The 72,089-nt window shown below is 41.5% G+C and overlaps 1 long non-coding RNA gene across 2 annotated transcripts; it reads right to left on the bottom strand.

Moving 5' to 3' along the window:
* Positions 1-29,687: 29,687 nt before the first annotated feature.
* On the bottom strand, positions 29,688-36,968 carry LOC141786600 (uncharacterized). 2 transcript variants are annotated; one of them, XR_012597859.1, is made up of 6 exons: positions 36,881-36,968; positions 35,655-35,691; positions 35,291-35,328; positions 34,090-34,242; positions 33,911-34,003; positions 29,688-30,533 (listed from the first exon to the last, which is right to left on the bottom strand). It is a non-coding gene; the product is annotated as an uncharacterized LOC141786600 (long non-coding RNA). The 2 variants fall into 2 exon arrangements; XR_012597860.1 differs by lacking the exon at positions 36,881-36,968 and adding an exon at positions 36,025-36,147.
* Positions 36,969-72,089: the final 35,121 nt, after the last annotated feature.

Below are 72,089 nucleotides of genomic sequence, written 5' to 3' on the forward strand. Positions count from 1 at the left end.
ACTTTTGGATTTTTTTTGTCAATTTTTCCCCATTTATTTCTATCTCCTGGCACTGTAGGTAGAACCAATACATGCGTCTGCTCTAAAAGATCCTGGTGCAACCACATCACCGTTTTGTTAGTTCTGCTATTGTGATCATGCGATGTTGCTGTGAGAGTAAACCGGTGAATTATTTTTGAAAAATAGATAAATGTTAGTAAATATTTTTTAGTTCAATCCAACATAAATCTTACTGATGTGTTCAAAATTTTAAGACTTTTGAAAATTGGATTTAAGACATTTTAATGCCAATTAAGGCTTTACTTTTAAAATAATGAGTTTAATGCCTTTTAAGACTTTTCAAGGATCCGCGGGAACCCTATATAAATCATTCATAATCCAACTTACATGTTCCTGACAGGACTGAATGTGAACTGGAATAAGTGGAAGGGGAATCAACATTCCACAGGTGATACGAGTATTTTTTGGCATCCTCTGAAACTCAGCTGCATCGAATGGCAGTAGACTGGTTGTTAGTTTGTCTTGCAGTGGGACAATGTAAAGGATGTTCTTTCCATTGTTTGATGAGCTCTTCAGAATTTTAGCAGTATACCCCTCAGACCCCTGAGGCAATGGAGTGTTTTTTTCTTTGACCACTACCTCCTATAGATTAGATTAGACAAGACAAGACAAGACAAGACAAGTATAAGTTGCAAGACACTTCACCCATGTTGCCTGTGTACAAATGTGACTGAATGTCTGGCAGTGATTGGAGAGACCATAGGCCCAGTATGGCAGCCTCAGAGCAGCTGTAGCAACAAATGTATAGCTTACCAACACCACTGTGATAATGTGAGAGTGAATGAATAATGTATTCAGTAAAAGAGAAAGGTTTTACAAAAATACAATGCATTATCAATATTATTGTTATTATGAGTACTAGTCACATAATATAAACTAAAACTCTACATAAGTGACAGGAGAAACTCACTAAGAGCTTTTTCAAGCAGCCAGCCAACACGCAAATCTCACATTTTGGGATATTCTTCTAGCAGCACCCTGCATATCTGGAATAAGATATTGTGGCTGAACATATAAAGTAAAGTAACTTGGCTGATAGGAAATTCAGCCTGGCTGTTATATGCCCCTATGCACTATATAAAAAGTGGATAACGCATGATTAAAAAATTTACAGTAGGAATATGTTTGTACATCAGAATACAATCAGCCCATCTTTGTCTCTCCTCATGAAATATCTGCACAACCATCTTTTCAGTGCCGTATGATCTTGTTATTTGTCAGTCTTTGAGGCTCACCTCTGTGTGATCTGCATCATCTGCAATATTTATAGTCCTTCTTCCAAGACCTGCCTGGAGAAGCACTGTTTCGTCATGGGGTGTTCTGTCTGTGTTGGCAGGCTGCAGGTAGAACTGCAGCTCCATTCACCACCCTCGTCTGCACATCTGCTGGTCTTTTTTTGCGTTTTTGTCCCCTTGAATACATTGCTGGGAAACATCTTGAGTAAAAGTTTGACAATAATCAATAAGTGAAATTTGAAAAATAAAATGATTGATTTCTTCAATAAATGTAATTTTAAGATGCATTGCACCATATTGTTGTATTTGTAAAATTCTGTGTTAAGGCTTTGTTATGCCCTGTCCAGCTCTTAATAACCATATTATCTCCATAGGAAGTAATTAATAAGCATCCTCCACTGACATACAGATGTTCAATAGCACTTAGCCTTGAACACTAGTAGGCAAAAACTTGAGGCATGGATACATTCAACCTGTGGACTTTTTCCCCCAATTTATTTCACAGACACAGTTATAAGGAGTTAATTATGTAAACTTATTCATCACAGCAATTTTGATCTAATAGGGGAGACTGGGGACAGTTGCAACACTTTTTACATTACTCTCAGTTACTCAGAGAATATTTGGACTAGTCTCACCAAATCTTTACATATTAAACCTACATCTGTCTGCCAAATGGCCATACCATTTAAAGATGGCTACTTATAACATATTAATCAGAATATTTATTTGAATAGAGGAATTCAGACGTTGCAACTGACCCCAAACCTGGGGACAGTTGCAACACAGATCAGGGACGGTTGCAACATATAAAAAAACATTAACTTTTCACTAATTATCCTCAGGGTTTTGTCTAAATAGGACAAATGTGGGCTCAAATTCAATTTTCTTTTTTGTACAGCTTTAAGGTATTTAATTTGTTTTGTTTTGTTTAAAACATGGGCCTACCTTGAGTCAATGTGCAGATATTACTGAAGCTATAAAAACTCAATATTGCATTTTTGGGACAAAAAGAATGGAATAACTTGCAATATTATGTTTTGATGCCGTGCTTGCAAGATTCTTTTTTTTCTTGTGGAACCTGAACAATGTGGTGTGGCATATGTCAAAGGCCTTGGTCACTGCCCTCACTGATTTGCCCTCAACTGTAATAATATCTAAGGCTTGTTCCAAAATACTGAGGGGAACCCCTCTGTTAGTGACTCTCTTCCTCACTCTTTGCATACTGAAAATAAACAGAATACAATTTCTCTATTTAGATGATTCATTCACTCTATGACAAGTTTATATGACACATACAACATACAACAATAACTAAGTGCTAATTTTTGCTTTACAAGTTATTTGGGAAATTATTATGTTTATCATTAGTGTTACTTTCTTCATATGATCGCCTGTTCTGTTCATCATGAGCAATAAAATATATTAATTTTGCCTATTTTGAACTAAAAATGTTAAAAAAATATGGTTGTGTGGTCTTTTCTAATATGACTAACCTAATAGCATGGGGACAGTTGCAACAGTTGCAACTGTCCCCATGGTACCAGTCATGACAAAACACCATGTGCTAGCTAGCCACATTGACATTGACACATGCTCACCATGTCATTTAATAGTCAACAAACAGTGATTCAAACTAGATAGGTTTGGATTCATTCATACATAAGGTCAGGACAGTATGACTAAACAGCTCATGAAAAAAGCTATTTTCATACCTCCAAAACAACTTTACTTGAGAAAAGCAGGACCAGATGCTCAATATGGCCTCTCTCTTCTTGGTGGGTAGAGGGTCTAACTGAGCATGTGCAGTGTGAGTGTCATCACTCTAGCATGTTTCTGATTAGAGAAATAAGGCTTGTTGCAACCGTCCCTTGTTGCAACTGTCCCCAATCTCCCCTAATAAAAGTGTGTATCTGAGAATTTCTTCACAGCTTAAGATAAAACAACAATAACATGATTTAAATATAGTGGACACTTGCCGTTACATCTCCTGATGGACACTGGTTGGTCTTCCAGTCCTGGGAGTGACAAGCCCAGAGGTGAAGGGCTGAGCTTGTGCACTGTTAATTGTGCTCAGAAGTGCACGTACTGCAGCCTCAATTTCAGTGGTACTCTAGAAAGATAAGGGTTTTGTATATTATTTGATACTTAATATTACAATGTACAGTACATTTAACTTGCATAACTCATAATGTGGTTGTTTGGGTTTTGAGTTTTCTCGTGGTTGTGGGTTTCTTATGAGCTTTAATTATGGTATGGCATTTTTATTTTTATTGATAGGTCAGTTGGTCTTAAAAATCTGTTGATTATGCCCAGATAAGTCCTGAGATACTTCGATATGACTGGCTAACAAAACCTTTAGCTATTATCGTCTCAGAACATTGGCCATGATAATGTACTCACCTGAGAGGACCCACCCTGCTGTCATTTTCTACATGGTAAAATAGAAAAAAAAATGTGAGGCATGGTTCATGCTAGCAAAGAGGCTCAATATGTCCAGGGGTGTTTTTAACGGGAACGGGAGGCTAATTTATATGAACTTGTTTGTTAGCTTGCTAAGTTTATAGCAAACACAAGAAGCTAATCCTTTCAAGGCGGTCATGTTTAGCTATTTACATTGCTCACTGAGCGACCAGTGTGCATACTTATCCTGTAAGTTAAAAGTACTATGGTTTGCAATACCTTAAATCACTTGATGCTGGCGGCGAAGGGTCTTGTTGGTAGATTCACTCCATGTCCACGCGCAAGCGCTCTGACCTGCCAGGGTGGCCCCGCTCTGATTGGCCAAGGTGGGCCGTGCTCTGATTGGTCATAGTAGCAGCCATTCTCCAACAGACCCCGCCTCTGTATCCTGCAAGTGCTCAAATTACTTTTGCATCAAAGATCTCAGACAAACCGGAGCAAAAGTGAGAGTGCAGAAATTGCTGTGTGAGCACTCGCAACAGTGGATTTGTGCACTTGCAAAAAAATAAATCTGAAGACCTGTAATTGTTGAAATGTATTTGCAGAAAAAAAATATCTTCAGGTATGCAAAAAAATAATTCTTCAACTACACAACTCTTAAAGCACTTTTATTTGTGAATGCAATTTTTTTTGTTACACTTACGCAAATTTCTGGGTATCTTTTACTGAGACTTCAGATTTGTTTTGCACCAAAGATCTCAGAAAAACAGGAGCAAAAGTGAGAGTGCAGAAATTGCGATTTGAGCACTCGCAACAGTGGATTTGTGCACTTGCAAAAAATAAATCTGAAGACCTGTAACTGTTGAAACGTATTTGCAAAACAAAAATATCTTCAGGTATGCAAAAAAATACAACTACAATACAATTCAACTACACAACTCCTAAAGCACTTTTATTTGTGAATGCAGATTTATAGTTACACATACTCAAATTTATGGTCATCTTTCTCTGTGACTTTGAAGTCGTTTTGCACCAAATATACCTTCATATGGACGACAGAGAAAGCCAAAATGTGTCATAAACAGTAACACTAACCACAGCATGAACAGTGATTTTTTTGTCACATAATACCAAGGATGGCAGAGTTCCACATGAACCTGCAGCGTCTTGTACGTCGTGTTTGTGCCAAAAACGCTTTGCAAAAAATGAAAAATCATTCCAAAATCACACTTAAACACATCTTTTTCGATTGTTTTCTCCTGGATTTGAATGCAACACAAGAAAAAGCCTTGGGAGGGCAGAGATAGCAGAAATTTGAAATGATGACAGTAACCACAACAATACTATGCCGGATGCCAAAACATAACTAAAAACGCACAGCAGTGATTAAGATGGAATTTGTATGACAAAGACACATAGCAGTGATTAAGTCACAAAGTAGTGAGGATGGCAATTCAGATGAACCTGCATTACAGATTCGTGTTTAGTAAACGAAAAAAAACCTTGTAGAGCGAAAAAGAAACTAATCATGAAGAATTATTCAAAACCGTGCTTTTAAGCTTTGATAAACACATTTGGAATGTTTCCTAAGCAAATTTGATGTAACTCATGTATTTTGTGTCAAATATGATAGGGTTTGCAGAAAACAGCTAGGGAGGATAAAGAAAGCAGAAAATGTGTTGTTGATCACCGTTAACAATTTTTCCGTGTTGGATGAAAACGCTCAGAACACCTATTTTGGTCAGCAGTCATGATGAACAATTCAGACACAAGCTCCTGTGGCTACGGCTCTTTGATATTCATTTTCTGATTGGCTCACCGTGAGAAATCACGTCCACATGATATGCACATGATCGCAAAGGACGAATCACAGACCACTTTTACTCATTAATATTAAAACGCCTTCCCTGATCAGCCAATCATAGACGAGTACTCACGTGAATATTAAAGAGCCATGTGCAGCAGCTCAGGTGAATTTAGAAAAGGCTTGATTATGTGATATTATTTAATCAAAGAACAATAGTAAGTAACAGAAGGTATGAGGAAAAACTGACCCATTTATTATTAACCAATGGATAACAGAAACTGCTTATGTCGGAGTGCTTATATCAGAGATTTTAATTGGATTCCGATATGATACCGATACTTTTTTTTTTTTTTTGCTGATATCGGACCGATATCCGATATCAATATCAAACTGGGACACCTCTACTTTCAGTAATACTAGAAGGTTAATAAACATTCAGGGCTCTAAATTCGTACACCAGGCGCAGGTGCAGGTGCACCTGCCCTGCGCCGGCCTTCGCTGTGCGCACAGGGCGTGACCGGCGCACTTTGCAAGTTTCCTGCAGTGCCAAGAATGGCGCAGTCCAGGCACAGATGAGCGCAGAGCTGCGCGTCCACGCCTCCCTCCGCGCAAATGGCAGTGAGGGAGGAGAAAAGCCGTGAGTGGGTTTAACACAGCCGAGCGCTGTATTCACCAATTAAATGAGCGCCTCTCCTCACCTTTAAATGCCCTGCGAGGCGCAGCGTCTGATTGGTCTGACTGATCTACAGCTGATTACAGCTGCGTGGGGTGCGCTCCGCCTTGTGCCGAGGATAGACCAGGTTGGAGCTGGCGAGCTTTCAGCGCACTTTTTTGGCACAGAATTGTCACTGCGCCAACATGAATCTGCTGACACCTCCCCCTGGTGCGCCGTCAACTCCCCCTGGCGCGCCGTCACACCCATCTTTGCGCAGTGGTCTACCAAATTGTCAAATTGGCAGCGCACGGCGGTGCGCTGCACGAAATTAGCACTGCGCAGGCTCGCGCCCCCTGCACTGCGCCACGAAATTAGAGCCCTCAGACTCCATCCCGGCTGAAATCATCCTATCTCTAGACGCCGAAAAGGCTTTTGATCGGGTGGAGTGGAGCTACTTGTTCCATATTCTATCTATTCCCCATCTCAGTTTGCTCTAGCGGTCAAGCCCTAAGCCGTATGGCTTCGTTATGAAGATAAATTTGAAGGGATTTTCTCGATTTGGCTTATCTCTTTATGCAGATGACCTTCTGCTTTACATCACCAATCCAACTTCATCACTTCCTGTTATCTTGGATATTCTAGAACAATTTAGGAAATTATCTGGCTATAAAATTAACCTACATAAAAGCCAGTGCTTTCCAATTAACTCCACTGCAGAGAACGTCCCTCTAGCAACTCTTCCCTTTTAGGAAAGCGACCCAAGGATTAAAATATCTTGGTGTTCTTGTAACAAAACCATTCTCTGAATTTTTTGCAAAAAACTTTCAACCTTTACTTGAGCACTGGAGATCAGTTCTATTTCGTATAGGCTTCACCCTTTAAGGCTATCGCTAGTTGGTTTACCCTAGTGCGTCAGCGCAGCACTGAAAAAACTTGATGGGCCTCCCGCGCTACCTGCCTATAAATAGCCACAGGTTCATACAATCTGCTTCCTCTTTTTCTTCAGCAGTCATGAGCATCACTAGGAGAACTTTGGTAGCAGTAGGCTTGTCACGATACTGGATTTCTAACTTCGATACAATATTTTGAAAAATATAAATTTTCGATACGATTTTCGATACCACGCAACCAGGGCTTGACATTAACATTTTTGCCCACCAGCCACTGTGGCTAGTGGTTTTTCAGAGTTACTAGCCACTCATCATTTTCACTAGCCACAATTTTGTTGTTGGATAATTAAGTCTAATATGATGAAAGCAGACAAAAACATGCTAAAGTTTACTTGAACTAGATCTAAAACCTTTTTAAATGTGAATGACCTCTGTTTACACTTAAATCAAGACTACATAAATGTTTAACCCCATTATCAGGAATTTAGTTCTAAAATGGTTGTGCTCCTTTCATATGAAAATTTGCAGACAATTAAGACAAAGTAATTAAAGGAGGAGTTTATTATTGCATTGACTGAAATTTGTTATACTTGAAGGTTAATTGAAAAGATAAAAAATAAACTGAAAAACTAGCAAGAAAAAATGTTTGCTTAGATATTTATTTACAACAGTAATTTTTCAGTAATAAACTAAGTACCATACTTTCTGGGCTATGTCACTTAGTAGTATAATTATACATTTTTTAAAGTCGTATCAAACAAAAGAAAAAAAAAACGTCATGAAGACGAAAACAGCAGATAGGCTATAAGTCACACTGGGGCATAAGTTTCATTTATTTAGAATGATTTGGTTTGTTTACAGTATTCCCAGAGTGAACTTTTTACATGTAACTGTGATAAATGTGTGTACATGTGTGTAACTCTTCGGTTAACGAGCAGCGCAGCCGCGAGTCATCAAAGCAGCACACCGCTCCTTCACACACGAAACGCTCCCAGTTTGCTCCGGCTGATGCCAAATTAAATTTTCATGAGCCCACGGACAGAGATTCTCTGCCCCGTGTGGACAGGTTGGCTACACCTTTTTCCCTCTCTTCACAGACAGTGGAAAACGAGCCTGATCAGCCCTTTCGGTCCGAGCCCCCCTATGGGCTGCAGCGCAGCTTTCTCTGACGCAAGCAGCGGCGGCAGGGGCTCTAAGCTGGCTCACCTCTCTCTCGGAGGAGTAGCCACAGCAACATGTGCGCCCACTCTCAGAGCGTTGCTCAAAGTGCCGGCGCGTATGTTCGCTGGACAGGTGGATGGACAGGCTGATTGCTAGGGGCAGTTTGCTTCGACTCCTCCACCGTTCAGCGGGATTCTGGAGACACACCTGTCCTCACAGGACCAGTGTGTGTTCCTCCAGAAGGAGGTGCAGGAGCTTCTGCTAAAAATGTAATCTCCAGAGTCCCACGGGGAGAGGAGAATCAGGGGTTTTACTCCCGCTATTTCCTGGTTCCCAAGAAAACGGGAGGGATGAGACCCATTCTGTACCTGTCACTGTTCAACAAAGTGATAATGCAGCGTCTGTTTCACATGCTGATGACAAAAGAATCCCCCCCCCCCCCCCCCCCCCCCCCCCCCCCCCCCCAGTGTCACCCGATTTGGCTCACTGGAACGACCCAGTCCCGTTAGGGAAGGCATCATGTCACGTTTCTGTGTTCACGGATGCTTCTCTCTTGGGGTGGGGGAGCACGTGTCTCTCTCAGGTAGAGGGGGGGCAGTGGCCAGCTCACATGTCTCTCCACATAAATGCGTTGGAGCTTCTAACAGTGTGGAAAGTGGTCCAGCATTTCGCTCCTGTTTTACAGAAGCAGCATGTTCTGATCCACACAGACAACCAAGTAACAGCGGCTTATATAAACCGTCAGGGCGGTGTGCGCTCGGCGCAGCTGCTAGACATAGCCAGAAAGTTGTTATGTTGGGCGCACAGACATCTCCTCTCGATCAGAGCGGTGAACATTCCTGGTGTGCTAAACAGGGGGGCGGACATCATGTCGAGGGGAGGTCCTCAGGCGAGAGACTGGAGCCTGCACTCCGAGCTGGTGTTTCAGATTTGGTCTATGTTCGGAAAGGCAGAGGTGGACGTGTTCGCAGCGCGAGAAAACACTCAGTGTGCCCTGTGGTTCTCTCTGAGCGCACGAGACAACCCCCCTCTGGGGGTGGATGCCGCCCCTGGCCCCAAAAGCTTCTTTATGCTTTTCCGCCCGTCCCTCGGATTGCTCGGTTTCTGAGGAGGATTCAGGAGGAGCAGCTGTCAGCTGTCCTCATTGCTCCGGAACGCACGGGAGCGTCATGGTTTCCATGGTTACAGCGCCTGCTAGTGGGTCTGCAATGGATGATCCAGTGGCGGGGGGATGCTCTCTCCCAAGCAGGGGAATGATCAGGAGTTTCCCAGTGATAGGTCAGCGTCTGTGGGCCTGGCTGCTGAAAGGGAGCGCTTAGAGAGGCTCGGACTCTCGCCCGGGGTTGTGCGCACAATCCAGAGCGCAAAAGCTGCATCCACGAGAGCAGCTTTTCAGCGCTGGTGCATGGAGTCAGGCTGGGACCCAGTGACTTGTCCCCTGCCTCGCGTGCTGTCTTTCCTCCAGCTCCTAATGGACAGAGGATTGGTTTTAGAACGGTTAAAACTTATGCAGCTGCGATTTCACCTTGTCATGAAGGGTTTGGTGACAGAACTGTGTTTAGTCACCCGCTGATGAAACGCTTGCTCAAAGGCGTGAGGAGAGACAGACTGATTTCTCGTTCTTTTGCTCCTCGGTGGGATTTATTGCTGGTTTTACGGGCGTCGAGCAAGGCTCCGTTTGAACCCCTGTCTCAAATCTCACAAAAGTTCTTATCACTAAAGACAGCTCTACTTTTAGCTCTTACGTCAGCTAAGAGAGTGAGTGATATGTCAGCTCTCTCGGTCGCTCCATCTTGCCTGCGCATTCAGGGAGATTGCAGCTCGGCTGTTCTACGCCCTAATCCTTCCTACATGCCTAAGAATATTAATAGCTCTTTTAAATGAAGAGTTATCAAGTTGGAGGGATTTTTCCCTCCTCCACATGTCTCTGGGGAGGAGACTACATCACACCTTTGGCCTGTGCGCGCTCTGTCATGTTATGTGGAGCGCACGGCCACACTGCATCACCCTCAGCGCTTATTTGTGCATCATAGAGAGCACTCACAGGGGCGCCCTCTCTCTGCTCAGCGCCTGTCACATTGGCTGTGTGAGGCTATTTCACAGGCTTATGTGTCAGCTGGTTGTGTTCCTCCGGAGCACATCAGAGCACATTCTACGAGAGGAATTTCTTCCTCTGTGGCTTTGCACGGTGGGATGTCAGTGGAAGATATTTGCGCTGCAGCATCTTGGTCTTCCCCATGTTCTTTTGTTCGGTTTTATTTGAGGGATGTCTCTCTCTTCTCTATGTCCCACTCTGTGTAAGGAATCCTATCAGAGTGATAGTTAGGACATGAATGAATTCATTTTGTTTTTTGGATGAGACAGATGTGTTATTGAGTCTGTTCTGTTCATTGTTTGACTGTTACAATGCGTAACGGTCGTCTTCTCTGCTTTTCAGCAACAGAGTCGCAGAGTCAGCCCTTATGGATCGTGAGTATTCATTATCTGGAAGCTGATTAGGAAACACATCATCAGGCAGTTGGTTTTGCGCACGTATGCGCATTCAGGGCACAGGAGTTCACATGATGCAGAATTATGTGAATGGGTGTGTGTGCGGGCCTGAGTTAATTCTTGGAAGCTTTGATGCTGGGCTCTTTCGGATGAGGACCCAGTGAGGCATTGACTACATCCTGCTTTGCCTTTAACCCACAAGCGAAAGCCTTAAAGAGCGAAGCCTATACGAAATATAACGTTAGTTACGTATTGTAACTCCAGATTCTATGGGTATAGGTGCAGCCCTTTAAGCCATGTGCCTCACTGGTTCCCTTATCAGCTGAAGAAAAAGGCTGTTATCGGGAGCAGATTGTATGAACCCATGGCTATTTATAGGCAGGTAGCGCGGGTGGCCCATCACGTGTGGGCGTGGACTAAGTTTTTTCAGTGCTGCGCTGACGCGCGAGGGTAAACCCACTAGCGATAGCCTTAGGCCCCGTTTACACGGAGACTCCCGCAACGATTCTTCCTTTGCGTTTTCAAAAGCCACCCGCGTTTACATGAGGACGGCGTGAAAACGATCCGCGTTCATACGACTCCAGGAGGAGAAGTCTCCTCTTCTGTTCTTTCTTTTTCTGCCGTTTTGTTGTGTGAGACGGTCGGCAATCCAACCGTAACGCGCATTACCGCCAACTACTGGCTCAACTGGAAATGTGGCTGAGCGCGGAGCCTTCACCTAAAACTGCGAGTGCGCATGCGGTGACGTCAGCGTTTCACCCTGAGACGCTCCGCTCTGTGTTTACACGAAGCTGGATGGAGGAGCGGATTCAGATCTTTCCACTCTGGGGAGCGTTTTCAAAAGTTTGCGGTTTCACTGAAAACGCAACGTGGTCTCGTCTAAACGGAAGGCCAAAACGCAACGAAATGTTTGCGGAATCGACCGTTTTCGGGGTCGTGTAAACGGGGCCTTAAAGTGCTGCGCCTATACTCATAGAATCTGGAGTTACAATACGTAACTAACGATCCGACTAGGTGGTCCACTATCCCTTTATCATTACCAGGTCGTATCAACCTGATCAAAATGATGGTACTTCCCTGCTTTCTTTATATCTTTCAACATGTTCCAGTGCTCATCTGAAAATCTTTTTTTCTTCACTTGGCCAGCTGATTAATTCCTTTTTTTAAGGTGCAATAAATAAGCTAGAATAAAGATCAACTCTCCAAATTCCTAAATCTCTCTGGGGTCTGGCCTCACCTGATTTTTGCCATACTACTGGGCTAGCAATATCAGCAAATCCTTTATTGGAATGTTAAGGTCGCTCCTAATAATCACCCTCTATGGGCCTGCATGGAACCAGCCTCCTCACCCGTTGCGTTATGGTCAGTGATTTGTTCACAGTTACGTTCACCAATCAAGCGAATAGCACAGAACACCATTATTTCTGAGACCTTGAAAATTTGGAGTCAATTAAGGAAACAATTTGGCCTACATTCCTCATCGAAACTTGCTCCAGTTTATCGAAGCCTTTTTTTTCTTCCATCCTGCTCCAACTTAGCTTTTGAATCCTGGTCAAATAAAGGTCTGCAAATTCTTGATGACTTTTATATCCTGGGTGTTTTCCCTTCATTTGCAGAACTATCAAAAAAAAATCTCTACTTTAATCTCACTTATTTTTTAGATCCGTCATTTGTGAAAAATCAATTCCCTCACTTTCCCAAGATCTTTCTTCTTTCTTTCCCACTCTCCCTAAAGATCCTTAAAACCCCTTAAAACACTTAAAACCCACAGAGAGAGAAAAATAACACTGGTGTTTAGTGTTTAAAAAGCTCCTTGACCCAATTAAAACCGAGGTTCAATATAAAAAGGTCCTGTGAGGGTACTTAACTCAGAGAGGGGTGCATCCAACGTTGCTTCCCCTCAAAGCCAATGCCAGTGCCTCACAGCAACGGTCCCCTTGGCAACTCCACGGTGACTACCCAACATCAGCCTCCACCCAACCGTAAAGGCCCACAACCTGCTGCTGCTTCTTCTTCCTGAGCAATCGGGTCTTTTCAGGGTTGCTTCTCGTGCTTTGCTGCGGCCCTGCTGTCGTCCCTCTCTGCTATCTGTTGCTCTTTTTAGGTGTCTGTACTGAAGTCTTGCCCAACGGTCCCCAATGAGCTGGTTTTAGGGGGGATACTTCAGGGCCAGCCAGAAAAGTCATTACCTACCCACACACTTCATAAAACACAGCATGCAATAAAAATGTGAAAGACCAACCCTGTCACACATACACAGATTCTGAAGATTGTCGTTTAGGCTCCTGTATGGCAGCTGTTACTACTGTCAGTCATGTCTGTGACTTTTGAGGAGCTGACTGCACCCGGCGTACTGCCGGTAAACATCAGAGCAGGTTATTTTGACTTTTTTTTCTCGTCCTTTCGACTTTGATCTCAAATTATTTTTTGACTGTATTCTTGACATTTCAACTTTATTCCCGTCATTTCGACTTTAATCTTAAATTTGTTTTTCAACTTTATTCTGGTCATTTCCACTTTGATCTTGAAATTTCAATTTTATTCTCGTCATTTCAATTTTATGCTGCATTCCATTTGTATTCGGAAGTCAGAATTTCTGAGTTCCAGGTGGGAACGCCCAACAGGAACAGCTGCAGTTGCTCTGCAGCAGGCGATGTAGCTGATGCCGAAACAAATTGTCTTATGGCTGCCAGAATAGCTCTTCCTATGCTCTCAGCCATACCAGTCTCCCTCCACATTTTGTGCGATATATGTCTTTTTAATTAATTCAGCTAAAACACCACAATTAAATAAATCGGATTCTCTCTATCAGCTGTGATAGCAGCCGTTTATTTCTGACACTGCATGATAACATGTTGAACACCACAATGGTACCTCTGTGAGCTTTTATTTTGGTACTTCTTGTTACCGGGAGTTTCAATTTGTTTAAGATTTTTTGATGAAGGAATATGCAAATTTCTGTTCTTAAAACAGACCTAATGTGCAAAGAATTACATCATAGGTCTGTTGCCCCACCCTACAACTATATTAACTTTTTTGCTTATATGACCAAAATATGCAGCTCATCGATGCAGATTTTTCTCGACAACATATCAGTTGTAAATACTGACATAAGCATCCAATATTGATATCATCCAATATAACTGTGTATCCCTAATGCCATTTAACCAAACCTGAGCTTCTTTAGGCATAAAAATATGGTCAATCTAGAACTTTTTGTCAGTTATGTGTGCTACTGCAAGATGACTATCCTAAGATGTGTTGTGACTGCTTGTCTAATGAATGAATCCAGGCCCACGCAGTGATTCAGGAGTTGGAAGCCACCAGCTAACTGTATAATAATACAGTTAGCTGGCCACTCTCAGATTCACCTACACCCACTTGTGCCAAGTTTCAAACATCCATTCTGCACTTCCAGTTACCACTGGCAGGCATTTCAAAATAAAAGTGCATGTTTTACCAAACATCACAAGATAAAGGGGCTAACATGGATGGCTACCCTGCAAGTCTGCAGGTAATGCAACACCAATTGGATTAAAATGTTGGAAACAACCGCTACTTTAATTATACAATATATGTCATATTTCCAGGTGGTCAGTGCGAAAGAAGACCAATCACGATTCCACCTGATTCTAGTGGTGTCAAGGGGTGCGTCTCAATGCGCTAATTTTGTGCCCCTACCCACTCTATCTCCTCCGCAGCACCGGCAATACTTTTAGTCGCCATTTTGAAGACTGTCCCTAAGCAGTAACTGTACTTAGGGGAGAGAGGAGAGAGCATGTAGGAGACTGATCGGAGGAGCTATGATCGAGGAAACACGAGAGCTGGCTTTGCAGAGGTCTTTTCACTGACTGACACGCTCCCCATATGGAATATCACTCTCTGATTGGACGCTGCAGCGGCTCAGACTTCTCTACATGAAACTTCACAGACACAACAGAGTCTGATGAGAGAGAAAAGGCGAGCTGAGGACAGGTACAGAGGATTGTGCAGAAACTGATCATAAATCGATTATTAAGTGTTTGCTGTGAGTTTAAAGCGCAAAACACTGAACACAACCATCATCAAATCAATATAATGGAGGATTTTTACTGAAATCTAATAAATAGTATCTTTCTGAAACTCAACAAACTAGGTTAAATTAATAAGTTTCAGAGTTCACGATGTAGATAAAGGCTAAAGTATTCATAAATCTAACAATTACGCATTTTACCGGTAAAGTGATCCTCGAGCTTCTTAACTGCACACAGAATAAACTGAGTGCAGGTTTTTTTCATGGCAATGTGTTTCTTAAACTGGTTCAAGGAACAAAGCTCTGTTTACTGTTTATGTTATGTGCCGACACACAAACAGCTGTTAGAGCTGACTGACAGATGATCCAGAGGTGATCAGCTGATGCCGTCATCAGTGAAACACGTCACTTCATGTGACGCTCTGGAGGAGAGGATGTCCCATTGCTCTAAAAAGGAATCTCCTCCATCCTCTCTCCTCTCTTTATTTCTTCGCATCTTTATCGCTTTGAGATGCACCCAGGGCCTCCAGCTCTGCTTCGTAGCAGCCTCTCCCTTCCCCCCTCCTTCCCTCTTTTCCTTTTCCCAGGTGGGCATGAGTAAGGTGTGCGGAGTGCAGGCAGGTGCGCGGAGTGCAGGCAGGTGCAGGCGATTGGTAATCACCAGACTGGTTCACCAGCAGTCACCTTCCTCTGCCATAAAACCAGACTGCAGCCGCTACTGTGAGCTGGATCTTTGCATACCACTGTCAGTAGTAAGCTTAAACTCAGTCTTTTCTTTCATAATGCTCTGGATTTTAACACCCTGTTTCCTCAGATCCTGGACCCACTCTGCCTGACTCACCTGTATTTTCTTGATTATCCAACTCTGAAGCCTCCCCCGGCTCGCTTGCACACCTCCTCAGCCTGCCTTCCTTAAAGCTCTCCCCTCTCTTTGGCTGTCTAAGGTTTCCCCTCTCTCTCTGGGTCAGCTAACTCTCTAGTGCGAGCTCTGTAGTGTGGTTGGGTCTGTTTGGTTTTAGTCCGTTTAGTTGTGTCCTTTGTCATGAAGGTTGTGTGTTTCCTAGCTCAGCCTCATTTAGTCTGAGATAGTGTTTTCTGTTTATCTTCCTTGAGTTAATTTCAGCATAGCCTTTGTTTTGTAGCCTCCTGTGTAGCTCCTTATTTTGCCTGACTTCTTTAGTTAGTATTCTTCTCCAGCCAGTGTTTGTTTACCATGTGTTCTTTTTTTTCCTCTACTATATATGGTGTCTTTTACCTTTCCGCTGTTTTGAATTATTCTTATTAACGAGTGTTTTAATTGGTTGTGTTTTTATCCAATGTGTTTTTATTGATCCTGATTTTAAGCCTGTACAGCACTTTGGCCAACTGGGGTTGTTTTAAAATGTGCTATATAAATAAAGTTTGACTTGACTTGACTTGACTTTGGTTATATAAATAAACTCTTTACTGCAAATTTTCTGGTCTGCTGTGTCTCCCTGTTGTCCTGCATTTGAGTCTCTGATCCATTATTTGACAAGTGGATGTACTGGGACCTAATCTAAAGTGTCACGGTGTCAGGGAAGAACACTCTCTTTATTGTGCATCCAACGTGAGTTTGACCTCCACTACCACCAGATGCAATTGAATTTCGAAGCATGCCAATAGCGGAATGCCCATTGTGCAAAGTAAGTCTTCCTTTGCAGATTTTGGCTCTTCATGTTCAGGAGTGCATGGAGTCTCAATCTGCAGCAGAAGATAATGTGGTAAATGTAGCTCTGGTATACTTGATTTTGCTTTGTGAATGTGACACTAATTTTATATTCTAACTGTTCTTCAGTTTTGTTGTAACACAGATATTTGTGGGTCATATTATAGACATGTCAAAGTGAGGTCCAGATGGTTCCTGCAGATGACAGCCTCTCCTCTGTGGCATGACACAGAGACATTTAATTGAATAGTTGCAGTACTTATAGTTAATTACTATATGACCTTTTGAGATGCCTGCAATGTAAAGGATGAGGGGCAGTATTTAACCCTTAGGATCCCAAGCAAGGAACAAAAATTGAATTTTTCTGATTTAAAAAAAATCTGGAAATAAGTTGGGAGTATACACAACACACTTTTAGGTTCCCTCAAGCATCAAGAACACAGGAAAAAGTGGTGTGGCCCTACCCTTACAGAATCTACAAATTCTGAGACCTAAGATAAGTTGATTGGAATTTTTAGGCCATTTTTGCTTCTGTCACATTTTTACTCACTGTGGACTTATTTTTCACTGCAATAATAATTTATACACTTCTATGAGGTCAGACGAACCAGGGCTGAAGCCAGATGTAACTCAACAACCTCTCATTAATATAGCATAACCAGAATACAAGAAAGTGTTCAATAAAGAAAAGCGGACATTGAAGTTTTCTGAATATTTACTTTAAATCAATGAAAACTGTGAATACCTATGTACAGAACACTTAATTCAAGTCTTGGATCAAAGAAAAAACAAGTTGTTAAGTATCTAAAAGCTCTGAACACACAAACTGTTGCTGATTGGTGCAGAGCAGCCCCAAGCTGAAACATGACACAAAGCAGATGGAAGGCAGTTCTCAAGAATTATTTAGATGTAAATACAGGACATATATCGAGGGCTTGTACAGAGTGTAGAATTACTTGTTTTTGTGCAGAATTGAGCTAGGGCAAATGGTTCATTTTCTGCAGATTTACAAAAAGGGCGTGTGAATAAACACTGCAAACGATGTCGATGGCAGTTTCACAAAACCATCGTTCTTTTCGGCATTTCCTCGGCATGTTGCTGACATCGCATGTAATACATCAAGGTACCCTCGGAAACTTGAGAATCTGAGGATAACGCCACTTTTTACAGCTTATGAATAGGACAAACTGTTTGTACATGCCAGTCGGCCTGAGATCTTCAGGGTTACTCATTTATTAATCTCCATCAGAAGTTCTGATGCCATATCTGTTTCATCAAATTCACCCCAGAGTTCTTACAACTTCATGCAAGCACGTGTGGGGAAAGGTAAAATAGATAACATTATATAGTGAGATGCTATTACGACCTACTACCAATAGAGGTTGCTAGTGAGTTGTTTATACAGGGGTATAACCAGAAGAAGAGTGTGAGTTGCTATGATAGAAAACCTGTTGTAAGTTCCCCCCAAATTCAAAGTCAAGTCGAATAATAAGTAAATGCGTGCTTCTCTTCATAAATATCTGAAGATATTACATATAATATGGGGTTATTTTACATGAAGATGCAACTTACATTACCCGTTTTTGCTATTCTTTTCAACCAAGATTCTTATTGTACTTTTGTAGATGAATAGACGATCTTGAGACGGGTAAGGCAAATGCCTTGAGCCAGGATAATAGAGAAGAAGTCATCAAAAAGTAAATCTAGTGTTTAAATACATGAAGTTATCCTTGTGCATTTGTTTTCAACACAAGTGGTTTACTTCTACTGATTATGCTTACTGTTTGACAGTGTTGATGATATCTTGGAAACCATTTGTCGAAGAGTTGATGTTGAAAAGCAGTTCCGTATCCAGATCTCAACAAACATCCTTGAGAGAGGCCTTCTGTAGTGGTAACGCCAGCAGAAAAATTCTCCCACTGCTACACTGGCAGTCACCTTCTTTGGAGACACAGGGGTGGACACAGGTGCCCTCCGACAAAAAAGTCTCACTTTTTCAGTCTTACACAGACTCTTACAGAGCAAGCAGAAAATTAGATCGAGACTTAGATGTTGATTCAACTATTTAGTCATATTGTTTTGGCTTTTCTAACAAAACTGTGTCCCTGATTTATGGTTCTTAGGAGAATCCCATGATTCTCCTAAGAACCACGCGTCTTAAAGGGGTTCAATTTTATGACCTTTAAGCTACTGAATGAGAGTTTAAAAAATAAAAATAAAGAAAAGGACATCCTATGTTAAACTTTCATCTATTAAAAAAGATATGCACTTACTTAAGGATTTCTATTCTTGAGAAGTATGTTACGCTGCAAACTTTGTTTCTGTTCTCTTCTGTCTTTTCCTGTCTAAAGTCTTATCTACTGCTGTTACAAATTAGAAGAAATATAAAAAACGTGCAAATTATTTTGTTTGAGCACCACAGTAAATGCTTTGTTTTGTTTTGTTTTTATGTTGAAATGGTGACTGGAATTGAAGGTCGATTCTTTGAGGGACCTCGACATCACAAAAGCCCACAATATTCTCTGACTGATTTTGATTGTGGTCTCTACAGGTGTGTTTATATTTTTATGCTGATCATTTTGTAAGGTATTCTAACTTAAGTGATACAACTGTGCAATCATTTTGTGAATAGGACCGTAGGAGAGATTTTAGCTGCAAGTTTGGCTCAAGGTGCCCCGACCCCAGCCTTTTTCAGCCCTGGGACCTACAGTTACCTCGGTAGTGGCCATATAAATCCAATAATTCTCAACAGTGATGCAGTAGCAGATGACCAGTTTCGAGGGTTAATTGACCAGGTATAACCTTGATGTGCTGGAAATGATGAGCTATAAGAGGATATAGAGCATATTGTGTCAAGAAATACTGTTAATATATATATATATATATATATATATATATATATATATATATATATATATATATATATATATATATATATATTTTTTTTTTTTTTTTTTTTTTTTTTTTTTTTTTGCCGTGGTCATTTTATTTTCAGGTTGAGCTTTGAACTGCCTGATCTAGCGGATGAAATCCTAAACTGTGGATATACTGTTTATACTATCTATCTCCAACAGGGATTCCATTGTTAGGTATGCAATTTTTTCTGTATGCACAAAATGTACATACAGAATGGAGGGTGCCATTCTGTATGTACAGAATGTTGTGGTGTTACGGGTCCCGGGCACGGTGACCACAATAACAAAAAGAAATCAATCTGCAGAATAAAGGTAGAGTCTCAGAGTCAGAACGACAGGAGCACTCGTATCTTTCTCCAGATTGCGTCTCTTTAATTCTGACTAACTTGTGTACAAAAGACATAGTGCATTTTCTTTGTCCTAAGGAAAAATATCCTCCTAAAAACAACCAAATCTGGTTTATGTGTAACAGTTCTATTCACAACAGCTATAAACTGCATATTTCTGTGCTTTCAAACACTTTTAAGTGACTTAAGTTGTACTAAACATCTTTAATAACAAAGTGACAAAACACATTTAAGATTACTCATCCACACTCTTATGTAAGTGCTACAGCTTTTTCATATATAGACATTGCACTTAAACTGTACATTTCTAACTGAACATGACTTTCTCTGAATTACAAAACAAATACACAACTAGGAAATGTTAAAACACTAAGAGTCACATCAGGAACCGTTTCACATGAGTGGGAGCATTATGTGAGTACAAAACCCTTCACAGATGTTAATGAGACAATACAATACAAAACCTTAACCATCTACTGACCTGCAGAATAAAGGTAGAGGCTCAGAGTCAGGACAACAGGAGCACTCGGATCTTCTCCAGATTGCGTCTGAGGGGAGTGAGATTTTTTTCCCTAGGATGAAATCGGGAAATCCACGCCCCCAGCCCATGTGATTGGTTCCTGCAGCATCTCTTCTTCTTCTGTGTAATCCTGCTGATTTGTCATCGAGTGCGTTTCATGCGCCACCATCAGTCTCCGAGGGAAATGAGGCTTAATAACATTTAAAATGTCACACTACTTTAGAATTACCACATATTAAATTTCAATTCAAGAACTGAACACTTTCAACACAGCGTGGTGAGAGCGGCGATGTAATTGCAGTGAAAATATAAAAACCATTCGAGCATTCGAGGTAGAAGTGTGTGGAAGTGTGGAAGTGAGAGACGTGGAGGGTTTTATAGCCCACTACCCCTCCCCACGGATCAGTTTGGAAATGGCCCTTAACGTGGCGGACACTCCGCGAGAACGCGCAAACGAAGGGGTAAGCTGGTAGGGAGAGTGTGTAGGGGGCGGTTTGAAAAAGGCCCTGGGTGCATCCGAATAGTCCTTTTTTGATAAGGAACCTTCCTAACTGAAGAAATGACCCGGAAGCATTTACGCGTCGGCCATGATAAGTGCCGTTCGAATTCTCCAAAAGTTAAGGAAAGGAGGGTCGTTGCTTCCTTTAATATCTCCTTTAGCTTAGGAAACACCGGACCATCCTTTTCAAAAGGAAAGGAGAAGAAAACGCCCCATAATGCCTTGCGGCAAGTGACGTGTATAAATACGGCTCCTGCCGAAAGTTTATGGAAACTTATGATGGAGAAGGGACAGAAATTATGTGCGAGACTGTTGCTTTTCTAACATTTACCATCATGTGTCTGCCTGAATGTGTTTATTGTGTTCACGATGTATGAACCTCAAAAAGATTTATAACCCGAAACGTTTGGTTGCAATTCCGAACTGAAGCAATGGATCACTAGTGATAGAAGTAATAATGTTTATTAAAATAAATAAAAGAAGGACAAATGAGGAATATTACAATACTCCAAATATAATAAATTCAAACAATGTTCATAATGATATATGTGAATGAAACAGGGGGTGTAGTGTTTCTGACAGTCTGCTGTATTATCCAAGACAGTCCTCTTGTGTTATTAGGCAGATTGTCAACATTTATAGATGCTCTCACGAACCTCACAGCTGTGAGCAGGAAACACACACTGTATGACCAAAGACAAAACACCATCACATCTCCGCTGATCATGGATTATTGATGTTAGCCGGTGAAGACAAGAAACAATGTGAGATAAGGCACAGGACAAATGCGCTTCTTGTAGTTCATTTTTCAAACATTGTAGTTCGTCGTGACTTCGTCACAAGTAATTGTCGTCACATAAATATGACATCAAAGTGAAAGTGTAGTCGAATTCCTCTTTGGCCGCAGTTCTCCTTTCCTCTCATCTTTTCCCCTCCTTCCCTTGACCCTGTGACGTTTTTTATCGGGGTTAAGGTAAAGTGGATAGGAAAGGCCTTAGGAAGGACTATTCGGATCCACCCCCTGAGGGGAAGGCGGGGTGTTCGTCCACAGTAGGCAACCGGGGTGCGCGACTACAGTGACAAGGTTCCGCTTTCTGTTTCTATCCCTTATTGATACATATGTTCACAGTGATGCATCTCAAAATTCTAAGTAAAACTCTTCTTATTGACGAAGCATATTTATAAAGAGTGAGGCAACAAACAAAGGTTGATCCATGCATCAACAAAAACAATAACCATACTAAATGTGGTTACACATATTTAGGTGTACCACAGTGGCCCAACTGAAAGACCATTTACAGGCTCAGCAAACTTTTGCAGGAGTTTGGAGTTTATTAATTTTTTAATTTTTTTTTTTAATTTATTTGATTTACAGGGACAATGCATATTAATAGACATTTACAGTAAATATGCCAGAGTTAGCCAAAAGGCTAATTTTCATCTGTAGTCCCTGGCCAGATGTTAAAATGGTCAACCTAAAAAGCACAAGATGAAATAAAACAGAGCAGAATGAGAGAATGCAGAGTTCGTTATTAAAAAAAAAAAAAAAAAAAAGAAAAGAAAAGAAAATAAATCAATAAAATCACACCCTAAAGTTAAACAGTACTAGGATCTGAGAGAGAAGAAGAGAGAGACAGAAAGAGAGAAAGAGAAATAAAATAATAATTATAATACATAAGGGTAAATAACCACATATATGAAAAAGAGAGGCAGCTGCATAAGGTAGGTTTCCAAATCATGCAAAGCATATAAAGAATCAACAGAGAACACAAAATACAAGGCCATGCAAGTAAGACATAAGGTATACCAAGGTACTGTTAACACAGGACAGATCTATATAAAAGCATATGATTATTAAAATAAAGCATGCATGACTGGGTTGAGCAGCAGAGGAAAGAGAAACAAAACCAAAAATGCAACATAGCACAGAAAAAAACATATACAGTTGGCTCTTGCATGCACAAGACAATTTTGCAGAAGGCAGACATGAGGTAGCAGGGACAGGGGTAATGGTTTTAGTGCTGGCAGTTTTGACTTTTTATAAGCCACTGTTTTAAGTAAGACCTGAATGACTGATATGTGTTGAGCTCTCTGACAGTAGATGGTATGTTATTCCATTCTTGAGAGGCTTGGACAGAGAAAACTGACTGACTAAAAGTGCTTTTTCGAAGAGGGATAATGCAGTCTCCTCTTGTGACTCCTCTTGTGTGATGGGAATTTGTTCTAAGACTGACAAAATCAGAAAGCGGTGGGGGAGCCATATCGCGTGTGATTTTATAGACGAGACATGCATTTATGTGTTTTACCAAGTTTTCCCAGCTTAGAAGCTTATGCTTTTTCAGAATCTCACAATGATGAAATTGTTTTTGTTGTTTGTCAAAGACTTTAAGTGTTTGCTTATACAAAGACTGAAGTGGTTTCAAGGTTGTTTGACCAGCCTGGGACCAGCTAGTTAGACAGTAGGTCATGTGACAAAATATCATTGAATGCATGTACATCTTGGCTGCTTCGGTGGACATGGAGTTCCTGATAACTCTGAAATTTGCAAGGTTAAACTTCACCTGTTTACAGACTTTTTTTACATGTTCCCTGAATTTTAGATTAGAATCAAGAATAACACCCAGGTATTTAAATTCTTTTACAATCTGTAGCTTTTCACCTGATACAATAATATCAGGGTCTTCAGAGTCACCTGTTTTAGAGAAGAACATTCCAACTGTTTTAGATAAATTTAGTTGGAGACAGCACTGATTGAGCCATGCTGTGATTTTAGCCATTGCATTGGTCAGTTTTAGAGCTACTTCTGCTTTGGTCAAGCCATGTACATACAAAACAGTGTCATCAGCATACATTTGGATATAAACCTCAGGACACACAGATGGCAAGTCATTGACATACAAACAGAATAGGAGTGGGCCCAATATGGATCCCTGCGGAACACCAGTTGACAAGTAAAGGGCTTCAGATTGATGGTTATATATTCGCACAGTTTGATATCGATTATGAAGATATGACTCTACCCATTTAAGGGCATCAGAAGAAAAATTAAATGTGGATAACTTAGATAAAAGAACCCCATGATTGACAGTGTCAAAGGCTTTCCTGAGGTCCAGAAAAACAGCACCTACAAAGCCCCGACCATCTAGTAGTGACTTGATTTTTTCGATAAGGAAGCAATTTGCAGTCTCGGTTGAGTGGTTAGATCTGAAGCCAAACTGCATTGGATGCAGATGAAAAGAACTGTTGTTCAAGTAGTGTATAATTTGCTCAGCTGCCCATTTCTCTGCAACTTTGGAAATTACTGGTAAAATACTGATAGGTCTATAATTACAGGGGGAATGGGGATCACCGGATTTGTAAATTGGTGTGACAACTGCTGATTTCCATACTGTTGGAAATTCTCTTTCAGATATTGAGAGGTTAACAATACTTGTGACATGTTTGACAAGTGTTGGACAAAGATTTTTTAACATGGTGGTGTCCATTCCAAAAACATCTTTTGCTCTTGATGGTTTTAGAGATGTAATGATTTCTGAGATTTTTAAATTATCAGCATTTTTAAAACTGAAAGGTGGCTCCATTGTGTTTACTGTATGCCCGCCTTCAGGGTTTGTAGAGAATCCATCTGCAATAGATGTCACTGAATCAACAAAGTACTGATTAAGAGCTCCAGCTACCTGGGCTGGGTCCTTTACCAAGTTTCCATTAAGATTAAGTTCGATTGATTTGCCTGTATTGTGATGTTGTCCGAGGAGCTTTTTTAGCTGGTTCCATATTATCTTAGGATTACCCTTTGCCTCACTAATAACAGAAATGAAAAAATCCGCCCTGGCTTTCCTCATTCCCCTAGTTACTTTATTTCTTAACTTGGAAAATTGGTATTTATCATGAAACAGTTTGGTTCTGATAGCTTTTTTCAAAGCAAGATCCCGTTCTTTCATTAATTTCAAAATGTCAGAGTTTATCCAAGGAAGGCTGTTTTTTTTACCTCTACACTTAATCTTTCGGGAAAATTCTTTGATGATCAGCTGCATTTTGTTCATAAATACAAAACTGCCCTCTTTTAAGTCCTTTTCAGAAAGTAGCTCAGTCCAGTTAAAATCCTGAACTGCTCTTTTAAAATGGTCCTCTTTGCACCTGGGGATCCTGACAGATTCATGTTCTGGGACATGAGAGGGGCTGAATCTCCTATTTGTTAATTTTCTGGCCACCAGTACAAGATTATGATCAGAGAGTCCAGTAATCATATTGAGAGATTTTGTGATTCTCTCAGGCCTGTTACTGAATACCAGGTCAATCTGAGTTCTGGTCGATTGAGTTATTCTTGTTGGACCCATAATCAGCTGTGAGAGGTCATAACCATCAGTTATTTTTTTGAGGTTTTTTCTTTTTAACTTGTCTTCCCAGTTAACATTTAGATCTCCCATTACTATCACCTCTTTTTTTAAATTGCATTCTTTAAGCATGTTTTGGAGTTTTTCATAAAAATCATTGTTAGCGGAGGGTGGACGATAAATAACAATGAGAATAAAAGACATTTGTGGTGATAGAGTGATATTCAAACCAATACATTCAAGTTCACGGTTTACCCAAGTCAATTCGTGACATTGTATACAGTCTTTTACGTAAACCATAACTCCGCCCCCCTTTGATGTCACTCTGTCTCTTCTGAAGATTTGATAGCCTGGCACTTCGATTGATGAAGATGGTGAATATTTTTGCAGCCAAGTCTCTGACAAACAGAGGAAATCTAAATTCGAATCAAGAAGTAGATGATGAATTTCCTCACTTTTAGATACCAGACTTCTTATGTTTAAATGTCCACCGAATAGTCCCTTAGGTTTTACTCTTGAGTTCCATATCATTCTGGAGTGATTGACAGTTTGAAAAACTCTCCACTTCCTGTTTTTTGCGATCGCTTTATTGATTATTTTTTCCCGGGTTGGATTAGTTACACCCGCGTGTAGATTAACGTGACCTTCATTCCGGATAACAGTTTTTAATGATGATCGTGCGTGTGGAATGTCACCTTTGATGTTTGCTGCGGCCGTGTGTCTCTGTTGGTGTGGTGTCCTCGCGGCGCTCCTTGGCAGGGGACCGCCATCCAGACAATCCGGACATCCCCGCGATGGTGACCCGTCCTCCCGCACCGAGGGAAGCACACCCGGTCCAGGCCATGGAAGCATGCCAATCCCACCCAACGTGCTGACCGGCACATCTCCCACGAACCCCGTGTCTATGGTGCCGCTCGGAGAGGTGACACGATCAGCCAGGTCAGAGTGCGGTTCCTCGGTGTAATTTGGCATGTCGGCATACATCGTGTGTACCTGAGAGAAGGTAGTATTGCTCCACCGGGCTGTGTACACAGTGCGGGATTCATCCTGTGCTGGGTTGTTTTCCGGGCCAGGACACTGATGAATATCTCCGGATAGCAAGAGGCAGATGATGATAATCAAAGTGTGGCTTCGTTGCAGTTTGTACATGGCTTTGGTGCGTTTTGACGCCCGGTTGTAGAGAGACGGATAGATGAATGAGACAACAAAGACGTGTCTCCCGAAGCCGAAATGTTTGTTTATTTGGTTTGTGAGGAGGGTTTGCTCCTCAGCTGCACAGTTTGGGTTCAGAGCATCTCCAAACAAAATTGATCTCTTAAAAACCTGTCTGGTGTCATGATGCTTTAGCATACCTGTTAAAAATACGTATAAAAGAAGAGGTGCAAGTACACCTGTCCTGCCTGCCGCCATCTTGAAATCCTACCTCAAGCTGATTCTGGTGTGACATAATAACTTTACAATAATTAACTTTTCCCAGAATATTCTAACCTCACTGAAAAAAAACCATTGGTTGAACGTAAAAAAAATTGAGGTAATCATTCACATCCAATATTCTTTGGTTGACTCAATGTAAAATAACGTGTTCAGTTTAATCCAATTTCTTTTAATCCAAGCAAACTGTTTTCTGACAGTGAGGCAAACTAATTATGTTGAGTTGACCTAAATTAAAAACGAATGTCTTCATTGATTCAATGTAAATATTCTGTTCAGGGTAACCTAAAATGGTTACATTTGAATGTAAATAAACATTAAAGCAAATCAATTATATTAAATTGCCCTAAATTAATAAATATAAACTTTTTTACAGTATAGCATATGCAGAAATGAAATTTTAAAAATGCTTAAAACATATTTTGAAAAAATAAAGAATACTGTCAAAATTATTTTACAACAAATGTAATTATTGTTCCATTGTTTTGAAACATTTTGGAGCGGTGAAACATGCAAACATGAAAACATGTTCACTCTGGTGAACTGAGCAATTACAGTACAAATGTTACTACTGCAATACAAATTCCATCACTTTTCTAAAGGATTTGTGGACTCAAGAGTATTTTAAAACAAGTAGCCAACTCTGCCCTGGGATGGTTGGTAAACAACTATGACAAAATCTTCAACAAATACTGAATACTATAGTGAACAGGCATTGGTTTTAATGCTTTTTCTTTTCCTCAGACACTAAAACAAACCTCAAACACTTACAATTGCAACGAACATGCAGTAAAGAAGAGATGCATGCAGAGATAAAGAAGCCTTTCCGAGGATGTCGTGCTGGTGCAAAGTTAAAGGCCAGGAGATGGAGATACAAGCCCTTTCTTCCTTCAGTCATCATTGGGAATGTCAACTCTCTGCCCAACAAAAAGGATGAACTAGAGATACTGGTGAAGACACAAAATGTATACCGTGAGTGCAGCCTCATGTGCTTTACTGAGGTTGAGTCAAAACATCTCTGATTCTTGTGTGGATATCCCTGGCTTCACGCTGATACGTCTGGACAGAGACACCAAAGCTAGTGGCAAGTCAAAAGGTGGAGGACTGGTTTTATACATCAATCAGAGATGGTGTAATCCTGATCATACTACAGTCAAGGTGAAGATGTGTTGTCCGGACATTGAACTGTTGGCAGTTGGGATGAGGCCATATTACCTTCCCAGAGAATTCAGTCATATAATAACAATCCTCGTGTACATTCCACCCAAAGCAACTGCTGAAGTTCCATGTGATGTTATCCAAGAAACTGTTGCCAGGCTACAGACTCAACATCCTGAGGCTCTCATAATAATATCTGGAGACTTTAACCATGTTAGCCTCTCCTCTTATCTCACTGGATTTAAACAGTTTGTTAATTGCCCAACCAGAGTGAACAGAACACTTGATCTTCTATATGCCAACGTCAAAGATGCATACAGTGCCACTGCATTACCACCACTGGGCAGGTCGGATCACAATCTGGTTTTACTTCAGTCTTGTTACAGATCCTGCTTATTGAGGCAGCATGCAACTACTGTAACAGTTAGAAAATGGACACCTGAGGCCAGTGAGGCTCTGAGAGACTGCTTTGAGTGCACAGACTGGAATGTATTGTTAGAAACAGATGAAAATAGTATAGATATTGATAAACAGGTTGACTGTTTTACTGAATACATCAACTTCTGTAAAGACAATATCATACCATCAAAGACTGTACTCCGTTTCCCCAATAACAAACCCTGGATCACAAGTGACATCAAGGATATCCTCAATCAGAAAAAGGAAGCCTTTAGAGATGGCGACAAAGAACGGCTCAAACTGGTGCAAAAAGTGCTGAAGAGGAGATTAAGGGAGGCTAAGGTGAAATATAAAAAGAACATTGAGAGAAAACTACAAAATAATAACATGCGGGAGGTGTGGAGAGGAATCAACAACATCTCTGGCTATAACACAAAGACAAGGCAGCCAATTGTGGGTGATGTTGAACGTGCTAATGAATTCAACCAGTTCTTCAACAAGTTTGACACAGCGACCACTTCCTCTTCTACTGCTGCTCCTTCTACACATCTGTGTCTCTCCACCACTCCTGCTACATCCCCTCTTACACCTGTGCCTCTTCCACCGTCACCGTCTGTCACAGCTTTAGGAGTGAGGTTAGAGTTAGGAAGACTGTGCTCAGGGAAGGCTGCTGGTCCAGATGGTGTGTGTCCAAGACTGCTTAAGGACTGTGCTGCCCAATTGTGTGAACCCCTTCAGAGGAACTTCAACCTGAGTCTACAGTTGGGTCAGGTCCCGGCTCTGTGGAAAACATCTTGTATTGTGCCGGTACCAAAACTCAAATGCCCAGCTGAACTTAACGACTACAGACCAGTTGCCCTCACCTCACATGTTATGAAAACCTTTGAGAGGCTGCTTTTACGTCTGTTGAGACTTGAGGTCAAAGACACACTAGAACCTCTGCAGTTTGCATATAGAAATCATATTGGAGTGGATGATGCAGTTATATACATGCTCCACCGTGCCCTGTGCTATCTAGAAGAACCTGGCACCTATGTAAGAATTATGTTCTTTGATTTTTCAAGTGCATTTAACACCATCAAGCCCATGTTATTGAGAGATAAGCTCAAAGACATAGGAGTGAACCCATCCTTTGTCTCCTGGATCACAGACTATCTCACAGAGAGGCCACAGTTTGTCAGGTTGGGAAACTGCGTCTCTGGGACGGTCATGAGCAGCACGGGGGCTCCACAAGGAACTGTTCTGGCTCCATTCCTATTCACACTTTATACTGCAGACTTCAAATACAACTCTGAGTCCTGCCACATCCAAAAATACTCAGATGACACTGCTATTGTGGCGTGTATCCAAAATGGACAGGAATCTGAATACAGGGATCTGATAAAAGCTTTCTGTGACTGGAGTCATAGAAATTGTCTCCTACTGAACACCTCAAAAACAAAGGAAATGATTGTGGATTTCCGAAAGTCTGGGCTCTGCCATCAGCCAGTTAACATCCATGGGGTGGACGTGGAGGTGGTGTCAACCTACAAATATCTTGGTGTACATCTGGACAACAAGTTGGACTGGTCCCTTAATACAGATGCACTCTTTAAGAAGGGGCAGAGCCGTCTCTTTTTCTTAAGGAAGCTCAGATCAATTGATGTCTGTGGAAAGCTGCCGCAGATGTTTTATCAGTCCGTGGTAGCCAGTGCTTTGTTTTATGGTGCAGTATGCTGGGGAAATAGTTTAAAGCAGAAGGACAAGAGGCGACTGGAAAAACTGGTGAAGAGAGCTAGCTCCGTGGTTGGATCCAGTTTGGACTCACTGGAGGCTGTGGTGGAAAGGTATACACAGAAGAAAGTGGAGGCCATCATCCGTCACTCTGATCACCCACTTCACAACATCATAGTCCAGAGGATCAGCAGCAGTTCTGGACGTCTTACCTCTGTGCGCTGCAGGACCGAGAGGTACCGAAGATCATTCCTCCCTGCAGCCATCAGAGTGTACAATTCTTTGCTTGGAAGAGTGCCAAAACAACTTGAATTTCCCTCCGGGGATTAATAAAGTATGTCTTGTCTTGTCTTGTCTTGTCTTGTAATGTGACTGGAACCTCCAGCATCAACCCCTCGTACTTTGAACTGCTTGAATTTTCAACTGGAAATAGATCTACACAAAATTAAACCACCAGTAGAAACAAAACAATGTAGTGAGTCAGTGCAACTAAACTTAGCCTAGTCTGAGCTGTACAGCTGGCTGCACAGTTTTTGTCAACTCTCGGGCTCATCTTTTTGCAATCAAGATCCATCAAGACTTTTTGCAAAAACTCAAAGGTGGATTCCAATTTCTTTGGATACTTCAGATTAAGTGTGTACATGAGCCTGAAGATCATGGTAAAAGCTGCTGCAACTGAGGGCAAATTATTGACAACCTCTGTTCCTTCAATGATTATCTTGATGTCTTTGGCTGGGTGGAGTGGACTCTCCCATCCTGTGATCAAGATGGCCATGGTAGTCTGCTTCAGCTTTTCAGCCTAATTTTCTGGAATATCCTGCCAAAAAAAAAAAAAAACATTCAAAGATTCTAATGTGTTCCCATTTTATATATGGCTACAGTGGTCACTTTTATACCAAGATTTAACTTAAAATGAATGTGGTATCCACTGTAGTGGTATGCACTGTATTTACAGTGATCAGTCAAATGACCCAAGCACAATTTTCTCTTGTGCACCATAGAGCACATTGTGGTACGAGATGCAAGATTCACCTTCAGAAAAGTTGCAGCACTAACTAGAAAAGCACTCAGAGAGCACATACCTCTGCCAGCACCACAGTCCTCGACCATATTATGATTTTTACTATAAATATTACTCCTACCTTTATTTGATGTACATATTTAGATTCCTTGACCATAAAAACACTCCATTAGCAAACGGATTCATAATGATATCTATTTTATATCAGTAGTTATTCACAAAAATCACATTTTCGTCATAGTGGCCAGACGCTGATCCGGATCAACACCAAAATCGAATCAGTTCTTCCTTTTTTCCATGCTGAACATTTCCTGAAAACTTCATCAAGATCCATCCATAACTTCTTGAGTTATTTTGTTCACAGACTCACAGACAGACGGACAGACTCTCCCAAAAACATAACCTCCTTGGCGGAGGTAAAAATGTGTGCAACTTTTTGCCTTTCATCTCCAGGTATTTTAATTCATCAGTCATCATCCTGCTTTTTCTTCAGTCAAGTTCCCCCTTTTGTTCTTGTTTCATGTCTTGTTAAAGTGTTAAGTTTTATTTTGAAAGTTCACAAGTCTTTTCTTATTTCTGTAGATTTTGTTTCCTGCCTGGCACTGCCACACCTGATCCCTGATTGTGCTTCCCCAGCCGTCTCCTCACTCCCAATCACCTCATTGCCTTAACCCTTATGTCTTCCCTTGTCTTGTTGCCAGATTTTGTTCCTAGCAGGGTTCATACAGATTTTTCGTGGTCAAATTCAAGTACTTTTCAAGGAGCTTCAAGGTCAATTTTCAAACTTTTCAAGTACTGTGAGCGGTTGTTAATTTCATAATGTTAAGAAATTGATGCGCACACAAAACAGCAATTTCATTGTGTTGAACAGCACATTTGTTCACAACTTCACAGAGAAGACTCGTATTTACAAAAAAAAACATTTTTTTCCTGATTCTTGTCTTTTTACTACTTCTCAAAGAACTGATTCTCATCACTTGCTGACGAAACTGGTATCATTATCTTTTAAACTAAGAGTATTAGGAGTATTATGAGGATTTATATTATATTTATTATATTACAACAATTTTTTTAATGCAGCTCCCTCCTTTGTGAAAACAACATCCCTCCACAGTAGATGGTCCACAAACAGGGCAGACTGGGAGAACAAATTAAACGCACCCTTCCCAACACCGTGTATGTTAATGAAGCAGCTGACAGCTCTCAGTGGATCAGTCTGAAGACAAACAGTGAAGTCATATCTCCTGTCCAGACCTTCAGAATTAATCTGAACACCTTGTAACAAACAACCACCCGTTAAAAACACCAGCGTTCAACACATGGAGCTTATCATTTAGCGCGAGCACATTAGCAGTAGCTCGCGCAAGCGTCAGCTGATGAGGAGGATGATTGACAGCGTTTTCTCATAATCTGACACAGACGTCATGTTGCAGCAGGACAAAAACACTGAAACAGGTGGTTTGACGCTGTCTCTCTGCAGTTCTGATCAAACATAACTAATGCTAAGTAAAATCTGTTACGCTAAGACTGCTGCATGCCAAAGTTGTGATCTCCTAATGAAGGAGAGCGTGAGGAGACGCGCTGATCCAGATGCATCTTGGGCAGATATCTACTTCATATAACCCTACAAAAACTCGCTGTCAGTTATACACAGATAGGGTATGACTATATATCCCACACTGACTTGCAGGAACGGAATATTCTGTGTGGAGCACCTGCAGTCCAAAACTGAAATCCGGCCAAGAAAGGGAATATTTTCTTTTGATTAAAAGATCGATCGATGTCAAATTTTGAAGATGAGGATCGTTTTTATTTTTGAGAATCGATTTTTTTTTAACCCAGCCCTACTTTTTTTGTATCCAGTTCTATGGTTTTTCTTATTCTCAAACAATGAGTAAGATAGCCACATCTCAGACGCTTATAATAAACCAAGCCGGTAGCGCGGCTTTAGCACAAACAAGCCATCTAACCGGCAGGTTATCACATGACCGTTGTTCATCTGTGCCGGGTCTCAATGAGAAACGCCGTTTCGTTCCTTCGTATGTACAGGGCGAGCCTCCCACTCCGCCGCGGCCGTATGCTCAGACCAGGCACGACCCGGTATTTGTAGACAAAACCTGTCACCGCCTGACCGCAGTTATTTTATAACCTGCCCCGACAAACACCCCCGGGCAACACTACCTTTATGTTAAATGGGACACTGCCTTCATCACTCATGCCTAGCATGAAGCATAAAAAGGTGGTTAGCTTCAACAGGTAGCAGGCTAATTGGCTATTTAACATGTAGGGCTTCCAGGGTACCTCTCGTGGCTGGCGAGTGCCGACTTGCCCATAGCTTCCACTGCAATCTCCTTTTTACATACACTGCAGTATGCTGCACGGGGATTTGCGCTACATTTAATCCAAAATTTGTATTTTTCTTTCTCCAGCCAACGGTCATGCCTCCCAGCTTGCTGTTTAAGGAACAATCCTCATGGGGGAGACGTCACAACGCACATATAAACAGACCAGTTATGTTACACCCGCGAGCCCATCAGATGGAACATTTTTTTTCCCCCACAATTTATTTTATTTCTCTCTATTTGATCGATCTGTTGAGTTAGGAAGCTGAGTAGTGAGTTATATACGATTATAAATTCAAGCATTCTCAAGCACTTGAATAGAAAATCAAGTACTTTCAAACCTTGAAAACACAACATGAAAAAATAAGCATTTTCAAGGATTTCAAGGACCTGTACAAACCCTGTCCTAGATTTTGTTCCTTTGTTTCACTGTGCAGTGCTCCCTCTATAAACATAGTTTGCTAACAATGTGTTTTGTTGAGATCTTTCCTTATGCCTGGTGTTTTTTGATACATCTGCTTATGAGTTCTTTTTGTTCTTAGAGTTCAAGCCATGACAATAAAATATGATTTATTCAAATCACAAATATCACCTCTACAGTCATAGCCCATTCGTGCTACGGTCCAAATCTTTCATTTTTGCATAATGAGCAAGTCTCATAAACTGAGTATGACTGTAACACTGAGGCTTGAGAGATCAAAGACCTTGTATATATTCATGTGTATATATGCACAAGAGCCATTTTTAATGAAACCTAAACATACTGTATAAAAAAACTTTTTGCACTCCAGGTTAAAACCTCTTCCCTATATGTGAGTGAGATGCCCTTACCTGATATTCTTTGATCAAATGCTCAACAGGTTCCCCCAGGTACATCATCAGAAATGTGAAGATAGGCTCTCTTCTTGTGTTGATGTCCAAAGTCTGATTCAAAAAATGGTATTCAGTACAATCACAAACAAAAAATAAATATTTAGCATTCCTCAGACAAGAAACCCCTTCATAGATACCTCATCCAAAAGCTGTAAGACACCAGACATCTTCTGTCTTACAGCTCCCCCCTTCCGCCTGATAACCTCCAATAGTTTGGAGTGCTGGTCCAACTGTGCCAGTAACTTAGTCCCCAAGGGAACTGTTTTTATTCTCATAAACTCAGCATTGATCTATAAAACAAAAACAGAAGTGCATCCAAGATGAAGCTTGAAAACATATATTTTTCACAGCTACAATCACAGCTGACCACCTGAAAATAAGGACATCACCAATGAAATTGATGCAAAGCAACAAATTTGTACATAAAGTAGACACCAGCATGTATATTATGGTCCTGGCTGTATTTTTAAGATGGTGTGACATTCAAACCTGAAAAGAAAAAAGTAATAAGTTGAATTATTTCACATAAAAATCACTAGTTGCTTTTTTTGAAAAGAAAAAAAAAAAGTCCCCAAGTTGCCAACACAGCTGCTCACTATATCACAGCGGAGTGGGAGATGAAGGGCCCTGTGCAGGCACAAATGTCTGTGTGAAAATAATGTGGACATTGACCAGTTTTTAATTAACTTTCCATGTTCAAGGGAATAAGATTGACCCTATCCTGAAATTGAATTTGTTTTAAAATTACCTTAATAGCCATATTGGACATTTTTAATTGAATGTTGTCTTTTTTGATGAGCTTTCTTTCTGTGATGATTGTTGAGAAGGATGATATTTACTTAGGTGCGTTAGTAGAGCTTTCCAATAAACACAGGGGTAAGGATGGCCCCGCCAATAATGCAGATGGTAAAGTTTATAGTGTTTCAGAAGTTCAGATCCTCTTGACAATGAGTCGTCACAGTCTTTACATTTCCACATGCATGGATAACTGATGCAACATGAAATACAAGAGAAAAAAACAAGAGATATTTTTAATTTGTTGGGGTAACAACGCCATAAGTTTTATATTTACATTTTTTTATCTACCACGAAAACTAATTGAGATTAAAAATCTCTATTTCAAGAGGGTCCTGGAAAAGACAGCGGCACATTCAAAAGTTTTAAGCAAACACACAGTCATCACACATAAAACAAGACTTCAATACCTTAAGTTTATAGAATAGACCTGGAAACTGCCAAATCAATTTGTCAGATTTCATTTGAGCCAGTGCTATTATTGGGTCAAATTAAGTGTCCAATTAATTAAAAATGTTCTCATGATATTGTGAAGGAACTTACCACAAGTTATGAGGACAGGCCTCAGAGCAGCTAATTTCCTTGAAAAAGGAAACAATATTCTCTTGTTATTAATAAGCCAACACACTTAGTAGGTGCTAGATACAAATTGGGAACCATTAACATGTAATGTAAACTGGTTATACATATGTTTAGGCTTTATGTTGAGAATGGATATATTGTAAATACATAAAATGCAAAAATATAGTATATTTCAAGCGCACATCCTGCAGTCATTGTGTAAAATACAAACCTAGTGAGAATTAGCAAGACCCTGTAAAACTATCCATAGTAAGTTTTGGACAAACGATTATTTGGGCAGTGAATGATAAATTACATTTTTATAAGGTATTAACAACTAACTTACCACAATGGACAAGTCTGGAAGCTTTTCAGATGTTGCACTGCAAGATAAATAAAAAAAAAAAAAAAAACGTAAGTTAACTTTAGCTGAAGCCATACAGACACCTTTGGAAAAGAGCTATTTCACACTTACATAAAATATCATTGATTATTTAGTTGTTGTTTTTTTCTTTTTTTTTTTAGAAGACAGCTAGTACCCCGAAAATATGGGCAAGTTAATAAAGATAGAAAGCTCTGATAGTTTTGGCATTGTCATCGAAAAGGGACAATGCCTCCATCCTGACACTTACAAGCGCGCACATAATCTCTCTCCATAAACATACACACACATAACCCAGAAGCGGGTTAGTCTCTGTAGTTTTATTTGCACGCACCTACTGGCACTCCACGTGTTGTTCAACTCGTCCAAACTTGTACTTCACGGTTGACGAGCTCACGCTGTAGAGCAGGAATGTCCAACTTGTGCCATGGAGGGCCAAGAGGCTGCAGGTTTTCTTTCCAACCAAGAACTCCACCAGCTGATTCCATTGGGTACCTCACCTTCAAGCAGAGAGCAGGGGCTAATCAGTGGAATCAGCTGGTGGAGTTCTTGGTTGGAAAGAAAACCTGCAGCCTCTTGGCCCTCCATGGCACGAGTTGGACATCCCTGCTGTAGAGCATACACCGGTGTTTCGGATCAAAGAGTGCCCGTAATAAATAGTGACTTCCGGCCAAATGCGCTGCAGTCACAACAGCGTTGAAAATTATCTGGTGGCTGCCTCCTCCTTTAATGTTACATTTAAAAAGAAATGGGAATAAGTACATTTTCTCATTTTTTTTCTCATTTTTCTCATTAATAAAGATAACTAAATATAGAGGCGAGGTCCATACCAAGCAGTGTGCCGGCGAAAAACACGCGTTCGGCTACAGGTTACTCGTTAACACGGTCACTCTATAAACCGCTACACCCCTCATGGCTCCCGTTCACAGTACTAACACGTTACGCCGTCAAACATTTGAAACGACTCAAAAATGCATACTAAGTTAACCAGTAATTTAAACAGGGATTGAACGTGCACTGTCGAAAAATTATAGCTTATTTGTCGTGGGCTATAAGCTAGCAAGCTGAGTTCAACAAGACAGCCTGGTGATACCATGGCAGACGACCCAAAGGGCGGTTTAATAGATGAACGGGGCGATAAAACCATGGTTGATGTCACAGTCTAAAAACGCATTTTTGTCTTTTATTACCTGAAACAAAGTTTCCCTCCACCCAGGAGTTGCAGAGGCTGAAGATGGACTCGGCCGTTCCCGTCAGATCCTCAGGTTTCGTTTTCCGGAACACGCATGCGCGAAACGATCAACACCTGATCCGTTCAGGTTGATTGAATGAGTCATTTCATTTTGATGTCAAATTGCAAACTCATATTGAAACGAAATAAAAAATATTGATTCAGTCAGAAGTACAAACCTGAAAATATAGTTTAAATCTGAAAACGATTTTTTGAGTCCATATAATGTGAATTTATACATTAAATGAACAACAGCAAAGTTTTACTTTTTTCAGTGCTTTGAGACACTGAATTTGGGGGTTTCATTATCTGTGAGCCATAATAATCAACTTTAAAAAAAAAAATAGATGCTTCAAGAATTTCACTCTGTGTGCCGTAGATAGATTTACAATATAGAAATGAGTGACCAAAAAATCAAACTTTTTCATGATATTCTCTTTTTTCGAGATATACCTGGAGCAATGCTACTCAGAACTACAACACAGAGTACAAGGTGCTCCTGGAAATTGTACTTACTTAGTACCAGTGCCAAGTTCAGTGTATCTGTGGGATTCTGGAGGAGTCCCACTGTCCACAGTTGTTGTTCTGTTCTTAGGGAGTGATTATCCCAATCCACCCTGGAGACATCAAGGTCCCTTTGCAGAAGCGGAAAGGAAACATGCTGGACACAGAAGAGGTGGATGCTATTGGAGGGATCTAGAAGACCTTCATCTTCAAGGCTGTGAAGAGTCTCATAGTGCACATTTGTTACAGCCATCCTTGCATCTCGCCATAGACTATTAGAGAAAAAGTACAATTAACTTCGAATTCTCAAAGTGCATTTGTTCTTTTTTTTTATCATAGATGATTTTTTTTTTTTTTTACTGAAAATTATATATAAATGCATAAATACCATTCATTGTGCACCCTCTTTCCTGACAGGAAACTGCCCCTGCCACACCCCCTGATAGTGAACATGCATCGTGCTATGTCAGCATTTTCAACTCCTTGGTCTCACTGATCACACTTTGTGCAGCACGAACAGCTCAGTAAAAGCATGGTTGATAATCTCCGGCATCTCAACCTGGCTGGAAAATGTTCTAAAAAGTTGCATCCCCTGGTTGACAACAGTCGACATCGAGGGGTAATTTTTGTGTGACTGGAGAAAGTTTGATTAGAAGCCTCTGAAGAAATTCCCGTTTTTAGTTCCTCCTAGAAAAAAAAATAGCTCCATGCATCTTTTTCTTTCATCAAATTAACTTTTGAACTTAAAAGGAGCAAAAAGAGGACAACTTTATGTTGAAACGAAACATGCGCACTGCAGTTTATCTGTAATCTATCCCGGTAGTTTACCTTCATTTAAACTTGCAAACACTTGCCACAAGGGATGAATGGAGCAATAAAATGTTTTGAAGGTCTGGAAACGTGTGATGATTGGCACATGGAGGGAGCTGACATATTCACAGTTCCTCCAGCATTTATTCACTGTAAGAAGACAGTAAAACACATGAATTGTCTTCTAAAATTTCCCTTGTACTTCTGTTCCTTCAGCGGTGCTACACGACACAACTGTGACATCTAGTGGACGAAATAAACAATTACATGCCGCTAGATGTCTGAACGGTGCTGCACTGAAACCTGTGACCATCGGAAAATGTGACCGCAGGGGCGATGACGGGCATTGGCTATGTGTGCATTGTTCAAAAAAGAGGAGGAGAAGTTGAGTTACGTAAATGTCGTTCTCAAAGATTCATCTGGGGTAAACGTTTGCAAAATCTGTAGACATTGTGTGTAATTTATCCAAAGCAGTTGATTGATGTTGCTTTATTTGCTACCCACGAGTAAGCACCGCTTGTGATGGCTTCCTACTGATAAAGGAGAAACCATCGTATATACAGCTTCATAACCCAGGAACTGAAAACCCTACATTAGATCAGGCGACTTTTAAAGGAAATATGTACTATAATCATAGTTTGCTAAGAGCTACATTTTATGTAAAAGTCTATATGAACTGTTTCAAATATGTAGTTTGCTGTGCCTGCTCTCATGAGATACATGTATAAATCCTTTTAAATTTACGTTTTAGTTTATCTATATACTTATCTTCACGATCGTCATGTAATGTAATCCCTCTAAACATGTTGAATAAATAGGTAAAAATTTAAAATGAGCGTTGTGGCTATAATTTAAAAAAACAACTATTTAAGAACATGCTGTAAGGAGACAACAGCGTAGCCATCAGATAATGTGACCCTGCTTTACTCACATATTAACTGATTAAATCACCCACATAACTTTTATGTGGACATTTGTCATCTCTCACATTGATCTGGACTCAAGTATTCCTATTATGGATCATCATACAGTCAGAAACAGAGCTAGGCGCCGCCCTGTTGGCTATGGCTGCCTTTTGCAGCAGCTCTCTCTTTTTTTGTCCATTTCTTGTCTTTTTTTTTTTTGTCTCTTTTTCGTAATTTTTGTATTTGGAGTAGATCATTTCTTTATTTGGCTCATTTGTTGGTCATGGACACCAAACTTTTTGTGGCTTCAGTGATATTTTTACTATTTTTGCTCCTGTGTTTGTCTGGAGATCCTACATGTAACCATGGCCACATTGTTTACATGTGAACTCAGCTGTTAGCAGTCTGTAGCATGTCAATGCTAACTGGTGTAAGGCCTGATGTCTTCCCACAAAGTGAGGAGAAGGAGGTGAGGACGACATGATGGTTCTCAGGTGTGAGCTAAGAAGTGACGATATGGACCTGTCCTTCCATCCATTGTTATTGGGGACTTAGGATCTATCTCCAATAAGATGGACGAGCTAGCTGTGCTAACCCAGCAATAGAGGGAAAACCAGAGGGCAGAGTTGCATCATGCTATTCACAAACATGGCTAACGAAGCTAACATCAGACACCAACGCCATGTTGGAAGAGCTTCACCTGCTGTGAGCAGACAGGATACAGGAGACAGAGATGGAGCATGACTGAAGAAGCTCAGTCCTGGACCCTGTGGCTGGTTGAACTGGAGAATGATGGACAAGCTGTCATCATCTATTTTCTGATGGACCTTTTTGCACTTTCTTACTTTTGTTTTCTTGATTGCTGCCGTGATTTCAATTTCGTTGTACATGTTACAATGACAATAAAGTTCTATTCTATTCTTTTCTGTTCTATTCTCACCCACCCAATCAACACAATCCCCCGAACGTGTATAATGGCACAACACAGATGAACATGACAAAACTTACACACAATAAACATAGATAAATACGGGGAATGAATTGATACAGACAACAGAGCCTCTCCTTCTCTTTTAGCGAACCCCCTTCAGTCGAGGATGCATCTGCCAGAATACCTTACACATTCTCGGTCCCACATAATCAAGAAAGGGAGTCCATATATGATGAAATGTTCCAATTTTCCTTTTTGGTGCGATATGTCAAATAATCTATGGGAAGCAGAGCAAATATAACTTTGTGCCATTCTGAGAGGGTTGGTGGCTTTTCTGAAATCCATTTAAGTTACAAACTTTCTTGCAGCATAGGTCAACATTCCACAGTTTTTCATTATAGGTGTTCTTGATTTTAACCCAAACAAGAAGGCATACAAGGGTCCATTCTCCAATCCTTGTTAAAAAGCACACTTTGAAACATTTTTCCCCAAAAATTCCTTTATATACACACATAAGACTACATAGTATGTATAAAGCTACTGATCTCTGTGTTACACTTGGTACACTTTTAGACTTCTGAAGGTCCATTCTCTTTCTAAGATGAGGCGATATCCTTATTCCTGTTTGAAATGCTTTTTTTCTTCCCTCACATTTATCTGAATCACCCCTTTAGCTAAGCATGAGTAGTAGATCTGCACAATATTGGGGCCATATTTTTGGTTCCATGATATCAGTTTCCCTTTGCAACCAAATACTACAACAGGGCCCAAGTGAGTATGAGGCCCTATGGCTTTTCCGTTGCTAGGCGCTACCCAAGTAGCTGCCTGTTGCAGCAGCTCTCTCGTCTTTGTCGTCTCTTGTAATTTTTTTGTCTCTTTTTCGTAATCTTTGTATTTGGAGTGGATCATCACTTTGTATGGTTCATTGTTGGTCACGGACACCAAACTTTTTGTGGCTTCGGCGATATTTTTGACTACTTTTCTCCTGTGTTTGTCTGGAGATCCTACATGTAACCATGGCTGCATGTTTACATGCGAACTCAGCTGTTAGCAGCCTGTAGCATGTCAATGCTAACTAGTGTAGGGCTTGATGATTTCCCTCGAGCTGAGGAGGAGGAGGTGAGGACGACGTGCTGGTTCTCGGATGTGAGCTGGGAGGTGACGACGTGGACCTGTCCTTCCATCCATTGTTGTTGGGAACGTGGGATCCAGCCCCGGGGGAAGGACGAGCTACCTGTGCTAACCCAGCGGCATCGTGCTGTCCACGGACGTGGCTGACGGAGCTGACAATGGACGCTGGTGCCACAGTGGGCAGACAGGATCCAGGAGACAGAGACTGAACAGACTGCTGGGGAGGCTCAGTCCTGGACCCTGTGGAGGTGGAGACTGGCTGGACTGGAGAGTGGTGGACGAGTGGTGGACGGGATGTCGTCATCTAATTTCTTATGGACCGTTTTGCACTTTCGATACTCTTTCTTACTTTTGTTTTCTTAAATGCTGCGGTGACTCCTGAATTTCCCCTCAGGGATAAATAAAGTATTTTCTATTCTATTCTATTCTATCTATTCTATCTAATTTCTTATGGACCTTTTTGCACTTTCTTTACTCTGCCTTACTTTTGTTTTCTTAAATGCTGCGGTGACTCCTGAATTTCCCCTCGGGGATAAATAAAGTATTTTCTATTCTATTCTATTCTAGGCAAATTACATTTGGGGGCCCCCTTACACTGAAGCACAGACCTCTGTAAATGAATGCTGTATCATTCACACATGGTTATCGTTCACCAACACTTAATCTCTCACGTCCACTATAAAGTACACTATATCTCTTCAACATAATGCGAAGCACTCATAATTTTTATGTCTTTGTTAGAGATGTGGTCTTGTATTAATTTACACCTTAGGATTAAATACTCTGCATGCAGTCACTGCTGTTTACTGAACAAGTATCATTGAATTGCTTTTGGTTTGCAAACTGAAAATTTCAACACACACTCACTGCGCTCAGGAGTTCCATAAGAGACAGGATGCTCTAACTGAAGTGTGTGATGAAGTAGGGATGGAACGGTTCACAAAATCCACGGTTCAGTTCTTATCACGGTTTTGTAGTCACGGTTATCGGTTGAGTTGGGTGTAAATTGTTGTTGTTTTTAACACCTCAGATTACTATATACCCAAATAATCCACTATTAACAGATTATTTTTAATCAATTATATCATGTATAGTCATGAAAGACCTAAAAGAATAAGACTGTTTACCATTTCGAACATCATTACAGCTGAGTGAAACATTGCCAGTTTCAACGTGCCAACTCCTCAGTAAGGAAAGTCACTATTGACTGTCCACAAAGTCACTAAAAGTCACTAAATGACGCTGCTGTCTAATCTGCAGAATAATTCATGTGCATGTAATTGTCATGGACTTTGTAGGGCAGAGAAATAACAATGTAAGAGAGAAAGCAGGTAAAACACAACATCATAATCAACTACAAAATTACTACAACTACAAATTAACTGTCTTCCGTCCATACTTTTTTTTTTAATGTCTAAATAGCAACCCTCTTCCTTAATCTGGGCCGGGGATGATAGAAGTGACCATAATGAGACACACACTTGCGTGATTCATGTGAATGCAGGAGGAGACTACTGTGAGTGAGGAGTAGAGGTGGGCGGAACAATACAAATATTGATAATATCGTGTAAAAGAGCAATACTGTAGTTTAATTTTTTTCTCCTGCACCCCCACCCCCACCCTCTCCTGATTTTTGATGATGACAATCACGTGGCTAAGCCGCACCAGGAAAACAAAAAAGCAGACTCCAAAAAAGGGGTTTGTTCCAAATTATTTTCACAACATTTATTCTGGTGTGGTATTTCATTAAACTTTACTCTTTTAAAAAAATGAGTGCAATAATGGGGGAACATTTTATTTGTTTACTTGTTTTTTGTATTATAGTCTTTAACTCTGTACCCTAAAGAAGAATTTGTATTAATTTTACCTTAAAGCGATAATTTTTGGCACTTTAGTTTCCTTTAAAAAAAAAATCCCAATGTTTTGGGTAAAATTTGTTTTGTTACCGTTGTATTGTTTCTTAACATATAATTTATAATGACACGAGCCTTACAGAAGTGACACGGCTGGTTGTCTTGCTGTGTTTTCCTGTTGACCTTTTTGTCCTTTTGTATTTTTTTTTTTTTTTTTTTTTTGATTGCTTTTGTTTGGTTTTATTTTTTGTGGCAATGTAGCTAAGGTGTTTCTCACTTGTGAGGTTGTAGCTTGGTGGTTTAGATCTTTTTCTTGTGGCCCTCTCTTGTGAATGGATGGGGATCAGGTCACTGAATAGCTCCAACAGACTAAAATGAGACAATAATAGACTACACGTGAATGTACACATAAACTCAACTTTCGTTTGTGTGTGTGTGTGTGTGTGTGTGTGTGTGTGTGTGTGTGTGTGTGTGTGTGTGTGTGTGTGTGCATGCATCTGTGTGTATGTTTTTCATTTAGGCTTTACATGATGAAGTATCACCTACTGTGGAAGTGGTTGGTTCTTCCCAGAAAGTAGTTTATTCCTGGGGTGTAAAGACAATGATCTTCACTGTCTTTCCACATGCAAATGTTTTTGCAGCTCTGTGCAATATTATTTCACATTTTGTCATTCATTGCTTTGTACCACAACTTTATTTAGTTTTTATTTTACATGTTTTGCATTTTCAGTTGTCATGCACTGCTTTTGTGCAATTAATTTCACAGTTTTGCATTGCAGTATTTGGTGTCAGCCTTTCAACGCATTTTCTGCAAGGCACCTTTCCAGTTCAATATTGTTCAGCCTGAATACTGAAGATAAAATTGTTTTGCGGTGATTTCACTTGTAGTCACATGCTGCCATCTTGTGGTCACAATGTACAGCTTTGCACGTTTTAGTTCCAAGTACCATAAAGGCAGTAAAACTTGCTGATATCGCATTCTGAAGCACATAAAAATATTGTGAGTGATAATATTGTGATTTTTTCACTAAAAAGCAACAACCGCTCATGTTTTTAGAAGCCATAGCTGAGTTTCTACCTTTGCAGAGTGAAATAGCACGTCGTTACAACTCATTCAAAAAGTATTGCCTAAAGCTATGTGACATGAGCTTAAAAGCAATTATATGTTAATTAAATACTGATCGAAATAAAGAGCACATCACAGTTTTGTGCATATAAGGCTGTGCAGAGCAAAAAACACCATGTCATGATTCAATTTATGATTTGAGATGCTGAAGACATCTTTATTGCGTCTGTCAGCTTTTTGTAGGTAACCCAAGCGTGTGATGTTTGATTTTGAAAGCTTTTTGTTCATCATTCAAAATCACTCTTGAACACGTCTTTTCCGATTGTTTTCTCCTGGATATGAATGCAACACAGGAAAAGTCTACGGAGGGCAGAGATAGCAGAAATATGATATGATGACAATAATCACAACAGTACTATGCCGGATGCCAAAACAGCACTGAAAACGCACAACAGTGAATAAGATGGATTTTTGTACAACACAGATCACACAGAAGTGATTAAGTGACAAAGTAGTGAGGACGGCAATACCAATGGACCTGTTTAGTGAAAGAAAAAAGGTTTGCAGAGCGATAAAGGAAAATGAAAAAATATTTTAAATCGTGCTTTAAGTTCTCATGAAAACATGTTGGGCTGTTTCCGAAGTCATTTTGATGTAACTCGTGTGTGTTCTATGTCAAATACGAAAAGCTAAAAAGGAGAGAGAAAGCAGAGGTATTGATGTGTAATGACAAAAGCGCAACAACACCATGCTGTATGACGAAACAGCAACAAAGAGGCTCAGGACACTGGACTCTGGTTTACTCATTTCAGTAGTAGTGTCAAAAGCTTTATTTTGTCACAGTTCCCATTAATCTGCACCATAGAGTCGTTGTAAAGGACCAAAAACGCTTTACTTTAGCCATAAAAGCACATAAAAGGCGCATGACACGAAATTACATGGATTTGTACTCTGATTTGCTCATTTCAGTTCTTATGTCATAAAAGCATAATCATGCGTTACGGAGCAAGAAACGCCAAAAAGACAGGACAACATGCTGTATGACAAAACAATCGCGAAAAGGCTCAGGACACGGATAATGTACTCTGAACTACTCGTTTCAGTGAGTGTGTCACAAAAGCATAATGATTCCACAATTCTCTTTGACCTGCATCGCAGAGTCGTGGTAATGAGCCAAAACGCTTTGCAGAGCGAGAAACACCAGAAAAACACAACAACATACTGTAAGACAAAACAACACCGAAAAGGCTCGGGACACGGGAGATGAACTCTGATTTTCTCATTTCGGTGAGTGTGTCTCAAAAGCATTATTGATTTGCACAGTTCTCATGCACATGCATCATAGAATCCTGGTTAAGCACCAAAACGCTTTGCCTTAGCGAGAAAAACCTTTTAATGACATGTTATTCAAAATCATACTTTAAGCTTGAAGAACATTTATTCGCGATTGTTTTCCCTTGAATTTGAAAGTTTATCGCGTTTTGAGAGTTAAATAGAACAGCTTTTGCAGGAAAAAGCTAAAGAGGACAGGGGATGCAGAAAGGTGCAATGATCATAGACAGCACTACAATATCATGCTGGATGCCATAAAAGCACATAAAAGGCTCATGACACCGAATTACATGGATTTTCAGCTCATTTCAGAAACAGTGTCACAAAAGCATAATGATTCAACAGTTTCTTGAATCTGCATCGCAGAGTCGCTGAAATGAACATAAACGCTTTGCGAGCGAGAAACACCAAAAAGACACAACAACATGCTGCATGGCAAACAATATCGAAAAAGCTCAGGACACGGAATTACATGTATCTGTACTTTGAATTGCTCATTTCAGTAAAAGTGTCTCAAACGTATAATGATTCCACAGTTTTTCTTGAACCTGCATCAGAGAGTCGTTGTAATGAACCAAAATGCTTTGCGGGGCGAGAAACACCAAAAAGCCATGACAACATGGTGTATGACGAAACAACACCGAAAAGGCTCAGGACACGGGAAAAGTACCTACTTTGGTTTACTCATTTCAGTCATAGTGTCACAAAAGCATTATTATGTTACAGTTCCTATGTACCTGCATCACAGAGTCGTGGTTAAGCACCAAAACGCTTTGCTTTAGCGAGAAAAACCTATTTATGACATATAATTTAAATCAAACTTTAAACTCTAGGTACACTCATTCGCGGATTATCTTCCCTTGAATCTGAAAGTTTCCCAGGTTTGGTGGTCAAATACCAGCGCTTTTGCAGGAAAAAGCTGAAGAGGATAGAGACAACACAGTAGTGCAATTGATCACAGAAAGGACAACAATGACATGCTGGATGTCGAAATAAGGCTCAGGACACGGAATAACACGTGCTTGTACTCTGAGTTGCTCATTTCAGTAATAGTGTCTCAAAAGCATAATGATTCCACAGTTTCCTTGTACCTGCAACAAAGAGTCAGTGTAATGACCCTAAACGCTTTGCAGGGCGAGAAACACACACACAAAAAAACCCCACAATAACATGCTGTATGACAAAACAACACCGAAAAGAGTCAGTACATAGGAGAAATTCTCGGAACAAGTAATTTTCGTGATTGTGTCACAAATGGACTACTGATTTGTACAGTTCTAATGCACCTGCATATAAGAGTCGTGGTTAAGCACCAAAACACCTTGCCTTTGCGAGAAAAACCTATTAATGACATATTATTCAAAATCATACTTTAAGCTTTAAGAACACTTATTCGCGATTGTTTTCCCTTGCATTTGAAAGATTCTCACGTTTTGGATGTTAAATATCACAGCTTTTGCAGGAAAAAGAAAGCTAAAGAGGACAGAAAATGCATAAAGGTGCAAGAATCATAGAAAGCACTACAATACCCTGATGGATGCCATAAAAGGCTCATGACACGGAAGAACATGGATTTGTACTCTGATTTGCTTATTTTGGTTATTTTTCCATAATGAAAAACTATTCATTTGCACAGTTCTCCTGCATCTGCATCAAAGAATCCTGGCAAAGCCCCAAAACGCTTTGTTTATGCAAGGAAAACCTATGAATGACTTATTATTCAAAATAATACTTTAAGCCCAAAGTACAATTATTTGCCATTGTTTTCACTTTATTTTGGAAGTTTCTCACGTTCTGGGGGTCAAATATGACAGCATTTGCAGTAAAAAAAAAAAAAGAGGACAGAGAATGAAGAAAGCTGCAACAAACAAAGAAAACATAACAATACAATGCTGGATGCCAAAACAGCACAGAAAAGGCTCAGGACACCGAATTACATGTATTTGTACTGTGTTTTGCTCATTTCAGGATTAGTGCCACAAAAGCAATTATAATTCCTCGTCTTTCTTGAATCTGCATCAGAGAGTCGCTGTAATGAACCAAAACGCTTTGCGGGGCGAGAAACACCAAAAAGACTAGACAACATGCTGAATGAGACAAATCAACACCGAAAAGGCTCATGAAACGGGAAAAGTACTCTGATTTACTCATTTCAGTAAGTGTGTGACAAAAGCACAATTGTATAACAGTTCCCATGAACCTGCATCATAGAGTCGTGGTTAAGCACCAAAAGCGCTTTGCTTTAGCGAGAAAAGCATAAAAATGACATATTATTTTAATCAAACTTTAAACTCTTATTCGCCATTGTCTTCCCTTGAATCTGAGAGTTTCTCACGTTCTGGGGGTCAAATATCACAACATTTGCAGGAAAAAGCTAAAGAGGACAGAGAATGCAGAAATTTTCCATGACCTTAAGAAGCACTACAATAACATGCTGGATGCAAAAACAGCACAGAAAAGGCTCAGGACACGGAATAACATGAATCTGTACTCTGTTTTTTTGATTTCAGTATAAGTGTCACAAAAGCATAATGATTTCTCGTTCTTTCTTGAATCTGCATCAGAGAGTCGCTGTAATGAACCAAAACGCTTTGCGGGGCGAGAAACACCAAAAAGACTAGACAACATGCTGAATGAGACAAATCAACACCGAAAAGGCTCATGAAACGGGAAAAGTACTCTGATTTACTCATTTCAGTAAGTGTGTGACAAAAGCACAATTGTATAACAGTTCCCATGAACCTGCATCATAGAGTCGTGGTTAAGCACCAAAAGCGCTTTGCTTTAGCGAGAAAAGCATAAAAATGACATATTATTTTAATCAAACTTTAAACTCTTATTCGCCATTGTCTTCCCTTGAATCTGAGAGTTTCTCACGTTCTGGGGGTCAAATATCACACCATTTGCAGGAAAAAGCTAAAGAGGACAGAGAATGCAGAAATTTTCCATGACCTTAAGAAGCACTACAATAACATGCTGGATGCAAAAACAGCACAGAAAAGGCTCAGGACACGGAATTACATGAATCTGTACTCTGTTTTTCTGATTTCAGTATAAGTGTCACAAAAGCATAATGATTTCTCGTTCTTTCTTGAATCTGCATCAGAGAGTCGCTGTAATGAACCAAAACGCTTTGCGGGGCGAGAAACACCAAAAAGACTAGACAACATTCTGAATGAGACAAATCAACACCGAAAAGGCTCATGAAACGGGAAAAGTACTCTGATTTACTCATTTCAGTAAGTGTGTGACAAAAGCACAATTGTATAACTGTTCCCATGAACCTGCATCATAGAGTCGTGGTTAGGCACCATAAGCGCTTTGCTTTAGCGAGAAAAGCATAAAAATGACATATTATTTTAATCGAACTATAACCTCTTTTTCGCCATTGTCTTCCCTTGAATCTGAAAGTTTCTCACGTTCTGGGGGTCAAATATCACAACATTTGCAGGAAAAAGCTAAAGAGGACAGAGAATGCAGAAATTTTCCATGACCTTAAGAAGCACTACAATAACATGCTGGATGCAAAAACAGCACAGAAAAGGCTCAGGACACGGAATTACATGAATCTGTACTCTGTTTTTCTGATTTCAGTATAAGTGTCACAGAAGCATAATAATTCCTCGTTCTTTCTTGAATCTGCATCAGAGAGTCGATGTAATGAACCAAAACGCTTTGCGGAGCGAGAAACTCCAAAAAGACTAGACAACATGCTGAACTAGACAAATCAACACCGAAAAGGCTCAGGAAACGGAAAGTACTCTGATTTAATCATTTCAGTAAGTGTGTGACAAAAGCACAATTGTATAACAGTTCCCATGAACCTGCATCATAGAGTCGTGGTTAAGCACCAAAAGCGCTTTGCTTTAGCGAGAAAAGCATAAAAATGACATATTATTTTAATCAAACTTTAAACTCTTATTCGCCATTGTCTTCCCTTGAATCTGAAAGTTTCTCCAATATCGGGGTCAAATATCACAGCATTTGCAGGAAAACGCTAAAGAGACATCAATGAAAATCATACCGTTAGCTCTCACGCATTTGCTTTTGTTTTTTCATGTGTTGGTTGTCAAGTGTGACAGCCACTGCAGGAAAAAGCCAAGGAGAACAATGATAGGTGATCTGAATTTCTGCACAGTGATCCTCCTAGCTGACATTAAAACAAATTTAAGATTTTGCAAATTTAACCTGACTCACGTTGTTTGTTTGAACCAAAATAATTTTTAGAGCCAAACGAACGTGTGTATGACAAAATATTAAAAGCATTATAAGATGACACTGATTTGTATCTTTTCCTGTGTTTGCTGTTAGATAAGTGTATGAGTTAAATATGGTCGCTAGATGGCGCCCTTGATCAATTAACAAATTGAGTACTGTTCTGAGAAAAGGTTGCACTGTGCGTGCTGTACTGATTCAGAATCAGAATCAGAATCGGAATCGGTTTTTATTGCCAAGTATGCAACACATACAAGGAATTTGACTCCGGCAGTTGTTGTCTCTAGCACAAGAGGTACACACAAACATGATACATAAACATGACAATAAAAAATAGATAAATAAAAAGATGTGGATGTAGAAAAGGGCTGGGATAAAATGTGCATCAGAAATATTTACAGAATACTGGGATATTTACAATTGAAGGTGGAAAAGTGCAACTGTGCGGTCCGTAGTGCAGCTGTAAACTGTTTTAAAAAAGGTGCCAGTGTTAGTTACAGTTTTTATTATTTAATATGGAGACTGCAGACAGATAGAAACTACTCCTGTGCCGGCTTGTCCTGGTCCGCAGAGCTCTGAGGCGCTTGCCGGATGGGAGCATTTCAAAGAGTCCGTGAGCAGGGTGAGTGGAGTCCCTCACAATGTTTTCTGCACTCCTCTGAGTCCTAGAGCAGTAGAGGTCCTGGATGGAGGGCAGGAGAACACCAATGATGCGCTCAGCAGTCCTCACAGTGCGCTGCAGTCTGAATCTGCCTGGTGGCAGCTCCAAACCACACAGTGATGGAGGAGCACAGAACGGACTCGATGACTGCAGTGTAGAACTGCAGCAGCAGCTCAGGGGGCAGTCCATGTCTTCTCAGGAGGCGCAGGAAGTACACATCCGCTGCTGAGCCTTCTTGAGGATGGAGCTGATGTTCTGCTGATGATCGTGCCCAGGAATCTGAAGTTCTCCACAATGGACACCGGGCTGTTGAGGACTGTGAGGGGGGACAGGGCGGGGGATGTCTCCTTAAGTCCACTATCATCTCCACCGTCTTGAGCGAGTTGAGCTCCAGGTTGTTCTGTTTACACCAGAGCACCAGCTGATCCACTTGCTGTCTTGTAAGCAGTCTCATCACCATCCTGGATGAGACTGATGATGGTGGTGTCGTCTGCGAACTTCAGCAGCTTCACAGAGGCGTCTGTGGAGGTGCAGTCATTGGTGTAGAGGGAGAAGAGTAGTGGAGAAAGGACACATCCTTGGGGAGTCCCTGTGCTGGTGGTCCGAATGTCCGAAATGGCCTGCCCCAGCCTCACCTGCTGACTTCTGTCAGTCAGAAAGCTGTAGATCCACTGACAGAGTGCAGGAGGCACAGTGAGCTGGGCCAGTTTGGAGCAGGGGGGGGGGGGGGGGGGGGGGGGGGGGGGGGGGCACAGTGTTGAGGGCCGAGCTGAAGTCCACTAAAAGGGCACGTGCATAGGTCCCAGGACGATCCAGGTGATGCAGGATGTAATGCAGCCCCAAGTTGACAGCGTCGTCCACTGATCTTTTTGCCAGGTAGGCAAACTGCAGGGGGTCCAGCAGGTCCTTTGTGAGGGTCTTCAGATGGGCCAACACCAGCTGCTCAAAGGTCTTCATGACCACAGATGTCAGTGCGACAGGCCTGTAGTTATTTAGTCCTGAGATGGTGGGTTTCTTGGGGACGGGGAGGTGGAGCGCTTGAAGCAGGAGGGGACCACACCCAGCTCCAGGGACCTGTTGAAGAGCTGGGGGAAGACAGGAGCTAGCTGGTCTGCACAGGCTCGCAGACAGGAGGGGGAACCCCCATCAGGGCCTGGAGCTTTCCTGCTTTTTTTGTCCCTGCAGCAGCAGGGTCACTTCCTCCTCGCTCACTTGGAGGGTCTGGGGAGTGGGTGTGCTGGAGCCCCGGGGGTGAGATGGAGTTGAGATGAGGGGCTCAGTGTCAGTGGGTGGGGGGGGGTGGGGGGGGCAGAGTGACTGCAGAGAGGAGAGGAGCAGGTGTGAAGTGGTCCCTTTCGAATCTGCAGTAGAAGGTGTTGAGGTCGTCAGCCATGAGACGCTGATATATACCCTGTTTGAGCAGTGTTCATGGAGTGCAAGAGCAGGGCGGCAAGACACCTGCAGTTCACGTGTCAGATTAAAGTCTTAAAAGTCTAAGCATAAAGATTAAGCTTGTAGTGGCACTGAATAGGGTTTTATGGAGCACCCAGAGCAGCAATGAAGAAACATATTATTGTACAGGTAGGAATATGTTTCAGTTAACACAAATAAGATAAATATAGATAACAAAGTACAACATATTGCTAGGCGCCGCTCTGTTGGTTATGGCTGCCTTTGCAGCAGCTCTCTCTTTTCTGTCCGTTTCTAGTAATTTTTTCGCCTCTTATTTTGTAATCTTTGTATTTGGAGTGGATCATTACTTTGTGTGGCTCATTTGTTGGTCATGGACACCAAACTTTTTGTGGCTTAGTGATATTTTTACTACTTTTGCTCCTGTGTTTGTCTAGAGATCCTACATGTAACCATGGCTGCATTTTTTACATGTGAACTCAGCTGTTTGCAGCCTGTAGCATGTCAACGCTAACTGGTGTAAGGCCTGATGTCTTGCTACAAGGTGAGGAGTAGGAGGTGAGGACGACGTGATGGTTCTCAGGTGTGAACTAAGAAGTGACGACATGGACCTGTTAGAGACCTAGACCTGTTGGATTCATCGTTATTGGATACGTAAGATCTATCTCCAAGCTATCCATGCTAACCCAGCAATAGAGGGAATTCCAGAGGGCAGAGTGCTATTCATGCTATTCACAGACATGGCTAACGAAGCTAACATCAGACACCAACGCCATGTTGGAAGAGCTTAACCTGAGTAGACAGGATACAGAAGACAGAGATGGAGCATGACTGAAAAAAGCTCAGTCCGGACCCTGTGGAGGTGGAGGCTGGCTGAACTGGAGAATGATAGACAAGCTGTCATCATCTTTTTTCTTATGGACCTTTTTGCACTTTCTTACTTTTGTTTTCTTGATTGCTGCTGCGACTTCAGTTTCGTTGTACTTGTTACAAAGACAATAAGTTCTATTCTATGGTGAGAAGTCAGAGTGGCACTGAAAACATACAGACCAAGAATTGGAGGAACTTATGGATAACAAAATAATAATAATAATAATAATAATAATAATAATAATAATAATAATAAAAATGAAAAGCCAACCAAAACACCAGAGATATTACTCCATTTTAAAATGTTAGACTTTAAACTTTAAAAAATCTCTGTTATTCTTCAATTGATTGAGTCTATGAGAAGTCAGAGTGGTACTGAAAACGTACAGACCAAAAATTGTCAGAACTATGGATAACAAAACAATTGAAAGCCACCAAATCAGAGGTGGGGTAGGGGGCTCTTCTCACACCCCTGTTTCTACGGTGCCCCCTGGGGCATGGGGTAAAAAAGGGATCCGCTGCCTTGGGTTCTGGGCAAGTGGCACAGCGGGGATCCTGCGGCGCCCCGGGGGATGCCCATGGCTTTATATTTACTTATTTACTTATTTATTTATTTATTTATTTATTTATCTAATCCTTTTTTTTAATTATTTTTATTTTTTTTTATTTTTTGGTGAGTGAGGAGGAAAAGGGGTATTTCACCACCTGAGTGGCTGGAGGCTCCGAGTGTGTTGTGATATGGTGCTGCCGTGTTGTGATGTTGTTGTGTGGTCGTCTTGTGGTGCTGTGGTGTCGTTGTGCTGTTGTGTCAACGTATGGGTATGGATGGACAGAATGTTTATGTGCGGGTGTCAGGGTCCACGGTGGAGGGCTGGTGAGCTTGGGTACAGATGAGAGGGGGATAGGGGTGGGTTGGGACAGGGGGTTGTGTAAGGGGGACACTGGGTTTTTGGGGAGAGGACTTCTGTGGTCTCCGGTGTCTGGCCGGGTGCGCTGGGGGCTGGCACCGACTCGTGATGGGTGGTGGCCTGGGCTGGGTCTGTCCTCCTGGGTACCTGGCCGAACCCTCTCTCCTCGGGGGTGAGTGGCCCTTGGGCACAGGTGACCCCGGGTCCTACCCCCTACACTCGATAGGGGGCCCTGCGTCCAGCGGGGCCTGTAGGCCTCAGTCCCTGGCCCCCTGGGGTCCTCCCTCCGCAGTGTCCGGGGCCTGCCTCTAGCCTTCCCGGGACGCCCCCTCCTTGCCTCCTCCTGGGTTGGCGTGCTGCTGTCTCCATGGTGGTCTGTCTGGGCCCTGTGCTCTGTTGTGGCTGCTAGATGCCCGGATATGAGGGCTGTCTCAGTTCGCGTTTGGCCTCTGGGAACAGCAGGGCCACATCTGCATGATCACACCTTGGAATGATCACCTGACCTAAATCAAACCCAATATTCTGTACTGCCACCTGTACCCCGATATGTGTAGGTGAGTATATGCTTCTGTGTATTTTTCTATATACGTATATGTACCTTCTTACAATTGTCGTTGTTGTGCTCACTGCTACTCATGATTTCTCCAGTTCATTTCTCCACAGGTGCTTCTTGTGATTATGATGTCAAAGACCTCAGGATACTGCCTCTTTTCAGGCTCAGTAGCTGGTTGTTTATTTCTCCTGTCTGTAGTCATTTGTTCAGTTGTTGTGGTTGCTCTCTACTGTTGTTTTGTTGTCTCTCTCTGTCCCTCTGTCTAGTCTCTTCTCTACACTCTTTCCCTTTATCACTGTTTCTTAAGCAGTAATCTTCAAACTTGGCAATATACGGGAGGGAAACTGTATGGATACATGTATGCGTATGTATGTGCATATATACGTATGTGTGTGTGTATGTATATATATATGTATAAAATATATGTCAAAAAACACTACTAAAGAGTACAATTTTAACACTCAAGGGGAGCCTTATACACTAACGGCTCCCTTTGGAAAAGCAAATGTGTTCTGCACAATACAGCAGCCAGACCATAATTCTGTTGTCGTGACAATGAACAGGACAAGGGGGAAAAAGAAAAAAAAAAAGAAAAAAAAAGAAAGCCACCAAATCATCAGAGATATTACTCCTTCATTCTATAGTGTAAGACTTTAAACTTTTAAAATCTCTATTTTCTAAAATAAAATTTCTTGAATTTTTTTTTGTAAGTAGTCAGACTGGTACCAAAAACATACGGAACAAAATTTGTGGGAACTCATGGCTAAAAAAAAAAAAATAATGTTATTCCACATTAATCGCTTGGTTTCTTGTTTGTGAGAAGTCAGAGTAGTAGTGAAAACATACAGACCAAGAATTGTCAGAACTTATGGCTAACATAAAAACTTAAAGCCACCAAAACATCACAGCTATTACTCCTTTATTTTAGGATCTAAAATTTTTACTTTGAAAATCTCCGTTATTTTACAGTAAAATTGATTGCTGGTCAAGTCAAGGAGGGGAAGCTCATTTTTTCCAGCCTTCATCATAAATTCGATTATATATTTAAACGTAAATTCTACCCTCCATTCTTCTCAAGAAAATGATCTGTGAACCTGTCGTATCAACCAGGTGTTTTTTCCAGGGATTTTACCAGTGTTCTCTCAATGGCCAGCAGAGCTAGACTGCTAAAAGGGTCTTGGCCCATTGTGTTGTGGGTGTTAGACTTGAGCCGCTTTAAACAGAAGCTCTTCTCTACACCTGCAGGCTGTAAGTGTGAGTGACGGGGGAGACACTCGGCAGCTGTAGCTGTAGCTGTATTGGTGAAAAGAGAGAGAATCTTTAAACACAATGCTCGTCGTTTTTAAGAAAGGTATATTCGCTTGGGATCGCTAAAGCCACCGAATCAGTCCAGAACAACTGAATGTACAACTGAGAAGATGCTCCGGTGGAGGGTTATACTTCAAGATCAATGACTGGCTCATTTCACTGTCAATCAAAAAGGGATTCGGCCTCTGACAGATCATCCAATCACCATGCAGAAGCCCAGCGTCCAGGCCAGCCCACTGTCTCATAGACCCCCAGAGACGCTTCGTGTCCGAGGACGAGACAAAGCCCAGCGTTTATCCAATAACCGTCCAGTTTCCACAATGGAACAACCCGCTTCTCCGTGAAGTCAGAAGACGCCCAGCGTCTGACTGTGTTTAAGCGCTGAGATGCTGCGGGGATGAACGAGGAGGAGCTTAAGCCTGTTACCTGTGATAGGTAGCTGATTCTGAACAAAAGATGAAGGAATTCATTTTGTCAATGAAATGTACACACAGCAGTACATGGCACCACTTTTTGGGGGCCATTTTAGGGGAAGCTGAGCTTCCCTTGCAGTCTTAGAGCAATCGCCGCTGATATACACACACACACACACACACACATATATATATATATATATATATATATATATATATATATATATATATATATATATATATATATATATATATATTAGGGCTGTCATTTTAACCAGTTAATTAGATTAATTAATGACACCGCAAATTAACGGGTTATAAAAATGAACGCAGATTAATCTGGATCCCAAACATGCAAGGCTTTCAAAGACGCACTTATTTTCAAATGCCTAGCATTTACAAACCGTTTGTCCTACATGGAAGAAGTGGTGTTCTCGTCAGATTTTCAAATTTCGGACGGTCCCTGAATGTATCACACCTGACGTCAGCAACATGCTTTGCACCGGGGGTTAGAGAGAGCACTGTTAATGGGACTGCCGTCCACATCTCGTCTATATATGTCCTTTTTGAAAATCTACAGAAAATCAATTCTGTAAAAAACAGGTCATTTAACACTTTTTACTGCATCAAACAAGCCCTGAATGATCGATAAATGTCATGTATTTAAATCTAAAGAATTCTTTGAAAATTTCCTTATATATATATATATATATATATATATATATATATATATATATATATATATATATATATATATATCTCAGAGGCGAACCGTGGCCCCAGCCACTGGGCCTTCAGTAGGACCATGGGACCACACGTGGCAATAAACAATCAAAAAAAGAAATAAAAACAATAGCCAGAATCATGTGACATGGAAGTTTAGTATATTGATAGTTTTGTGGGATTAAATATTTATCATGTGCCTGAACACTGCAACACCTAACACAAATTCAAACAATTAAAAACAATTAAGATATAAAATTGAAAAAAAAAACAAAAAAAAAAACAAGTTTCAAGTAATCCAGCAACCACACAGTCTTCTCCATTACTTTCTGCCATTTCTCTTCACGTTCTGCCAACTAGATCTTCTCTTTTCTCCTCTCTCACTCACAGCTACAGTTGGGTGCTGATCCATGAAAGTGATACTCCAGGATGGAACAAGTTGGGTCCTATCACAAGGTTTAGGGCAGAAATTACCCCTACAGCAGTGTTTTTGTGCAGCAGAAGCCCAGAGCGCTCGCACCAAACACCCCCTCCCTGCTCCTCTGTTGGTTTCCTCTGCACTCAGACGGAGCCATATTTTACTTGATCAAAAACACAAATTAACGGACTCCCACAGAAAAAATCTGATATCGGTCTGCATTCACGCTTTGTGTAGAGCACTTTCAGCGCGTTACTTTTCACACAAAAACACAGCTAAATAAGGCTCTAGTTCTCATAGTGTCTCTTCGTCCTGACAGACTTCCTGCGTTTATTTATATCTGGAACGCCACGGACTGACACTAAGTGGCGAGAGCCTCGTAGCCAGCTGTGGCTCTGCAGCAGAGGTAGCGCCGTTTTACGACACCATGAGAACTAGAGCCTTATTTAGCTGTGTTTTTGTGTGAAAGTAACGCGCTGAAAATTCTCTAAATAAAGCGTGAATGCAGACAGATATCAGATTTTTTCAGTGAGTCTCTTTATTTGTGTTTTTGGTCAAGTAAAATATTGCCCCGTCAGAGTGCAGAGGGGCAGGGAGGGGGTGTTTGGTAAGTATTCGCGATTCCCCGGAAGATGACAGGTATGAGCCCGCCCACAATTTAACAAAATATGATTGGCTAAGACAACTGTCAATGTCAAATTGTGTCCACATTCGCTTGAGTTACACAGGCATTCGTTGCAGTTACTGAAGGCCCTACCTGCCAGAATGTGTCGCTGATTTACAAAGATACCATCAAAGGGATAATTGTGATTGGTCCATTTTCCATTTCGTTATATTAACCCCATTGTTTGCCAGGACAAGTTTATAAAAATAATATAAAACTCATTGCTATGATTTCATTGAGTAAAATAAATAAATAAAAACAAAATAAAACAAAATAAAGAAATAAAATAATTATTTAGGAGTACAAAAATTCTTTCAATATTTTTTATTAGGCCTTCACTGAATACCTTGAAGGCCCAGTGGGTTCCCCACTGATATATATATAATTTTGATCAACATGTAACCCAGACAAATATGTCAATAAATAAATAAAATAGTCACAAGGTCATAAGAGATGTTACAATTCAAAAGATTAAAAGGAATCAATAAATAAAAGTTGTATAAATATGGTTAAAATTGTATTTCATGTATGTGTTAAAAAGGTTTAAAATCCCGTCAAAGTAAACGAGTAATGATTATCAGTTAAAAACGAGTGAAATACAAAATGTTTTCATGTATTTTATTTTGTTTTTATTGTGAAAGAGCTAAAAGGAAGTGCTGTGTACACAACCCTTGCCGATCAGTTTCGTATTCGCTTTACTAAGAAACCGGAAGTGGGATGCGCTAGCTTGACCTGGAGAGACGCAATTTGAATCTGCCATGTGGCTGCTATTTTTGAGTAATTAGAAGAGTTTTCTGGACTTTTAGCTCTATGGTCGTCAATGAACACTCGTCTATTGCTTTTGGATTAACTATGGATAATTTCTGCCCGAAGTCTGCCCTGCAGTAGGTTGTTTAAAGAACCTTTGAAGCAGTTTAGCACCGTAGCTTGTAGCATTCACTAGTCCAGCGGATGTAGCGCCGCCAACGGACTAGTTTTGCTCAGTCAGCTTTCTATGGAGACTTCTTTCTCATCATTCCGGACTGGATATGAAGATTGGTCGTTCTCAAAGTGCTAATAGACTGCTGGAAAAGTTCAAAGTGTGGATTTTATCTTTGCTTTCCTGGACATCGCTTGCTAAAGGCTAACCCTACATTCGCCAAAGTGGGAGGACCGAGCTGCCATCTGAGGACACTGTTTGGATTTCTCTTCACGTGAACTTGGACTGGAGGCTGTGAGTACTGACTGAACTACAAGCTCAGGGTTTATTTTGGTTTGCTCCTAGAGTAAAGCAGCCATTAAGTTTTGGGCCTCACCGCAGGCCAGCAACTATAGGGTTTTTCTAAACTTAATAACCAGGCAGGTGTGAGTGTGTGTGGCCCCTTACATAGGTTATTATTTTAAGTTAAGAAACATATTATTTCAAGTTAAGAAACGTATTATTTTAAGCCAAGAAACTAAGAAAATACAGATTTCAGGAGCAATTATGATTTATTGTTGGTTTACTTGTTATAATGTTGATTTTAAAAATGTTCTGTAAACTGGAAGTTTGCATTTAACTTAAAAGTATGATCATTTAATCTGATCTTGGTTTCTCTGCATGTAAGATCGTAATAAGAGTGGGTATCGAATATTAAAGGGACACTTGGGATTTTTTACACAGTAACATAGAAGAAGCAGTATCTCTTCATTAGCTCTCAATATAAAATTTAAGAACCTAGAGGCCCTTTCCTAATATAGTGGGTAAAGGTGGGCTACAAATATGACTAAAGCACCTGATAATGTAGCAAACATAAGAGAATTCTACATAATCATTTGCATGCATCTCCAAAAACAATTGAAACTGATTTACTGCACAAGTGACACAATGATGTGAAGATTGAACAAGTAGTTTTGAGAATTTCAATTCTGATCTGAGAAATGAACCAAAGCAACTGAGAAAAACTACAATAGTTGCATACGAAAAGGGTCCTAAAAAGTGGGACGGCTCGTCTCGTTTATTTGGGGATCTTTCCCGGGATAAGTCAGTGGAAACACCACAAAATCCATGCCTTACCCAGACGAACCGAACTGGTCTGCTTGGTGGAAATGCGGTTTTAGAACCACCCTCTCATCTGAATATTATTTTCTGCTGTATTTCATGCTAGCAGTGTCTGCTACATAAGATAAGACATAAGATAAATAACCGTGAGAGTAGAGGGCTTTTATTTACTTATTTATCAATATTTAATTCTATTTCCACATTTATGTGGGTGCTTGACGTGACGCTCCATTTTGTGTCCTTTGTGACAAATATAAGTAATAATTTATAATACTTGATTAAAACCCCTATTTTTTCCTTTACAGTATTCCAGAATAAATACATCTGTAGTTAATGATCTTTAAAATTCAAGTATGAAAATATACTCCCACCGAAAAAATCTGATATCTGTCTGCATTCACGCTTTATTTAGAGAATTTTCAGCGCATTACTTTCACACAAAAACACAGCTGAATAAGGCTCTTGCTCTCATCGTGTCTTAAAACGGAGCTACCTCCGCTGCAGAGCCACAGCTGGCTACGAGGCGCTCGCCACTTAGTATATCAGTCCGCGCGCACGGTGTGCCAGATATAAACAAACGCAGGTAGTCTGCCAGGACGAATCATGCAATAACAACGTAAAGATGAGTGATTATGAGAGCGAGGACGACCTGCCGTTCACTTTGCATTCCATTCCTATATTGTTTATATCTGTTTGTTTATATCTGGCGTGTCTTTTTGAAAAAAATATCTGAAATTATAAGTTCAGGTTCTTTCATTCTCCTTGTTTCAAGGAAGATGTCTTCTAATGTTTCTTTGAGTTCTATTTTATTAATGGTCTTTCAACCAATATTAAAAGGAGATATGCCTTTTTATGTTGCTGTTGCACTTTAAGTTGATTTTTGGTTCATTGTTAAATTTTAAAGGAAGGAGATATGCCTATATAGGGTGCGCGTCATTTTAATTATATTTGCCTTACCCCACATGGAGAGATAAAGTGGGGACCACCGTGTCACATCAGCTCGCAAGCTCTCTGTTAAAGGGTCAAAAAATTTTTTAATCAAATCAGCTAGCACAGGTGGAAATGTAATACCTAGATACTTAATGCCTTTCCTACCAAATTGGAAGAGAGATTTAGGGCAGTATGGTGTAAGAGGAAGAGCCTCAGACTTTGACCAATTTACTTTAAAACCTGAAACGGGAGAAAACCTATCTATAATTTTAAACAGGGAGAGGAGAGAGGATCTGAAACAAATAAGAGAATGTATATAGCATTAATTTATGGCGATGCTCTCCAACTAAAATGCCTGGAAATGTAGGCTCACTGCGGATAGCCACTACTAATGGCTCCAGCGCAACAGCAAAGAGCAGGGGAGAAAGAGGATCTAGTGCCTCTAGTGCCTCTACCTAGTTCAAATGGAGAGGATATGACACCATTAGTGAGAACAGAAGCTGTGGGATGAGTGTAAATAAGGCTGACCCAATCTATGAACCTCTGGCCAAAACCAAAAGACTCCAGGGCAGAGAGCAGGGGTGCTTCCCAATGTGCCAAAATGCAGTCTCCTATCTCCTCTCTCCTCCGCGACACCGGAAGTACTTTGTGAGCAGCCATGTTGGAGGACATTTCAAAGCGCCAAATGTGCTCCGAGGAGAGAGGAGAGAGGAGACTGAGCTGGAGGAGGCATAATCGAGGAAACACAAGAGCAGGCTTCGCGGAAGTCTTTTCACTGACAGACACGCCCCCTTGTGACGTATCAGAGCCGACTATAAAGCGTCGGCTGTCCACATGTGTGAAACGTGAGCTCCATGGAGCAAGATAAGCTGTCTAAGTGTAAAGTCTGGCTCACACTACAGGATTCTCGCCCCGATTTAACCCAGATTCGGTCCTCCCGACAGTTGGGGAAGAAATCTGGTCGTGGACTAAAATCGGCCGACGTTCGGGCAAGATTATCTTCTAGTGTGAGCGGTTGACAGATGAATCTTTAGCCCCACGATCGTCTCACAGACTCGTCGGAGCCGCCCCGATAATTTTCATGTTTGATATTTATCTGGATGATTACAACATTCATTCTCACTGAGGATGACAACAGACAATTAGAAAGTGCCCCAGAGACCGGACAACAGACAACACACACAAGCTGAAAGTGAAACTCAAAGGCTCCGGGTCAGCTGACTGCGCACTCCACTGGCCCACTCGAGCAAGTTCAATAATAACTTTAAAAATAACACATAACCACGCCATTTTCATACAGTAGCAAACTGTTGTTTTATCAGTGATGGGTGTGAGATCATGCCATTATTGGCTGATACAGGAACAGTTTCACCTCTGTCCTTCTGTGTGCGCGTAATGGATGAAAGGCACCGCTGCAGACAGCTCCACTTCTCTCTCCTCCTGTCCCACCAGTGCGCTAAGCAGTGCTTATAGCAGAATAAACACATTATTTATGAACACAAAGTGGCCCCAATATAAGACTTAAAAACTATCAATCTGGGCCTGGGAAAACGTGACATTTTTCTTTTTCATTCATAAACATATTCATGTTAAACTGATCTAAAAGTGAATATGAATTTTCTGCGGTTGAGCGCCCTGTTGTTTACATTATTTTCCTTAGTTTAGTTTGTCTCGTGCGTTCAGACCGGTTTATCCAGCTGTGACGCCGTCATCACTAAAATACGTAGCTTCATGTGATGCTCCGGAGGAGAGGACATCTCAATGCTCATAAAATGAACCTCCTCGTCTCCTCTCTACTCTCTTCGTTTCCTCGCGTCTCTGGCATGCATCTCTGGTGGGCGGGACTAAGACGCAAGTGGAGGAGGCGAGTGGAGGAGGCGAGGATGGAACTTTGGAGCTTTGAGGAGCACCCCAGGAACTGCCACTCAACCCTTTCAAAAGCCTTCTCGGCGTCCAAGGAGATGGCTGCCACAGGGGAGGTGTATATGGAGATAATTTTGTTTATTTATTATTCAATCAAAAAGAATAGATTTGAAACCAAAAAAAGAGATTTGTAATCAAAAGACAATAAGTAGGAAATGAAAAAAAAAAGTTGAGATCAAAACAGAGCAGGTTGCAATTGAAAAAAAAAAGTTGAGATCAAAATACAACAGTTTGCATTTGAAAAAAAAAAGTTGAGATCAAAATACAACAGGTTGCATTTGAAAAAAAAAAAAAAGTTGAGATCAAAACACAACAGGTTGCGATTGAAAAATTAAACTGAGAACCTATTTCTTTCCATTTTGCTTATAAATCAGCCCTCTTTGCTTTCAAGTTGAAAACCTTCTCTTGCAAATCATTCCTTTTTGTTTGCAAACTCCAAAGTTTTGCTTGCGAATTCTACTGCACTTACTGGGCGGGGCCTACGCTGGTGGATGACAGAATAGTTTCTATTGGTTGGTTTGACCTGGCTTTACCGAGTGTGAGCGCCAGCTACCACTTCCTTACACAACGCCTGGAGGTAAGTTGATAGCCTCTCGCTAGAGTCTGCTGTACACTCACAAAAACAACAACAACACAATATAATGAATTATAATGCCCTACTGCTGCAAGCACGCTTATTAGCATGGTTGTCTCTGCTAGTCACGGCCTGAGCATAGTTACATTAGCTAAGATAGTGAGTGATTAAAACACTGTTCCACGGTACACGCGGGGGCATGGTTCCTACACCACAGCACAGGGTTTCTCCCAGTGTATTATAAGCCTGGCGGGCCCGCCAGGCTTTACCTGCCTCCCAACACCAGGCTAAGCTTTTTAATTCACTTTTGGCACTCCATTAACACATGATCAGGTGTCTTTTTCATCACCTGACAACGTTACAACTTCGTTGAGCAGAGTTGCGCCTAACCAGACATGTCACGGACGTATAACGTATAACATTTATGTATAACATTTTAACACCAGTCAAAGCAGAGTGAGACTGCTCAAGACACTCTTGAAATGTTGTTCAACCAATCACATAAATAAATAATTATAATACTGTTTGCACTAAAAACTTCAGGACAACTGTCTGGTGTAGCATTATTTCGTCTCTCTCTGTCTCTCTCTGACACACAGTGACACACGCCTTCCTTCGGTCAGTTGCCATGACAACGTGACTCTCACTGATCAATTGTTTGACCTGAGTGAAAACAAACGCGAGCCCTACGAGCTGAAAAATCAAGCGATGGATCATTTTCACATGTGGTGAAAGCATCTAAGCTCACAGAAGCTTTGAGCTCTGCGCTAACAGCTAGCAGCCATGCGACAGCGGCCAGCTGAGCCTTGCCGAGCCGCGTCTCGGTTCTCGTTAACGGCACCGCGGCCCGCTCTGTGCAGACCTCTTTGCCAGCCGGTGAAGCAGCGGTCTGCTGAGCATGACGTCCGTCAAATGCAACCTGTTGTATTTTGATCTCAACTTTTTTTTTTCAAATGCAAACTGTTGTATTTTGATCTCAACTTTTTTTTTTCAATTGCAACCTGCTCTATTTTGATCTCAACTTTTTTTTTTCATTTCCTACTTATTGTCTTTTGATTACAAATCTCTTTTTTGGTTTCAAATCTATTCTTTTTGATTGAATAATAAAGAAACAAAATTATCTCCAAAGGTGTAGTCCTGACAGACCCACTTTATATCAATAAACCTTCTGATATTGTCTGCAGAACAGGGAGGATGTATAAAGCCAACCTGGTCAGGATGGATCAGGGAAGTTATAACTTTGCATAGTCGGTTGGCTAAGATTTTGGATGATATTTTACTTATCGCAGGACGTCAGACTTATTGGTCTATAGTTTTTGAAATCCAAGGGATCTTTACCAGCTTTTGAAATAAGAGTAATAGCAGCCTCTGTCAAAGAGGGAGGAAGTCTGCCCTTGTCAAGTGCTTCATTATAAGTTTCTAAAAGCAAAGGTGCTAGCTCTGCAGAACATGCTTTATAAAACTCTGCTGTAAAGCCATCTAAGCCTGGAGCTTGTGTGACCGCAACTGTACCGTGCTCAAGCACAATTCCCTTCCGTGCTTCGGCACGCTTCGAAGAGGTGGGCTTCGGCACGGTTTACTTCATGCACGAGCACAAGCACGCGGACAGCTCGTGCGATCCATTACGTATAATCACCGCGAGCGCATCTCTCGACGATCATTTTAAACAAAGCAGGGTGTTAGAGGGCTGTGTCGGGCAATAATGACTTAATATAAGTCCTAAAGTCTCTAAAGTTGTAGCAGTGCTCTCTGTGTCTCATTGTGCTGACTCTGATGAGATCGTGCTTCATGTAGCCTAAACAGATGCTTCACGATGACGAAGGCGGGCAGTACGCGTGTCTGATACCCGCTAAAGTCTTGTTCATATTGGGGTAGTGTGACCGCCGGCCGTACTCTCCAGCTGGGGAACAGTGCTGCAGGGGGGCAATCGTGCTTAAGCACGGCACGTTTTGGATGGCCAGTGTGACCGCGTCCTAAGAAAACTATTCTCATGAACTTGCAATCAAAACAGGCAATAAATATTACATTCTGGAAAAACCTCCTTGCCGACCACATATCAATGGAAAATCTAACTGAATCAAACAGGCAAAGGACCGAAGACCAGGACTCAATCTGGCAACCTTTTCTAGCACATCTATATTACTAACCAAAGATCCCTCTCATGTAAGCTAGTACTGCCCCCTCGTGCTCTGTTCTCTCGTTTTTTGTTTTTTTTTCTTCTGGTTGTTTTTTTTTTTCTTTTCCCTCTCCTCTACTGGTTTTATATACCATAGATTCCTGAGAACTAAAGGAGAGGAAATAGCACAGCTTCATGGGTCCCAAAGGAGGTAAATATACTCTGGTGATGGTGGTCGGGGACATCTTTCCACCTAGATACCCAGGTTAACCCACTACCTTGTGGGGCTAACTGGCCTAGCGGCCTCCTCTGGGGTGCTGCGGTGCTCGGTGCCTTCCCTCCTGTTCCCTGTGGCTGCTGGGTCCATGTTCAGTCTGCAGGGTCTGGGGATGGCGCTGGCCTCCTCTTGCGGTGGTGCCTTGGCTGGCCCTGGGGCTTGGGTGTGGTGGGCTCCTCTGCACCCGTGTCTTTCCTTCCTGCTGTCCCCTCCCCTCCTCCTTCCCCCTCACCTGCTCCCCCCTCTCCCCTCGCGGGGGGTTGGGGGCCCCTGGCCGCCAGTGGGTCGGCCGCTGGGGCCTGGCATACCTCCAGGGGGGGCTGCGACATCTGGGCTGTACCACTGGGTCTGGGTGGGGCGACTCCAGATCCTGCCATGAAGCAGGAGACAATGGCGGTGGGTGTCCCCTGGTGCTGGGCAGGGGGTGGGCACCAGGGACTCGATGTTTGGGTGCCCTGGGGTCCTCCCCTGGGGGGCAGTGCCCTTGGGGTAGCCCGCCTGAGGTGGGTCCCTGATGGGCGCTGGGCTGGTGGTTCTGGTGCTCTGTGGTCTACGGGCACATTCATAACACTTAGGGTTCTGGGGGTTGGGGGTAACAGGGAGAGCGACCAGCCCGACCCCTCTGTCTTTTCCGTCCTCCTGTTTTAACTGCACTACATACATTACTTGGAGTAGGGAAGGGGGTGGTTGGGGGGATTGGTGGGTGGGCGCAGTCTGTTTTAGGCTGTGGCCACTTTCTGCTCCCCTCCCGCCTGCCCCACCGATCCTTTGTTTTTAATGCAACACAACATCCACTTTTTTGGGCCAGGCAGGGAGAGGGGGGGTTGGTGGACCCCCACTCGACCTGTTCTTCCCCAGTTTTAATGCACCACATTACACCTAGCTGCACTATTCACGGTGTAGGGATAATGTAGCCTGTCTGGGACCAGGTTACAGAATAGTGAGGGGGTTGGTGGGGGTTGGTGGTATAGAGTTTGTCACTGGCATAGGCTTGGTGTGGCTGTGGGGGTTGGGCCTCGCTGGTCATGACTTTGTAGGGGGCGGGTGGCGCCGGCGGCTTCCGTGGTTCGGCTGGGCTCCAAGAGCTGCGGGTCTGGCGCAGGCCCTAGGGGGCTGGTAGGCCCGGCTGGCTCACGTACCCCTTGGTGGGCTGCAGTGCGTGATCCTTCGGTCTGTTGCTCGCTAGGGGCCTTGGCATGACGGGCTCCCTATGGGGTGCTGTCCTGTGCAGGTTGCCGGGGGGCTACCCTGTTGCTTGGGCAGTGGTCTCCAAGGCCTCCCATGGCCTCGGATTTTCTGGGGGACGGGCCGGGACCTCCATCTCACCGCTACATGCCCACATCTTGCCCCACCTGGCCTGGCTGTGGTTCGTGGCCTCCCCTCTGTGGAGGGGTCTGGTCCTGGGGGGGCTGGCTCTTGGGTAGCTTGGGGCCTCCGGCCTGCCGCGGGGGTGGCTGGGTGCTGGGGGTGGGGGTGGCTTAGGGCCAGGCAGAAGGGTGGTCGGGGAGGGCGGGTGTGATCTGCAGGGGGGGCCGCTGCTCTAGGCCCTGGGTGCTGTCTTTGGTATCGGCGGGGAGGCAGGTCTGTGCCCCCTTGAGTCCCGGGGTTGTCCCTGGGCCTGGCGGTTTGGGGACTGTGTGGGGGGGCCCGGATGCCCTGGTGGCCAGGGGGGCGCCCCTGGCTGTGTTTTACTTACTTGGATATTCGGTGACCACCTCACACGCATGCAGATACTCAAGCTTCTGGCGAGACTAACTAAGAGTTTTGATAGATCCCGTCAGAGCATGCTGAGTCAGGTACTATTACACATCTTCTCACATCCTGTGATGCATGCCACTTCTTCTCCTATCCACGTAGGCCCACACTCCCCACACTATCAAGACCCCACATTTCTGGTGCCCCTGGTTTCGTACAACCTTTACTTCCTGTATTGCATTAGCCCAGCACTTGAATTGCTATCTTAAATCAACAATAGTAGACGTTTGTCCTCCCTTCTGTTTGTCTTGTCTCGTCCTGCCTGTCATTATTTCCCCTTCTTTTACACTGTGGTGTGGCACGGCCCTCCCCTATAGCTCACATCAGGGGTTAAATAAAGTTTAGAATGATGGAGTAGCCTACAGGGAGGGCTGGTGATGGTCACTATAGCAGTTAATCTGACTGCTAGAAAAAAAATGCATTGGTCTTTTCAACGCTGTCATATGACACAGTGCTCAGCAGAAAAGATAATGCAGACAAGGGGAAAAGAAGAAAAAAAAAAAAAAGGAAAAGTTAATCTAAAAACTTCATAATTCTAACAACACATTCTTTCTGTAAGGACACCGACACAAAGGAGAAGGCATGGACTAAAGGCGCTTAAGTTTGGAGAGGGCAAGATGAGCTTAACATTAGTGGTGTCCCAGTCCGATATTAATATCGGATATCGGTCCGATATGCAGTCTATTCCAGACTCCGCTCCTGCTGTTTTTATTTGATTTACTTAGGTTATTTTCTGGGTCTTCTAATTTATTCTTTATTTTATTCAATTACTAGTATTTTTTATGTTTAATGTTAAAATTTCTGTTTCCCATTGGTTAATAATAAATGGGTCAGTTTTTCCTCATACCTACTGTTGCTGACTACTGTTCTTTGTTTGAATAATATCACTTAATCAAGCCTTTTCCAACATGTCAGACATACTACAAAATAAGTAATCAAAGTAGGCATGTTTAATGCTGATATCATATCGGATAAATATCTGTATCGTATCGGAAATGAAAATGTAATATCGGGACATCCCTACTTAACATACTAATCAATTACCATGAAGGTGTGTCGTCGTGGGTGGGATTCCTGCTGAAATGTGGTTTTCCTGTGATCTTGTAATCTCGGGTATCCAGATGCTATGGGCTCTGCGCTGCTCTGCTCTGCGCTGCTCTGCTCTGCGCTGCTCTGCTCTACGCTGCTCTGCTCTACGCTGCTCTGCTCTACGCTGCTCTGCTCTACGCTGCTCTGCGCTGCTCTGCGCTGCTCTGCGCTGCTTTTAAGCACTAAATCCTTATGTGAGGACGATGATGCTGCAGTGCTACTTTCGCTCTCGCCATTGTTGTTTCGTACACAGCAGGAAGCGTCATATGTCATTGTGTCTCTGTACTGTAAATACCGTGAAATGACAAATTTATATTGTCAAAAAAATTATACCAGTATTGTTGTAAATGGTATGATATAGCACACCCCTGATGCTGCCACTGTTAATTTAACAACGTGCACTTTGTGAAAAGTTCTATATATTTCACAATGATCTTATGTTCTCTTCTACAGTTTTTCACACTTGTGTTTGGTGTTAGTAGTATTGGTGTTTGGTCATCTACTTCATGCAAAACAAATCTGTTGTACAAACACACTGGAAACAAATCTTTTATTTATGTATTTGTGTATTTTTTTAATTTAAATTTCAGAACATTGTCACATTCAAACGCTTATATATCCACAGGTATCATGCTGGTGTTGGTCATGAAAGATGTTTGACAATAGTAAGGAGAATATGGCCTAAAAGGGAGTGAGTGACCCAAATAAATCGTAAACATAATTATATATTTATAAGTGCTGTCAGGCAATTAAAAAATTAATCTAATTAATTACAGGATTTGTAATTAATTAATGTAATTAATCACATTTTAATCTCACATCTGCTTAAGGTCCCAAAATAAAGAATCTGAATTCCAGGACATTAGAATTACATTAAAAGACATTTATAAAAAAGGTGGGAATACATACAACACATTTTGAGGTACCCTGAGGCATAAGGAACAAATGAAAAAAGTGTTATGGTTCTATCTTTACAAAATCTACACAGTCCTGCACCTAAGGTAAGCTGATTTGATTTTTAGGACGTTTTTTGCTTCTGTTCACATTTTTAATCGTTGCAGTATGAACTTCTATACTTCTATGAGGTCAGGAGAACCAGGGCTAAAGGCTAAAAACTGTGAGGAACTATGTACAAAACACTTTTTTCAAGTCTTGGATCAAAGAAAAGTGAAGTATTCTCAGTTTAACATGCTCTGAACACACAAACTGTTGTCATTGGTGCAGAGCAGCCCCAAGCTGAAACATGACACCAGGAAGATGGAAGGAAATTTTCAAAGAATTCTTTAGATTTAAATACAAGACCTTTTTCAATCATTCAGGGCTTGTTTGATGCAGTAGAGAGTGTAAAATGACCTGTTTTTTACAGAGTTGAGCTAGAGCAAACGGTTGATTTTCTGTAGATTTTCAAAAAGGACGTGTGAATAAACGAGATGTTGATGGCCGTCCCCTTAACAGCACTCTCTCTCCCCCCCCCGGTTCAAAGCATGTTGCTAGGTGTGATACATTCAGGGACCGTTGGAAATTTGAAAATCTGACGAGAACACCACTTTTTTCATGTAGGACAAACGGTTTGTAAATGCTAGACATTTGAAAATAAGTGCGTCTTTGAACGCCTCCCGGGTTTGGGATCCAGATCAATCTGCGTTAATTTTTATGATGCGTTAATTTGCGGTGTAATCAATTAATCTAATTAACGCGTTAAAATGAAAGCCCTAATATTTATATATAAATAGAAAATAGAATAGAATAGAAAATACTTTATTTATCCCCTAGGGGAAATTCAGGAGTCACAGCAGCAATCAAGAAAACGAAAGTAGGAAAGTGTATAGAAAGTGCAAAAAGGTCTACAAGAAAATAGATGACGACAGCCCGTCCACCACTCTCCAGCCCAGCCAGTCTCCACCTCCACAGGGTCCAGGACTGAGCCTCCCCAGCAGTCTGTTCAGTCTCTGTCTCCTGGATCCTGTCTGCCCACAGCAGGCGAAGCTCCTTCAATGTGGCGCCGGCTTCCGATGTCAGCTCAGTCAGCCATGTCCGTGAACAGCATGATGCCACACTGCCCTCCGGCAGCCCCTCTGCTGCTGGGCTAGCACGGCTAGCTCGTCCATCCCCCGGAGCTAGATCCCACGTTCCCAACAACGATGGATGGAAGGACAGGTCCACGTCGTCACCTCCCAGCTCACACCCGAGGACCAGCACGTCGTCCTCACCTCATCCTCCTCACCTCGAGGGAAATCATCAAGCCCTGCTACAGTTAGCATTGACATGCTACAGGCTGCTAACAGCTAATTTCACATGTAAACAATGCAGCCATGGTTAGATGTAGGATCTCCAGACAAACACAGGCGAAAAGTAGTAAAAATATCGCTGAAGCCACAAAAAGTTTGGTGTCCATGACCAACAATGAACCATACAAAGTAATGATCCACTCCAAATACAAAGATGACGAAAAAGAGACGAAAAAAATTACAAGAAATGGACAAAGAGAGAGCTGCTTCAACAGGCAGCTACTTGGGCAGCGCCGAGTGTAGTGTAGTGTTGTTCTTGGTGTTGTAAATGATATAGATTTTAAGTATAATGTTGGGCTTTCCAAGAAATGTGTTTTAGGTGTTTGATCAGTTAGTGAGAAAAGGTGCAAATGTTCACAAGCTGGTCCATGCTGGTCCAGGCGATGCTACCCTCACAGCTCAGTCAGCTCCGGAGGTCCTGTAAAAACAGAAACAAAAGGTCACAACAAATGATTTCACTTGTAGTCCAGTTTGGATGAGGATCAAAGGGGCAGGGGAAACACAGGGTCTTGGAGCTTATGGAAAGAGGAAAGCAACAATTTAGGCTCAAAGTTACTACTGGTATCAAAAGACTATGCAAATATACAGCTACAGCACAAATTCACCCTTCAAGCTGTGAGGACAACCACACCACAAAGACCATCTCTGTGTGGACCAGCTTGTGAACACTTGCATAATTTCAAACTTACAGATGAAACACCTAATACACATTTCTGGGAAGCCTGACATGTTTACACTTTACACCATTCATAGCCACCCACTACAACACCATGGTTATATTTTATCAATAGTTGGGTTTATAATCTACTGGAGTCCCCCCTTTTTAGGCTCCGTACAGTTAACTTATCCCGTTTATGAGCAACACTGGCATTATACCTATGGAAATATAAATGTTTGAGTATGACAATGTTTTGAAGAAAAAAAAAGTAATCATCAGTGGCTGGATCTGTTTCTAGGGACGCAGATTAGGGCCATTTTGGACGGAGAAAACAATTTTGGGCAAATCGAGGTTAAAGTCATAATGATGAGAATAAAGTCGAAAAACAATTTGGAGATGAAGAGGTAATGACGAGAATAAAGTTAAAATGTCCAGATTAAAGTAGAAAGGACAAGAATAAAGTAAAAAAAATTGAGATAAAAGTCAAAACGACGAGAATAGAGTTGAAGAAAAGGTTGAAATGAAGAAGAATGAAGTCTAAAAACGATTTTGAGATTAAAGCCGAAATGATGACAATAAATTCGAATTTCAAATTTAAGGTCAAAATTTGGAGACTAAAGTCAAAATGAGAGGGAGAAGTCTCAACAACCTGCCCTGATGTTTAGCGGTAGTACACTGAGTACACTCAGCTCCTCAACAGCCACAGGGAAAATTGACAGTAGTAGCAGCTGCCATACAGGACAAACGGCTGTCTTCAGGATCTGTGTATGTTCTGAAAATTGTTAGATGTTCTGATCAGGATATAAAGGATTTTAAAAAACAAAGAAAGAGTGAGCTTTTTGACTTTAATTTTAAAAATCAAA

Source organism: Halichoeres trimaculatus, unplaced genomic scaffold, assembly GCF_033239565.1.
Source record: "Halichoeres trimaculatus isolate MK-OKI-2021-1 unplaced genomic scaffold, fHalTri1.1 fHalTri1_scaffold_53, whole genome shotgun sequence".
NCBI classification, from domain to species: Eukaryota; Metazoa; Chordata; class Actinopteri; order Labriformes; family Labridae; genus Halichoeres; species Halichoeres trimaculatus.